The following is a 72,089-nucleotide window of genomic DNA, read 5'->3' on the forward strand; positions in this document are numbered from 1 at the left end:
CCTGCACAATGAATTTGAAGGGACATGGGACTCCCAAACCTTCATCAATACAACTCCATAAGATAAACCCCTTTCACTTCCCATCAGACCTCTTTTTCCAGTGGTTGAACAGAAAAACTCCATCCACATTTCTGTGCACTTAGGTATGCAACACACTTAGCCATTCAACATCCTGCTTTGGAAGGTATAATACATGCTCTATATTGCATTAGCATGATGCCACTGGTGCTTAGGTAACACAAACTGAAACACTACACCTCCCACTTTATCAGCACTGAGCAACATGAGCATACTTAAGGATGTAATTTTGTTGGAGGTACCAGCTTTCAGATGAAACCTGGAAACCAAAATGCTCTGACCATTCATAGTCCCTGTCCCTCCCTCCCCCCCCCCCCCCCCCCCCCGCTTTTTTTTTTTTTTTTAAAGGGCAGGATATCTTTCTCGCTACATCCAGGCAAAAATCTTACTTTAATTATGTTCTACATTATCCCTGCAGATGTAATTGCATTCAAGTACATTCTATCACCCCTCTCTTTCCTATTTTGTCTTTAAAAACATTGTGTAATATTGCCAAGCATGGTTAAACAGCTGCAGTGTTCCAATCCATAGGCTACCACACTCCACTGATGGCTGAAACTTAACACATTGGGATCCTTTAGCAGGAAGGCATTAGATGAATGTATTTTTAAGGGGGCAGACTCCAGAATAGGGCCTAAAGAGATGCTAAATAGTTAGTGCACTGCAGTTACCCAGTGTCCTCTTCACCCTCCATGATGATATATAAGCTGCCCCCTGTATAATTATAGACAGAATGTACTCTGCAAAAAAGACAGCTATAAAAGAAAAATAATCTGTTGAAGCTAGTGAATGTGTGGCATACTTTACAACACTAGGGGATGGAAAAGAGAGAGAGAGAGATGGTAAATCTGGGAGCTAGTAGCCACAGCAACAAATTGCATTTCTCCTCTGGATGGCTTCTTCACCCCCCCTCACCAATCAACAGCAATTACTGGGAACCTTAGGGTAATATAGTGAAGTTTATGCTGCTTCTATGGCAAAGTTCTTTTCACAAGACTAATTTATTCTGCATCTGTGAGGTGCTGATTCATTAGAGTGCATTACTTGGGGGCCTCATCATGACAGCAAGCAAAAACACAATGAGGAAAGCCCTGGACAGACCTCATCCTCCTCTGTTTATTTCTGATGCCAATTAAGGGCTCAGCAAACTGGGTTTAGAAAACAGACGTCCACCATAATTTCCCTGTCTCTTGGAGACAAGGGCAGGAAAACAGAGATAGAAGTGTTTATAGAAAAATTAAAGTAAAGGACGCTGGTCAGGGCAGGGGGAGGAAGAATTTAAACCCATATCTGCCAGAAGCAATTTCAAGCTACATCACAACTCAAAACCCACCTTCGTGCCACGCAAGCAAACAACCATCTGCACAGTAATAGCAATGACATATTTGCCTGTTCCTGAAATGCTACCTTAACCTTCCTTTAAACTTTCTTTCCACTACTGCAACACTGGACACTGGATTTCCAAAGAGCTAAGGACCTGGTTCGAGGCTTCTAAGGCTGCGTTTACAGGAGGAACTTACTGAAACCAGCAGCACTGGTCTCAAGTCCACTGTTCTGCTCAATGCGGGTGGTGAAGCATTAGAACAGGACGTTGTAGAATCTATATTCCTGAACTTGTTCAAGAGCAGCTTAGAGAGACACATGGCTGGAATAGTTTAGTTGGGGGTGATCCTACCTTGAGCAGAGAGCTGAAGATGATTTTGTTATTTTCTTTAGCCTGATTAAGCAGAAGAGTTCTCTTGTGTCTCCTACATTTTTAGGGCATGTTTCATACTGCATTTGGCAAGTGGTTTGATTTCTTCAGAAGCCAAGACAGTAACTTAGAGTAGGACCTGGTAATAAGCATCTAGGAGGCAGGGTAGATTAGTACCTTATAGGCCAGGGGTGCTCAACCTCCATCCCATGGGCCAAATCCAGCCTGCAAAGCCCTGGAATCTGGCCCACAGGGCTCCCTGTAGGTCTGGATATTTGGCAGCTGGGGAGCAAAAATAAATGTTGTCACCACTCCCCTGCTGCCAAATTTTCAGTCCTCTGGGGAGCCCTGCAGATAGACAGCATGGCCCTGGATAAATACAGGACATGATCCAGGTGGTGCAAGGTAAGAGCCAGTTGCTCAGAGCCCAGTCCAGGATGCACAAGGTGGAATCTAGCCACACAGGGCCCACTCCCTTGCACTGACCCTGCACCACTTATCCAGACCAGGAGGCCAAAAAGTTGAGCACTACTGTTTAAGCCAACTAAATCAGAGAGTCTATAAGATGCAAGGTAAGTCTATACCCTGCCTTCTGCCTGACTTGAGACTAACACAGTTAACCACCTCTTTCTAAAAAGCATCTAGTTATATGATTCTAATGCAAGGTAGGAAGGTGAATAATATAGCATCCTATCTCCTGCTTTACCAAAATCCAGAATTCAAATCAGGTTGGTAATACTACATGTGCAATAGGCCTGTACAAAGCAGCTAGTATTCGCTTTGGATTTGGCTGATTCGGGGGACAGTTATTCAATTCAGTGACTCGAATCACTGTCCCGAATAGATTCAGCCAAATCTGTTTCGCAGATTTGGCTTTTGCCAAATCTCTGAATCAGACAGGCCCATCCAATGCATAGACCCTGAGATGGTGCAGAATCACTTGGAGGAACTGGATGCGTTTAAGTCAGCAGGCCCGGATGAGCTCCATCCGAGGGTACTGAAGGCACTGGCTGACGTCATTGCGCAGCCACTGGCGGGAATTCTTGAACACTCATGGCACACGGGCCAGATCCCGGAGGACTGGAAAAGGACCAGTGTGGTCCCCATTTTCAAGAAGGGGAGGAAGGAGGACCTGGGCAACTATAGGCCAGTCAGTCTCACCTCCATCCTTGGCAAAGTCTTTGAAAAAATTATCAAGGCTCACATTTGTGAGAGCCCGGCAGGAAAAATTATGCTGAAGGGAAACCAGCACGGGTTCGTAGCAGGTAGATCATGCCTGACTAATCTAGTCTCTTTTTATGACCAGGTTACAAAATGCCTGGATGCAGGAGTTGGGGTTGACGTCATATACTTAGACTTCAGGAAGGCCTTCGATACGGTATCCCACACCATACTGGTGAACAAGTTAAGAGGCTGTGACTTGGATGACTACACAGTCCGGTGGGTGGTGAATTGGCTAGAGGGTCACACCCAGACAGTCGTAGAGGATGGGTCAGTATCGACCTGGAAGGGTGTGGGCAGTGGAGTCCCGCAGGGCTTGGTCCTAGGACCGATACTCTTCAACGTCTTCATCAGCGAATTGGACGAGGGAGTGAAGTGTACTCTGTCCAAGTTTGCGGATGACACAAAAATGTGGGGAGAAGTAGACACACCGGAGGGCAGGGAACAACTACAAGCAGACCTGGATAGGTTGGACAAATGGGCACAAAACAACAGAATGCAATTCAACAAGGAGAAATGCAAAGTGCTGCACCTAGGGAGGAAAAATGTCCAGTGCACCTACTGCCTAGGAAATGACCTGCTTGGGGGCACAGAAGCGGAAAGGGATCTTGGAGTCCTAGTGGACTCCAAGATAAACATGAGTCGGCAGTGTGACGAAGCCATCAGAAAAGCTAATGGCACTTTATCGTGCATCAGCAGATGCATGATGAACAGATCCAAGAAGGTGATACTTCCCCTCTATCGGGCGCTGGTCAGACCGCAGTTGGAGTACTGCGTTCAATTTTGGGCGCCGCACTTCACGAGAGATGTGGATAACCTGGAGAGGGTCCAGAGAAGGGCCACTCATATGGTTAAGGGCTTGCAGGCCAAGCCCTATGAGGCGAAACTAGGGCACCTGGACCTCTTCAGCCTCCACAAGAGAAGATTAAGAGGCGACCTTGTGGCTGCCTATAAGTTCATCACGGGGGCACAGAAGGGAATTGGTGAGGTTTTATTCACCAAGGCGCCCCCGGGGGTTACAAGAAATAATGGCCACTAGCTAGCAGAGAGCAGATTTAGACTAGACATTAGGAAGAACTTCTTCACAGTTAGAGTGGCCAAAGTCTGGAACGGGCTCCCAAGGGAGGTGGTCCTCTCCCCTACCCTGGGGGTCTTCAAGAGGAGGTTAGATAGGCATCTAGCTGGGGTCATCTAGACCCAGCACTCTTTCCTGCCTATGCAGGGGGTCGGACTCGATGATCTATTGAGGTCCCTTCCGACCCTAACATCTATGAATCTATGAATCCCTCACCCGCACTCCCAGCCCGGCAATGGATGCTCTGCCCACCCCAGCTCCTGGCACTTTGGGGAAAAAAAAGCCCTGACTCACCAGGTACTGCCAGACGGAGAGTGATCCCAGCTGCCTCCCACTGCCTCATGCTGCATGGGGGGGGGACTCTGAATGAGTCCCCCGACCCCCCCCGCCCTGCTCCCCCAGTCCCCCCCATCCCCATGGCTGCCTTGTCCATCCCAGCTCTGGTCCTTTAAGAAAAAAACCCCCAAAAAGCACCAACTCACCAGTTCCTGCCTGGTGGGGGCGATCCCCGCTGCCCCCTGCTGCCCTATGCCAGGTGGGAGGGCTCTGCACGAGCCCCCTGAAGCCCCAAGGCCACTGCAGGAGCAGTGAGTCTCGGGGTTTTCTCAGGTGTTTTTTTCTTAAAGGGCCACAGCTGGGGCAGGCAGGGCAGCTGTGGGGGGGATGACTGGGGCAGCAAGGGGAGGGGGTCAGGGGCTCAGGGCAGAGCCCCCCATGCAGTGTGGGGCAGTGGGGATCACCCCCCCTGCCCGGCAGCACCCATTGAGTAGGCACTTTTTTTTTAAAGCACCAGGAGCTGGGGAGGGCGGGGCAGCCATGGGGGAGGCTGGGGGGGGCAGGGGTCCCCCTATGGTTCCCTCCACCCTTCACTAGCCCCCCTCCTCTGCCCCTAGTAGTTACCAGCTCAGAGTCCAGCTCAAGCTTCCTGCTGCACTGACCAGGGACTGCCCAAATCATCGAAGCTCTTCAAATCTTTTCCAAAGATTCAGAGAGCTGAGCTTTGAATTGATTCAGACCTTTTCATTGGTCCCCTGATTTAATTTAGATTTGGAAATTTGGCCACTGAATTCAGCCAAATCTCCTTTGAATTGAATCAGCACCCGAAGCTTCACATAGGCCTAATGTGCGCTCGATTGAGTAATATTTTCTTGGAAATATGGCACCAAAGCCATCAATAATTATTTGGCGAGCTTTATTCATGACTAAAGAATAGTCTTGTTGCCATTTAAATGAATGGGAATGTTGCCATTACATTCAATGGGAGGAAAATTAATCCCTATGAAAATTAGACAATCATGCTACAGTCCATATTCATGTAGGGAGTACAGGAAGCAAGATTTCAAAAGGACTTTACATTTATCTTTGTATTGCCACAGCTCCCTTTGCACGTAATTGCTTGTGTCTAAAGATGTTAGAGCTTTCTTCTAAAGCAATATCCTTCTTCATGTAACATCCTTTATTCCACTGGCTGGAAATTCTTGTTGCTTCAGAATCTACATTCAGGCATCTAACTTTTAATAATTCCACCTGCACCACAATATATAATGAAAAACAGTAATTACAGCTTTACAGGACAATACAGGTAGTTGAAGGAAGCAAATCTCAGCATTTCAGGGAAGTGTATTGTTTTCAAATAAATCTAATCCTATAACAGAAAAAAAATCCATTATATTATCTACAATCTTTTCTTGCTGGCTGCAACTCAGGGGTTTGGGTGATTTTTTTTTCTTTTTAATGCTGAAATAACTGAGTTATAGTAGAACATTTCTCAACACTGTGGAGCTTATTTACATACAGTAAATAACTGTGAAGGCAATAAAATTGTGGTACAAATAACTTGAAATAATGCCTCAATTTGTAGTTGCTTTACATTGGCAAAGTTTATAGCAGTGTTTATTCTTAACTACAAAAAAGGAGAGAGAGAAAAATGTCACTGTTTCCACACCCTGTGACAAAATTTGTTATCTGTTGAGTGGTAATAATTATTTAACATTTATGTTACGGGAGCACTCAGAGGTCCAAATCAATACCAGATGCCATTGTACAACACCATGTACAAAGTGTTACGTTTTCTGCTTCACAGAATTTCTAGTCTAAGAATAAGATATATGTGTTCTGACAAATCCACAGAGGAAGGAGTCTGTGTTTATTGCTAAAATACTGGATCTGAATTCAAGAAATTTGGGTTCCCAGCTATACTACAGACTTTCTATCCAACTTAAGGCAAGTTACTGCCTGACTTCCCTATGGACAACAGCACTTCTTGCCCACTTTTGAACAGTCTCGTCTATTTAAGGGGCAAGGACTTTTTCATTTGTTTGCACAGCGCCTAACACAATGGATCCCTTATCCTGACTGTTGTCTCTAGCCATAAGTGTAACACCATGTTCCAAAGAAGTAATTCTTGTTACTTCCTAAGGTTCCTTCCCTCTCGCCAGTTCCTTCTAATGAGGGACACTGATGACACAGAGCACCAAGGTAAAGTTCAGGTTCAGATTCCACAACAGAACTATGCATGTGTCTATCCCAGTTCTTCTGTGATGCCCACCATAATAGTATGTGAGTTCTAATATATCCTCAAGCCTCATCCTGCAACTCCATCCCTAGCCTTCTCTTCAGAAGAAACTAAGCCTGGGGATTAGTTGGGGCTGGATTTTCAAAGCGCTCAGCTTCCAGTTAAGGCCCCAGATGCAGTCAAGCTGCTAGATAATCGCGCTTTTGAAAATCTGGCCTACACTGGCTTTAAACCAGGGCTTTAAACTAGGTTAGTTTATTTTATACACTAACCTAATCTGAATTTGGGCTACTGGTGGCACATGTGGTCACCATGGCTTATCCATACCTAACTGTTAAGTCTGTAAATAAGATATTTAGATTGCTCCATTTGCATTAAGTTTTCCTCAAGTGCCATTCTCCATAGCATCTAAATGTTGATCTGTCTTTTATGGAAGAGAATTAGTGGAACCATTTGGGGCTATCAGCAGCCTCAGCCCTTATTTTTATTTGACAACATGGTGTAATACAAGATCTCAGAGCCAACAAATGCCAGTAGTGCCAGTGAGCATAAAAAAGAGCAATGAAAGCCTGATGCTAATCCAAAGACTTTCACTGAATTTCTTGACCCCTAAGTATAAGAGAAACTGACTTCTCTGAAGTTAAAAAAATTCTTTTTGATATTTCTGATAACTAAAGCAGGGACTTGGGAAAACAGTATGATTTCTCTCCTTCCTTTACACAGGAACTGAGATGCAAATATTCCGTTCCAAAACTTTAAAACCCCAGGGAAGCAGATAATAAGCAATTATTCTAACCAGATAGCAAATGATGTCTAAAAATTAATTTCTATGCTAACATTCCACCCCTAAAGTTTCACATTTCAAAGCACACTACCTTTTAAAAAGACCCATAGTTGCACAATTATTCTTCACCCACAGCTGTATTTCCCTATAACTGTAGAATATTTAACCCTGCCTAACCTGAAGCATAGAGGATGCCCCATAGCTCTTTCTGAGCACCATTCCCTAAGTGATATGAGTCCATTAGATGAAAGGTACTGTAAAAGTGCAAAGCACTATCCCTGTTTAAATAGAATGCCTCTGTCATTGCAGCTTTCATAACATGCTTATTAGGGTACAGGTTTCTCTTTATCTCTGTCAGTACCTTCAAAGCAATTTCCTTGGGGAAGGATGGTGCTTCTTAAAGCTCTTCTCAGACCCCCATGTCTTCAGCAATGGTAAAATCCTAAAGGCTTTGTGTCAAACTGAACAATAGGGTCATCAAATCCACGGAATCCGAAACCTAGCTGATCAGAGCTATTGTAACATGGTTCTTCACAGAGGCACCAAGCAACCTCTCTGTGTCTGCAAATTCAGCTTAACCTGCAGTGATACTAACAACCATAGTGATGTCAAATGACTGCCTGCTCCAGTGGTGAAAGCATCCACACAAGGAGATGATGCCCTCTAGATGTCAGCATTTCCCACTCTCCAAACTTGTTCTTCAATTTTTCCCTCTGCTCTTGGGGCAAAGGAAGGGTAAAATCTACTCATATAGTTCCATAGTTGGTAGGGTCGGAAGGGACCTGAGCAGATCATCAAGTCTGACCCCCTGCCATGGCAGGAAAAAGTACTGGGGTCAAACGACCCCAGCAAGGTGTTCATCTAACCTCCTCTTAAAGACCCCCAGGGCAGGAGCCAGCACCACTTCGCTTGGAAGTTGATTCCAGATCCTAGCCGCCCTGACTGTGAAGTAACGCCTCCTGATGTCTAGTCTGAATCTACCCTCTGCCAGCTTGTGACCATTATTTCTAGTCACTCCTGGTAGTGCTCGAGGGAACAGGGACTCCCCCAATGCCTGCTGGTCCCCTCTGACAGGCCACTAGATTCCCCCCTCAGCCTTCTCTTGTGGAGGCTGAACAGGTTCAGGTCCCTTAGCGTCTCCTCATAGGGCCTTCCCTGCTGCCCCCTGATTGTGCGGGTGGCCCTCCTCTGGACCCACTCCAAGTTGTCCACATCCCTCCTGAAGCGCAGCACCCAGAACTGGATGCAGTACTCCAACTGCAGCCTGACCAATAGAAGGGGAGGATCACCTTGGACCTGCTTGAGATGCATCTGTGGATGCATGACAAGGTGTGGTTGGCCTTCCTGACCGTGTCCCCACACTGCCGGCCCATGTTCATTTTGGCATCAATAATGACTCCAAGATCCTTTAATGAGAATGGGGTGAAAGACAGAGTCGAAGGCCTTCCTGAAGTCCAGAAAGACTACGTCCACTGCTACCCCTGCGTCTAAGGATTTTTTGTGACCTGGTCATAGAAGGCCACCAAGTTGGTCTGACAGGACCTGCCTCTAATGAACCCATGTTGGTTGCCCCCAAGCATAACCTCTCCTGCTGGCCCCTCGTGGACATGCGTCAGGATAATTCTCTCAAAAAGCGTACCCAGGATTGAGGTAAGACTAACTGGCCTATAGTTTCCTGGGTCCTCCTTCCTCCCTTTTTTGAAAATGGGAACCACGTTGGCCCTTTTTCAGTTCTCTGGCACCACACCAGAGCACCACGAGTGCTTGTAAAGCCATGCCAGGGGTCCCGCAATGACCTCTGCCAATTCCCTCAGCACTCTGGGGTGGAGATCATCAGGACCAGCTGATTTGAATACGTCCAGTCCCTCCAGAAGTTCCCTGACTAGATCCTCACTGACCCTGGGCCTGGGTGCACCTCCCCCGGGGCGTGAGGGGGTCCTGGTGGATGGGCTGATCTGGTCCCCGCTCAGGAAAATGGAGGCAAAGAAATTGTTAAATATGTTAGCCCCCTCCAGTGATGTATAAGTACAACCAACCACAGGTGCAGTGCACCAAGTAACAGCTTGCTCTCCATTTATGCTAATAACAAAATAAAGATCAATGACCAGACTTCAGTAACAGCATCATAGTACCTACCATAACACTGTATAGGTGAAATTTGTAAGAATATATTGGTAAAATATATTAAGCAATTGGACATAGACTTTAGATTATGGATAAACAGAAGTGCTAGCCAGCTGAAGTCCACTGTGACTAAAGCACTTCAGCACGTGCCAAATCTAATGATTCTAGTACTCCCATGACTTCAATCAAACCACCTATGGGATGAGTATCTTGCTAGGACAGAGTTACACTCAATAAATCACATAGTATAATCTGTTCACATGCAGGCCCACTTATAAGATATTTTATGTGACTCTCCATCATTTGTTGGGAAAGATGGAATACAGAAATGCTACAATACCACATCCTCAATTCCAGAAAGATGTCAAGGAGTGTGGATAAAATCAACAATGATAAATTAAATTGGAGCTCTGATTTCTAAGAAGGAATTTATTAAAATTAAATTTGGATTAGGGTAAACAGTAGTGATAGAATAATGAGCTACAAATATTTGAAGAGTAGAATCACCAAGGAAAAGAAGGAATAGTTGCAGATTTTCCACAGGAGGTAGGTTAGGGGTAATGGGGAGAAAATTAAGCAAAGAAAAAAGTAGGTAGAATGTCAGAAAAAAAAATATTAGGAATGAAGTGTAATGTATTGTGGAATTACCTTTTGGGGTCTTGGGGGACCTCACTGAAGGCTGTATTTCCAAATGATGTGTCTAAATTGAGACACTGGCTGAGTTTGTTCATTAACCAGCATGATACCTATACTGCATTTTTTTGGCCTCATTGTATAAAAAGATACCTAAAAGAGCATTTTGGTTTCTAACTACATATTTGGAGGCTACCTTTAACAGACATGTCCATTTGGGAATTTGAAACTCAACCGCTCCATGCACCAATTACTTGCTTCTTAAAATGAGTACAAGGAAGAAGACCTACACACCAGGGTATGGTAACATTTTATTAACGAATGCCAGCAAACTGCTTTGAAATCTTCTGAAGAAAGGACTTACAAAAGCAGAATAATTAACAATAAACCCTCTGCAATTCTGTTCCCTCCCATTAAAAATCACCACATAGGGCCATCTACATGTGATGCTACTATACAGTGGTTACTGTACAATCAAGTATTAAATAAATGCACAGTAACCAGAGTTACTGTGCAGTAGTGCCAGTGAATGCCCATTTAGTGACAGTACTGAGCAAGAGTCTAATAATACTGCACAGTAACATATTAGCACTATTTGTGCTGTGATGCTCTACTGCACAGTGTTATTCAGCTACAGCGCAGTTAGCATCTCATATAGACATGCCGTAAGGTATCTAGAAATTACCTTGGTAGCCACTCAGAGCACTGGGATTTCATTTGTTATTTAATGTCGTTTGCTGAGCTTTCCCTTTCTTTTCTCCAGCTCAGAACATTCTCTGCCCTTCATTTCAATTAATGATGTCACAGATCAGTATATTTTCCCCACCAACTATTAAATTAACTGCCACAGTCTTTCTTCATTTTTTATTCAGAGAAGAAGAAAAAAAAATAACCATAGCAAACTGCTGCACTTAACTCTTTATGATTTCAAATAAAAAACACAAAAATGATGGTAATGGTTTGCTAGTCCTGCAGTTTAGCTGAAAAGCACACTGTACATCTTAGTTATGTCATGTTTTATCCCTCATCTTATGAAGATGCTGAAGAGTAATGTAACCAGGGGTCAAAAAACAAAATGAGGAGAAATCAGAAGCAGCTTCCATTCAGAGATTCTTGTTGTTTAATTTTACACACCCAACAAATAACTGTGTTTCTTTCAATCCCTTGAAAAACAAAGACACAGCAGAAGGCAAATAAAAAATGCCACGTGAAGCTTTTATTTCCAAGTCTGTGGCAGTTGTAGTTTTTCATGCTTAGCTTTAGTGGCAATAACCCTTATCATGCCCCTTTCCCTGCTGGTCTCAGATAACTGATTGATAGCTCACTGTCTAAATCCATACCATGTTGAAAAGCTGGTCAAATACAACACAAGAATAATGGGTTAGATGAAATTTACCCTGAAGAACAATCAAATTAATTATTTGCAAGTAAATTTTCTCATTGTTCAACCAAAGAGCACAGAAATATTTACAGATAAATGATTCATGAACTTTTCCCCTAATCAACAGTCAAATAAATAATTTGTGAACAGTTTACCATTGCCCACCTGCTTTCCTTTCAGTAGCACTGCTCCCCCTCCCCTCTAACTGAGAGATTTTTCCTTACAAGCAAGATGTTGAAACAAATCACTTACATTTCTTAGTGTCATTTTGCTTTCCCTATTGGTCAGAACAAGGCCAGGCAAAGTCTGGCCTATGGACTGGATTGGGCCCACGGCAGACTCCATTTCCCAGCAGCCTGTGTTCACATCTCTGCATCCAGTTTCCATGGAGACCCCAGCAGTGGGGCAAGAGTTTCCATGGAGATTGACCTGAGCACCACTGGCAGGGTGCACAGCTAGGCAGAGAGCTGCTCTGGGGCTAGGATCTTGCAGCGGTGACAGCATGGTCCAGAGCCAGGGCAGAGCTGCCCCAGGTAGGGGCGTGCAGGCAGCGAATCATGGCTCTGCCCCAGCTCTGCACCATACTATCAGAAGAAAAAAAGTTACCAGCCCCAGCCACAGATCAGCTCCCTGCCCTACCCCATGCCCTGCCAGGGCTGTTGGGGCTGATCTCCATGGAAATCCTGGACCCACACTGCCATGGCACCACTGTTCTGGGACCTCCATGGAAACTGGCTGCAGTGACATGGGGCAGGGGCTGCTGGGAAATGGAGTCCAGCTGCTGGTCAGATCTGTCACTTTGCCCACCCCGGTTCAGAACCAGAGGGAAGCACATAGTGTGAGTGTGTGCATGTGTGTGCTGGGGGAAACACAAAGTGTGCGTGTGCAATGAGGGAGGTAGAGGGAGTGTGTAAGGGAAGCACACAGTGTGTGTGTGTGTGCACACGCGCAATGAGAGGAGGAGAGAGAGAGAGCTAGAGAGTGTATGCTTGTAGGGCGAGTCCCACAAGCACCCCCCACCCTACACATGCACCCACAATCCCCCTTGCACTGCCATACATGCAGACCCCCACACCCACACCCCCTTACACTCCAGCCATGCTCCCCCCACGCACTTTCCCCCACAAATCCCATACCTACCCACACCCCACTTATACACACACACCCACATACTCCCTCATCCCACACAAGCATCCTCTCACACACCCACACCCTCTACCCTCCCCCACATACCCACAGCCACCCACAAACCTATTCCCACCCCCATGTTCCCCACACCCCCACAGTTTACAAAAGGCAGACTTCATTTTAAGCTATTGTGTGATCACCTCTATGTACACTACACAAACACATGTAAATCAGGACAAAAATATTTTTTAAATCAAATTAATGAACGTGGTAGATGTTCACTTTTTAGAATGTAATTGGGTATTTTACTTCAAAACTCCTTACTGAAAGGCGTATTTCCGGAGGCAAGGGGAGGGGCTTCTGGTGGCAAAGGTCAGGGGCTAGGGGGTTGGACTTCCAGTCCCAAGATAGCGACCAGGGGGCAGGGCTACCCATGTAACCCTCGACAGCTTGCAAAAACTCTGTAAGCAGCCCTCTGCCCAAAATAATTGCCCACCCCTGGGTTAGATGGATGCAGAAAGGGAACTCTCACTGCACTGGCCATAAAGGAGGAGTGCTAGAAGGAGAACTCTGCTATGTTAGCCCAGGGAAAGGAAACAAGGCTCTCTCATCCATTTATGGCATTGTAGCACCTGCTAGCACTACCAGAAGAGGAAAGCCACAGGTTCTGGGAAAAGAGAAGGAACAGTGTTTCCTACCACACTCCCCCATACTTTGAAAGAGTGTTCTGAATAGGCATTTAGTCACTCTCTTCCTCCCTCCACCAAATTCTCTCTCATCTTTCAACAGTCTTACCATCCCCTTCCTTGACTCTTCCTCCTTGTCCCCAGTTCTCCCCACAATCTTCCTTTAGTATTTTTCCCAGAGCTTCTCCCCAGCAAAATTTTTATCTGGTCTCCCTCTATTCTCCCTACTGCCCAGTCTCTCTGATGCTTCTTTTCCTCCAACAGACTATCTTTAATGCCTCCTACTTATTCTACCCAATCTCATTTCTGAATCCCATTGCCACCATCCTATATTGTCACTCTGCCTGTTTCAGCTTCTTTGAGACGTCTCCATTAAAATTCAAATACACCTCAACTGCTAACCAAATCACCTGTAAATAGGTTAAGGTGGAATACTTGTTGTTTACATAGTCATCCAGTAGCAGAGAGATCCATTCACAGGTTGAGTCAATGCACCATCACCATGAACTGTACAGGATATCTGAAGTCAATGGCATCTCAGTCTAATTGCCCCACAACTTATTTTGACCCAAGAGCTCCACCAGTTGCTGAAAATAGTGCTGCTTCTACCAAGCCTCTCCCCATCTCCATACTTCTTTATCTCTTCTTCTATTAGCTTGGCAGAGTCCTGGCCTACAACTGGTGCACTACCCTAATACACATAAATACATAAAGTAAGGTGAAGTATTCAGTTTACTTATGGAGGGAACACAGGTGTGCACACTCTTTAGCCACTCCACAGGCATACATTTATACAGAATTGTACATGCACACCCCCTCTACACACCATTTCTTCCAAGACTGAACATAAAATTATTTCCCTTTGACAAGCAAATTATAAGCCCTTTACAGAGCCCTCCAGCCTGCTTTCCACCACTGCTCTAACTAGCAATGCACAAGGAGTCATTAGATTGTTATGGTTGCGGGCAATTCTTGTACATTAACTGCTGATGAGATTCAGAGAAGACGTTTTCTTGTACATTCTGAAAACAGACCTTTACAAGAAAGCCAATAACCAGGACAGTGATGGGGTCAGGGGAGACAGGGAAAGGGCATATTGGAAGCAAAGATAAATATTGAGACAAGAAAAGAAATGAACATCGATTACACACAGATGCAGAGAAGGAGTGATGCTGTTACAGGGTACAATGCATTAACAGGAAACAATTAAGAGCTTGTTCTTGAGTCCCTAAATAGCAATGCAGTGTCATCTCTGCTTCCAGGAGGTGAAGGATACTAAACTTGACTAGGTGGACAACAGCTCCTCTCTTCACTGAAATACTCTCTGCCAAGGCTTAAGAGATCCAGGTCTGTGTGACAATCTGGGAACAGGTGACAGTGAAGGCTGAAATAGTAGCTGTCTGCAGGATGTACACCTATAGATCGCAAACAGAAAAATATCCTGCTAACAGCAGATCAGGTTTCAGGCCTTGTCTAGTGAGGTAGAGCCATTCATAGAAATCATAGAAAATGAGGATTGGAAGGAACCTCAGGAGGTCATCTAGTCCAACCCCAAAGCTCAAAGCAGGATCTTCCCCCCTAGTAGATCATCCCAGCCAATGCTTTGTCCAGCCAAGTTTTGAAAACCTCCAAGGATGGAGCTTCCACCACCTCTCTGTGTAACCTGTTCCAGTGTTTTACTACCCTCGCAGTGAGAAAATGTTTCCTAATATCTAACCTAAACTTCCCTTGCTGCAACTTGAGACTCTTGCTCCTTGTTCTGTCATCTGCCACCATTGAGAACAGTCTAGCTTCATCATCTTTCAAACCCTGCTTCAGGTAGTTGAAGGCCTCTATTAAATCCGCCCTCAGTCTTCTCTTCTCTAGATTAAATAACCCCAGTTCCCTCAGTCTTTCCTCGTAAGTCATGTGCCCCAGCCCCCTCACCATTTTTGTTGCCCTCCGCTGGACTCTCTCCAATTTGTCTGTATTCTTTCTGTAGTGGGGGGCCCAAAACTGGACACAGTACTCCAGATGTGGTCTCACCAGTGCTGAATAGAGGGGAATAAACACTTCCCTTGACCTACTGGCAACACACCTACCAATGCAGCCCAGTATGCTGTTAGCCTTCTTGGTAACAAGGCCATACTGCTGCCTCATATTCAGTATATTGTCCACTGTAACCCCCAGGTCCTTTTCTGCCGAGCTGCTGCCCAGCCAGTCAGCCCCCAGATGTTAAGTCTGATACTACATCCATCCAAGTTTATCTTAAATTGGTTTCAGCCATTTTGAAAGTGGTTTATGTGCACTGAACTTCTGCTGTCTCTAGCCTTTGTGTTTTAGCTCAGTGATGAGTTCTCTTTTGCCACATTTGCTATTCTTCCTGCATATCGAGGTGGTTTGTTCCTGTGCCCTCAGTAAGGTTTCTTTAAAAACCAACCAGCTCTCCTGGACTCCTTTCCTCCTCAGACTGACCTCCCAGGGGATCCTGCCCATCAGTTTCCTGAGGCAGTCTTCAGTCTGCTTTTCTAAAGTCCGGGGTCCATACTCTGCTCCTCCCCTTTCTTCCTTTTGTCAGGATCCTGACCTCAGCTATTCTGTTGGCTCAAGCTCAAAGTTAGAGCATATGGTACCCATTAGCTCCAATACACCTTAAGGACAGTATGCTTGTCTAAGGGCTCCATTAGCAGAGGCAGCATTTCTCTCTGCTTCTTCCTCCTGAGGGTAAGTTTACATCAAGGAGAAACCTTACCATTTAAGATGACAATAAAAGGCAAGGGAGAGGAGCCATTAACTCCCATACAGTCCACGACTGCTACTACAATTTTAGGAAGAGTGACCCAGGTACCTGTAACTTCTATGGATAATGAGACTAAACAGGGCATCACAGCTGTCTTCACAATATTATTAAGATTAGGGCTGAGGTTCCTGTCTATAGGGACCAAAATTGGTCGTCACAAAGTGAAACAACATCAGGGCCAGATCCTCAGCTGAAGTCCATTTGGAGAGGCTCTAATGAAGTAAGAAAAGCCACATAGATTTACCTCAGCTAAGGCTCTGACCCCATTAGATACAACTCGTGGAGTACTTTTACATCTCATTCCGCTGTTCTTACCCATGGGGAAGCCTAAGGAATTCATTTTTCTCTGTCTTTTGGTATCATTATATTCACTTTATGAAGGTATAAATCACAACCATCCTCTCTCAGGCTATTTTATACACACTGTGCCTTGGTGTAACCGAGAACCCAAGGTACGAGGCCAGAGGGAAACATGAAGTCAAGGTCCAGTGCCAAGAAGAGCTTAGAGTTCACACCTGGCACTGGAATCAAAAGGAAAGTATACTGTAAGTTCTTTGGTCCTCTTTAGAGTTGTCCACGCTAGTGATTTTTTCAATGGAGGCATGTGATGTTTTTCTTAAAGCCCGAAATCCTACTTGTATGACAGACTCAGCTTTCACCTAAAAAATGGAAATAAAATTCCAGCTCTTATGGCTGTAGAGAAAACCCTTAAATGTGACCCCCAAACAGCTCACACCAGAAGGCAAGGAAAAGTAATGTGTGTACAAATGCATGTGCAAGGTCATGTGTGGGTGTCCACATGCATGTTTACACATATGTAACTAATTCAAACAAACATGATAACAAACAAACTAAATTCATACTGTTCTTGGCTGCATGCCTCCAAATGCTGGAATGACCAGGGGTGGCAATACTGCAGGGTCAGGAGTGAACTGTACTGTCTTTCCATAGGCCAGTATGCTTTGCTGTCCTGGAAAGGGGAGAGGACCACTGCAAGCAGAGTGCATTCAACACTGGCATATCTAGGGCAGAGCAGCTGAGATAACTGCCCCAGGAACTGATTTGGCAGTGGGAAAGCTACAAAGAAAACAGCTCTCACTGGGAAACTGCTCCAATCTAGACAGCAGCAGAGCAGCAACTGGAAGTCATGGCTTCCCCTGTGCCCAAGGTACCCATTTCAACTTTAGTTTTAGACTTTGGCTGTTTGCTGCTCATGGAAATCAGAACTATGGCCTCTGAATGAACCAGACATATTGTTCCTGTTTCTCTAAGCGTTATTTGCTATGTACATCCTGCAGTTGGCATAGATAGTGAATGGGGTGAGTAAGTAGAAACCCTGTATCCACTCTGAACTTCTACCTTGGCCTCTTTTTCTCCTGTACATCAAACTCCACAAAAGAGAATGGCTCATAACCCAGACCTTAGTGACAAAAATCTGTTTGCCTAGTGTTCCACCAGGGTTCATATTTTCTATGGCTCATTCTTAGTTATTAGTTTTCCCACAGTTTAAAAACCATGACTCACAAGTTGGATTTTGTACAGGAGGCTGAGAAATAGGTGGGAAAGGGCATGAATCACTTCAGGCACCATTACCTATCAGAGTGATAGACTAATGGTCCAGAAGCATGAAGAGCTAGCCTTTCAGCAGATTCAAAATAGCAGAGACAGAAAAATTTATTGCTGCTTGGAAGTTACTCTGGCTCTGGTCGCCCTCCAGGAAAGGATTAACCATGGCAATAGAAAATAGGGCTCTGAAAGTAGCTGCAGTAATTAATGTGAGATAAAGAATGATTAGTACAGCTGAGCAAACCTGAGGCCCTGTACCCTCTTGATTCTAGAGTCCTGGAAGAACATTACCTAGTCACGTTATTCTTCAGAAGCACCATTTCCAGGAAGTGGTACTGCTTGGGAGGCATGTCAGTCAACAATGGCACATTCTTCAATGTTGTTCCTACATCTGCCTCTTTTAATGTTCTGGTCATTTATTAATTGATCAGTTTATGCAAAGGATTATATGACATGGTTGACCAGGTATGATAACAGAGGTGGGACTGAAAGGGGTCTTACATGCCAGTGGAGATGAATCAGCCATGGGAGGAAGACAAAGGCCCATGCATCTCCTGCATGGTCTATATCAAGGGTTTTCAGCCTTTTTTAGTAAGTGTACCCCTGGCAGCCAGACACAGAGTTGGGGGGGGGGGCGGGAGGGTGGCACACTCCCAGATGTGGAGTAGGGGGTGGGGGGCGCACACACCCAGATGCAGAGCGGCAGCAGCACAGGATGGTGGGTAGAGGTGGCTGCCACCACGTGCAAGCTCCACCTACCAACTCTGCGTCCACCTGTGAGGCCTGCAGAAGGGTGCAGCTGCCCTCGCCATGCCCCAACCCTACTCCTGGGAGGCAGCAGTGTGGGGTGGTGGTGCTCCATGCCCATGCATACCCCCTAGGGCCTTCCCAAGTACCCCTGGGCATACGTGTACCCCCAGTTGACAACCCCTGGTCATTATGATGATGACATGAGGGATTTTTAATTTTGTTATCTCTTCCTTAAAATTAGTTGGTTTAACATGGTTGTGTTCTAATTAAAGCACAGAAACATCTTTAACAGTTATATTACCATCACCATTTAAATATTACAGATCTTTAACACAATAGAAGCTAGGGGATAGGGTTGACTGTCATCTGCTGCCCAGAACCCCAGTTTACAATATAGATGATGGCCTTTAGTCTCTGCAGCTATACCTTGCACTGCACATCCTTATACTGTACCAACAGCTATTCCTCACACACTGCTACTCTGCGACTGCATCCAGCTGAAGGTCTTAGATCTGCAAAATGTTCTATATGGAAACCCACAGAAATCAATGGGGAGCCAGCCATGCAAAACAACTTACAGAACTGGGGCCTCAGTCCTTTAATTGAAGTGGTAGAAGCTCATGTTTCTTTCAAGTATCAAATTCAAATTATGCTGTCATCCCAAATCAGAAAAAATACAATAACATTTAAATGACTTATATATAGATTATACTTCACAGACCATGTGCTAGTAACAAGAGAGAGCTACACATTTCTAAAACTAAGCTTTCTCTTCATCAAGAGATATTTATTGCAGTGCTGAAACTTCAGCTAGTACTCAAGCCAAGAGCAAACAGTCTGACTTATTTCACAGTCTCCTGCATCTTCCATGCAGATCACTACAGATTAGGGTTGTGTGAAACAGGCTGTATTTGATTCGGATTTGGATTCAGCCCGAACTGGGGACAGTGATTCTATTTGTTGATTCAGATCACTGTCCCATTTCGATTCGGCCAAATCTGAATCTGAAGATTTGATGCTGATTTGGAGAATCAGTGATTTGGCCATAGACATAGCTTTAAATGTTTTTTCTACATACCTCAAGGTACCAGGCATGACTTGTGGAGGCTGCAATAGTGGAGTGAATGGAGGGTCCCACAGGAATGTGGGGGGGGGGGGGGCCTGCATGCTGTGGAATCAGAAAAAATATATGCCTTAAACTTTGATTATTTTAGTTATAAGATGACATAACCGCTTTGTGTAGAATTGCTGGCTCGGTACAGTAGAACAGATAAGGGCAAGTGTTTGTTCTTTGTAACTCTTCTGCAAATGCTTCGCTCACCGCGGCCTTGAAGGTAAAAAAAAAAAAAAGTATGTACAAAGTAGATTTCCAGGTGCAAGAAGGAGGTTTGTGAACTAACCCTATCTCCCCCATAATTCCCATCCTGATAACAGCAAAGAAATAATGAAGTAATATTATAGCCGCTTTTCATGCTAATTTCACTATATGATCACGTGAGTTGTAAGCGACTGTTAAAAAGTATATAAGCCTCCTGATTTTGCTCTTGGGGGGGGACCCCTTCCAAGTGCTTGGGAAATCCATGTCACTTTGGAACTCCCCCTACAGCTGTAGTTTCTTTTGAATAAAAGCTTCTGCTGACCTGACCCAAAAGTACTCTGTGTGTGTTTCCACGACAATTCCTGGTGCCGTGACTCGGATCCAGAACACAGGCTGAGGAAGGAGGACCGCAGGCTACCCCCCCCCCGAACCCTGAGGCGCCAAACTTGAGAGGTAAGAGACCTAATTCAAAATCTCTATTGGGGTTTCGGAGGAGGACTGCCTGTAGGCTCCCAACTTGGCTGTGGTAACTGGATCTGAACCTTGTTAAAACAGGTCAGTCTGAACCTTACTGCCGGCTAAAATTTTCTGTCTGGTAAAGGATCCCATTTTGTGTCTGGTAACGTACGTTTTAGGGAGAAACTGTTTGAGGCACCTTCATCCAACAGCACATCGGGCTTGTAGTTAATTAACTAAGGCGGTGTGGGGTAGGAGGTCTGGCTGACTGAATAAATGTGCATGTGTGTGTGTATTTAGAAATATGAGCCACTGACCAGGACTGAGACTACGGTTGGGTTCAGCCGCCCCAATTCTGCCTGACAGGGCAGTTTTGAAAGCAAGGGGACCCAACTGGAACCTCGTGACCCAGTGGACAGGGCGTCTGAGTGATTTTGTCTTTTCCAAACCCCTCGTCCCAGTAGCTTCTGCCGAAAGCAGGAGTGAAAGGATCCCTCTAGTGTTTCCCTCCCCATTTTTATTTTATGAGCCGGTGTCGGGTCAGAAGCCTTTTGTCTGGGCAGTGAAAAACTGCGGGGCAAGGCACTGAGCGGCCCGGACATCCTAAATAAGCCTCTCCTACGTCTCCCTGTGTGACTGAAAATGGGAACAAGTCAGTCTAAACAGGTTCCTGTCCCCCCTAAGGGGACTCCGGCGTACTTTATGTACACACACTATTCTCCCGAGACTTGCAAGTACCTGGATAAGTGGAACTGGTATACTAGGGATGATCCTGTGAAACATTTTCCACAGGAAGGAACATTTGATCAGGATAAAATAGTGCACTTGAGAGGGGCGTTAGAGTCCCGTGGATCCAAAACACCACAAAACCAGTGGGACGCGTTCTTTTATTGGTATGATGAAATGTCCAAAAGGCGGACAGAATCTCAAACTAGGAGCCTAAAAGACTCTCAAGAAAAATTAAAACAGCAGTTAAAAGCTGTTCGGGAGAAATTGGCTGCTCCCCCAAATTACACGCTGGCCACCGCTCCAATGTATCCAGCATTGCCCGGGGCGCCCCCACCACCGGAGCCAGCAGAGGATATCCTTGACCTTTGTTCGAACCCCGCTCTCCTGGGACTCCCACATCAGCAACAACCGGTTCAACATCAGGCTGCAGCCCAGGCTAGTGACCCATTAGCTGAAGCTCCTTCAGTAAATCCATCCACGGAGCTTAATAGTCCAGACTCATCCACCATATCTGCCACTCAATCATCACCAGTGTGGCAATTTACTCCTGGGTCACAACCCACCACAGGTGTATTTAGAAGAATGGGAATAGGCATGGAAAGATCTCCCATCAATCTGAGATCCCGAACTGCACAAGTTTACCCCCTAAGACAAATGCCAGGCATTGGCACCGATGGACAAAATATAGTAACTGTGCATGCACCCTGGACTCCAGGTGATCTCTACAATTTAACTCAAAAGTTCCCAAAAATCAGGGAAGACCCAGAAAAATTTCAGGAAGAATTGCAGACTGTTATAAATTGTTATAATCCAACATGGGCTGACATTAATCAGCTCATGCGATCCATTTTGCCCAAGGAGACTATGCTACGTCTGTACACTGCCTGTACTTGGCCAGATCAAAACCCAGGGATTGGCCAAGACTTTATTGACAAGAGAAATGCTTTGGTTCAGGCAGTTCTCACAATTTGCCCAAAAAAGGCAGACTGGACCAAAATAAATACCTGTAAACAAAACAAAAATGAACACCCCAGTGACTATTTAGAACGCCTCAAACAGGCATTTGAAAGATACTCAGGAATGGATAACCCAGTCGGAAATGCTAAACAAGCAATAGTGGCAGCATTCGTCCAGGGACTTAACCCTAAAATTGCTGAGAAAATTCAAACAGTAATTATTGGCTGGGAAACTAAAGATTTGACCAAAGTCCTTGCTGCGGCTAACCATTTTCATAACAAATTGGAACAGTCTAAAGACAGTGCCGAGTTTAAGTTAATGGCCTTACAGATTTCTCAGTTGCAGGGTCCAGGTAGAGGAAGGGGACGAGGACGGGGAAGGGGAGGCCTGGGTAGATTCAGGGGAAGAGATAGATCCTTGAGCCCACAAAACCCAGGCTATGGGAACCAATGTCATTATTGCAAGCAAGAAGGACATTGGAAATCAGAATGCCCCAACTGCCCCGGCCAAGGACCCAGACCCCAGCCCCCACCTCCACTTCCTGTCAATTTTCCCAGTGTTAAATAGGGCAGCCTGAGGGACAGTGACATCATTGCTCCTTTGCTTGCTACTGACCAATCTGGTCCGTTTGTTGAATGCCTTATTTCTGGTAAACCTGTCTCCTGTCTTGTCGACACCGGAGCGTCCCGCTCCACGCTAAAGGCTGCTGAGTTTCCTTTTCTACCTTATTCTCCTGAAACTGTAAATGCTGTCGGTATAGGCGGACAACCTATCCCACATCCCGTCTCTGAACCTGTCTCCATCTCTATTGGCCCTTTGTCTGAAAATCATGCCTTTCTTCTTAGCCCCTGTGCACCTGTCAACCTTCTTGGTAAGGACTTGCTGTGTAAACTGGGATGCGTGATTTATTGTAGCCCAGATGGTGTTTACCTTGAGGTACCGGAACATAGGGAAACCGAGCTTGTGGCTTTGCTAACCCAGGAGTACTCTGATTCTGACACTTCCTTCTTGCAAGAGGAACTGTTGGCACGAGTACCTCCACAGCTGTGGTCCACCCATGTGAATGAAGTGGGGCACATGCTGAGTGCTGAACCAGTGCGTATCATCCTGAACCCTGCCAAGCCACTTCCTCGTGTCCCACAGTACCCCATCTCAAAGGAAGCTGAGGAAGGGATCAAGCCTGTCGTTTCCTCACTCCTTGAGCAAGGGATTATTGTCCCAATACGCTCCCCTTGCAACACACCTATCCTACCTGTCAAAAAACCTGGTAAAGATACGTATCGCTTTGTGCAAGATCTTCGAGCTGTAAATGCCGCTGTGTTACCCGCTTTCCCCGTGGTCCCTAACCCTGCCACTATTCTTTCCTGTATCCCTTCAGATGCTACATATTTCACAGTAGTGGATCTTTGTTCTGCTTTTTTCTCTATCCCTGTTCATAAGGATAGCCAGTATCTGTTTGCATTTACTTATCAGGGATTTCAATATACCTGGACAAGACTCCCTCAGGGATATACAGAGTCCCCAACCCTGTTTTCCCAGATCCTAAAAAAAGATTTGGATCCTATCATGTTCAAAGGGGGGTCCACCCTTGTTCAGTACGTTGATGATCTATTGTTAGCCTCACCCACTTTAGAGGCCTGTGAGCAAAATACTTTGACACTCCTCACAGCTTTAGCTCAGAAAGGCCACAAGGCCTCAAAATCTAAATTGCAGCTCTGCAAGTCTAAGGTACATTATTTAGGGCATGATATCTCAGCAGGAGAACGACACCTTTCCCCTAGTAGAGTTGAAGCTATCCTCAACATTCCCAAACCTATGACTAGAAAACAGATGAGGGGATTCTTAGGTGCAACGGGTTATTGTAGACAGTGGATCCTGGGTTATGCTGCTTTCGCAAAACCCTTGCAAGCATTCACTCATGATACCACCCCGGAACCCCTCCCTTGGACTCCTGAAGCCGAACAAGCATTTGTGGTCCTTAAACAAGCCCTCACTCTTGCTCCTGCTCTTGGACTTCCTAATTATAAGAAACCCTTTACCTTGTTTTGTCATGAACGGGAAGGAATCGCTTTAGGAGTACTCACTCAGCTGCATGGTGAAAAGCATCGCCCAATTGCATATTACAGCTCTGCCCTTGATCCCGTAGCTGCGGGACTTCCTCCTTGCCTCCGTTCAGTTGCAGCTGCTGCCTTGTTGGTTGAAAAGGCAGATTCTCTAGTTTTGGGACACTCTTTAACCGTTGCAGTTCCACATGCTGTGATGGCCCTTCTGCTCAAGGGCAAAACTCAGCACATTTCCAATTCCCGTCTTACTAAATATGAGAAACTTCTACTGTCAGCTGCAAATGTAACCTTAAATCGCTGTTCAATTCTGAATCCTGCGTCACTTCTGCCTATTGCCTCTGATGGTGAGCCTCATGATTGCCTGTCTATCACAACTCAATTGTTAACCCCTCGAACTGACCTCAAGGACATTCCTATCCCGAACTCTGACCTTGTTTTGTTTGTTGATGGTTCCTGTCTTAGAAATGATGCAGGCAAATTAGTTGCGGGATATGCAGTATGCACTCAGTATGCTGTTTTGGAAGCCTATTCTTTACCCCAAGCTCGTTCTGCTCAAGTTGCTGAACTCATTGCTTTAACACGTGCTTGCATTCTTGCAAAAAATCAAACCACAACCATTTATACTGACTCTAAGTATGCTTTTGGTGTTGTTCATGATTTTGGACAAATCTGGAAACAAAGAGGGTTCCTCACTTCATCAGGGACCCAAATCAGTCATGGTTGTTATGTAAAAGCGCTCTTAGAAGCTGTTCAATTGCCTCTTGCTATTGCTATTGTTAAATGTAAAGCTCATGAGAAACCGTTTGATGATGTCACACGAGGAAATGATCTGGCAGACCGTTCTGCCAGAAATGCGGCCCTTTCTGGCCCACAGGCTCCTAACTCTGTTTTTGTTTGTTTTTCAGCAGACCAGTCTCCTTTGGCTAGCCTTTCAAGTCTGGCCCTTCTTCAAAATCAGGCCCCAAAAAAGGAAATAAATGACTGGCTGCGTGCAGGATGTTCACTGCACCCCGACTCTCTCTGGCGCTCCCCGGACAGCCGCCTGGTGGCGCCTAGAGAGCTTTTGCCACATCTTGCTCGTTTAACCCACTCTGTGGCCCATACGAGCAAAGGAGGAATGATTGCTACAGTACAAAGAAATTGGTTTGCCCCAAATTTTCCTTCCATGGCACAACAGTACTGTAGCTCCTGTCCCATCTGCTTAGCTCACAACATTGGGCAACGGGTAAAAACGACACCCGCAGCCCATCCCCCTCCATGGGGACCGTTTGTAAATCTGCAAATTGATTTTGTGCAGCTACCTAAGTGCTGTTCTTATGAATACATTCTTGTTATTATTGATGTGTTCTCTGGATGGGTGGAAGCCTACCCATGCGTACGTGCTGATTCCATCACTGTAGCAAAGAAATTGCTCAAAGAATTCATCCCTAGATTTGGATTGCCTCTCACAATAGATAGTGACCGTGGCACCCATTTCACAGGACAGATAGTAAAAAACATCTGCCAAGCACTCAACATACAGCAACACCTACACTGTAGTTATCATCCACAGTCAAGTGGTGCTGTAGAACGTAAAAACTCTGATTTAAAAACGCGCATTTCGAAGATTTGTGCTGAAACAGGCCTCAAATGGCCTGATGCACTGCCCATTGCTCTTATGCACATTAGAAACACTGTTAACAGAAAACATGGCCTAACCCCTTATGAAATACTCATGGCACGACCCATGAGGATGCCAGCTACACCACCTGTTGCCCCTCACCAAACAGACCTACAATTAACTGATGAAACTGTACTAAATTATTGCAAGGCATTAATGAAGTATGCCAGGTCTGTTCATTCACAGGTCCAAGAAGCCTTACCTCAACCACCGGATGTTCCCTGTCACAACCTCGAACCAGGGGATTGGATCTACGTAAAGGTCTATCAACGGAAAAACGCACTTCAACCCAGATGGAAAGGACCTTTCCAGGTACTTCTAACCACTAATTCTGCTGTTCGTTGCCAAGGTCACCAAACGTGGACTCACGCCTCGCACTGCAAGAAGGTATCACCTCCATTGGACCCCGAAGCAGCTGTATTCCAACCAAGGTTGGGATCTTTCCCTGAGGCCAAGGACAAAGACCCTCAGGACCTCACTCAGGCAAGTGAGGAGCATCAGGGTGCAAGTGCTAGTAACCTCTCCCCTGCACCCAACACCTCAGCCCAGCCGGATTCATCAGTTGAAGAACGAAGATATCATCTTCGGCCTCGAAGAAAGTGAATGCTCCCATTCGGAAGATCACCACCTCGATCAAGACCAAGAGCCGACATTATCAGTCCTTTAGGTAACTTGAGCCCAGAGGACGAAGAAAGACTTTGGCTGCCATCCTGGGTTTGGCTGGTAGTGTTCTTTTTCTTACTGGTGCTGGTTATGTTTGTTGTTAAGATTCTTTGTCCCTCCTGTACCTAAAAATGGCACTGATATCCTTATATATCACGCTTGGGTATCTCAGTATCACCCAAGGGGGGTGGGAGAAAAATTTGTATTTGCAGTTCTCCCATGCGGTGGCTCAAGCTGGAAATAAAAGTGACTGCTGGATATGCTCTCACAGCCCAGCACACCTACACCAAGGAATCCCAATGATCGGAGTACCAATATCCCTCCAGCAATGGGGAACAATAAACGGCGGCTTCGTTAGACACTACTCGTTAGCTGCCCATCGGTCCGCTCCTAAAGAATGGAGGGCCGCCCCTGCTGACTGGATAATCTCCCCAAGAGTAGAGGCGCCTTTCTGTTACATATCCAACAACACCAGAGCTTATAATAAAGCCACACCTGTAGGACACTACCCTCATTGCCTAACTACTCTAGATTATAGCCCTAGTAGCACCAGTGGAATCCTGTTGGGTAACGTACCCTCTCTCAATTGTACAGGATTCATGGTCTACAACTTTTCTAAGGAACCTCATGTTGCTCTCATTGCAAACAGATCAGAATTTTACATTCACTCCAATTTTACTTCTTGTAATATATCTCGGTCCAGCAGAATAACAGCTGAACGTGGACCGTCCTATACGATGCATATCAATCGAAAGTGCCGGATAGGGCACAACAACTGTCGAGATTTGAGTACCCTTTCTGCCCCAGGCCTTTACTGGCTCTGCGGAAACAGGGCTCATAAAATCTTGCCCTGGAATTGGGTGGGGGCATGCACTCTTGGACGTGTTATCCCTGGTTTCGAAATGCATAGTGCAATATATCTGGAACAAGTAAAAAATTTCAACCATCACATGAAAAGGGCAGTTAACCCCTTAGCTACCAGAAACACAGGGTTCCATCGATTTGTGAGAACCTTCATACCGTGGCTTGGAGTAAGAGAATTGGAACTAGCCATAATTAACATTTCAGCCACAATGGAAGCTATGGGAAATGCCACTGCGGATGCAATTCAGGCTCTGCAAAAAGAGATCTCCCAGATCTCACAAGTAACTATACAACACCGCATAGCCCTAGATTACCTATTGGTATCCCAGGGAGGAGTATGTGCCTTAGTAAACTCCACCTGTTGTGTCTATGTCAATCAGGACATGCGAATCGAAACTGACATTCGCAAAATCTGAAATCAGTTAAGGGTCCTACATCAAGTGGCCTCAGAAAATACTGACTGGGGTCTAGAAGAAATGTGGTCTTGGCTAACCTCCTGGCTCCCAGATTTCGGGGCCCTTGGCAAGAAAATCCTGTATGGAATATTGTTTGTCTTGATAGTTCTGATAATGTTCTATGTCTTAATGCAACTGATCCTCTGCTGCGTGAAAGCCAGCAGGGGAAGCTTTAGCAAGGCAAGAAAACCCACAGCAGAGTCTAGAATAATGGTGTTACAAAAGTGTGAGCAGATTGAAAGAAAACATGAAAGGCTGCATGATGAAATAGAGGGGCTCATGAGAATGGAAATTTAAGGCTAAAGTGAGACTAAATAGTCTCAAAGGGGGGGGCTGTGGAATCAGAAAAAATATATGCCTTAAACTTTGATTATTTTAGTTATAAGATGACATAACCGCTTTGTGTAGAATTGCTGGCTCGGTACAGTAGAACAGATAAGGGCAAGTGTTTGTTCTTTGTAACTCTTCTGCAAATGCTTCGCTCACCGCGGCCTTGAAGGTAAAAAAAAAAGTATGTACAAAGTAGATTTCCAGGTGCAAGAAGGAGGTTTGTGAACTAACCCTATCTCCCCCATAATTCCCATCCTGATAACAGCAAAGAAATAATGAAGTAATATTATAGCCGCTTTTCATGCTAATTTCACTATATGATCACGTGAGTTGTAAGCGACTGTTAAAAAGTATATAAGCCTCCTGATTTTGCTCTTGGGGGGGGGGGACCCCTTCCAAGTGCTTGGGAAATCCATGTCACTTTGGAACTCCCCCTACAGCTGTAGTTTCTTTTGAATAAAAGCTTCTGCTGACCTGACCCAAAAGTACTCTGTGTGTGTTTCCACGACAATGCTCAGTGGCAAACCCAGTGTAAGTACAACCCAGGAGGCACCAGTCGCAGGGGACGGAGGAGGGGTTCCCCATGCGCTCCCTGGTGGACATGAAAGTGGACCGGAAGTGCTTCTGGTCCACTTCCAGATCCACTGCCAAGTGCGCTGGGGACCTCCCCATGCTCCCATGGGATGCGCCATCTGCCCCAGCATCTTAGCATTCATGAGCCGCCTGCTACCTTGGGGTATGTAGAAAAAGCATTCAAAGCTGAGTATGTCCGAATAATCAAATCTTTCCAAACATCTCCGAATCGATTTGGAGTGTTCCAATTCAATTCAGAGAGATTAAAGGGTCTCCTGATTTGATTCAGATTCAGAGATTCGGCCACTGAATCGGGCCGAATCTCTGCCAAATCAAATCAGCGACTGAAGCATTGCACAGCCCTACTACAGATGATATGTGTTTTGGTGGTTGTAGCCAGGCAGTTCTGTCATACATTTCCACATGTTTTTTGCTAAAAGTAAAAATCTGCTATAAACTCATTACACTAACTTAAAACTATTGGTTAATAGGTCTTTCTTATCAAAGTTTATTTGGTCCTTGAGGAAACCTAACGTTGTTGTTATCTTTGTGCTTTGTTTTCTTCTGGGGGTGCTGTTACTAGTACGAGAGTTTGTTATCTGCCTTAACCTCAGAGTAAATTCCTGGTGTAGAATTGCTTCTTCAGAATAAGGCACTAATGTCTGTTTTGAGATGGGGATGTGTATCCCAGGGAAGCAAACCATCTGCGACTACCGCTTGGTAGAGGGGTAACCTATGTTGCATATGTAAAGCATAATATTTGCTCACCTCTTTCATTTTCAGAGTAGACGCACCTGGCAGCTCAGAGTTTGATGGAAGAAGACAATATGTTATATCTAACCGTGAGTATTCAAAACACTTCTTCTGTACTCCTGTTCACAATGAAAGCCATTACTTCATACAGCAGAAGAGGACCCTTCAGCCATCCTCTGAAAACCTGAAAGGAGATGAAAAAATCTAATTCCACAAAAGGCAAGCACTTATTTCAACACCAAGTGGTGTCATTTTCAACGTTTTCTCCAAATATGTCCCGTGTAAGGCAGTTCCCATGGCCCTCTGTTAATCTCACTGGTATCCTCCTTTTAGAGAATCACCCTACACTGAATCAGCAATCTGGCACCTGCCCCATGTATTGCACAATCAAGAAAACAAACGGCCTAGATTAAATCAAAATGGTGCCTAGAAGGGCTGTGCAAAATTTCAACAGGTATGTAACATGGGGCATTCTCAGGGCCAGTCTGCCATTGGCCCGCCCACCTGTTCTGGGCCAACCACCTGCCTCCTCGTCTGCCACGCCTTGTTGTTTCTTAATTGGTTCTTATTAAGGCAAGAGGCTGCCCATTCTTGCCCCGATGCAAGGGGGTGCTATCTGCAGCTCCGTTACTTCCCTACACTGTAGCCCATGCCTTGCAGATGGTATCCAGGTGATATAATTACTCCTGGCCTGAGACCGGAGCAAACTAATTCCAAAGTTGGAGTGCACACACACTCATACCACTTTCCTTCTCACAGGAGGCCTCCTCCACTCCACCCCTCTCTCACCAGGGCCTCTGGCATACTGCCCATTACTGGGCCACACTCCACCACCCTGCTCCTCCTTGAGCAATCCCCCTGAGCCATCAGGCTTCATTACTCAGATGCTGGCCTCGCCACACAGTCCCTTCAGTTCCTGCGGGTTCCCCTACCCTGCGTGGTCCTGCCTTGTGCCAAACCCTGGGCTAATTCTGACCCCATGCCCCTCACCAGGCAACTCCACACACACACACGGCTCCCAGCCCTCTGGTTTCCCCCCTCACTGGAGCTCCACACCAGCACCCTCACTGGGGCCACCCCCCCCACTGGGGCTCCACACCCACCCCCTCACTGGGGCCACCCCTTCACTAGGGCTCCACACCTGCCCCTTCACTGGGGCTCCTCATCTCCACCACCTCACTGGGGCTACAGGACTTCCCTCCTCAGTGGTTCTCAGGTGGCTATAGCTATGCCTAGCCCCTTATGGGTCTTACACACTCCCTGGGCTCAGATGGCTATAGCCATGCCTGGCTCCCTTGTACGCACAGTGATGTGGGGGCTAGGGGTTAAGATGTCCTGACCCACCTTTCACTGGGGTGGTAACTGGCCAGGTATTTCCTGGGGGCTCCTGCACCCCTGGGAGTCCCACCAGGCCAGCCACTCCTAGCAGGGTGCAGTTTTAGATCATGCCCAATACAAACCATCCCTATACACTCTTGCCCTTACCTCCAAGATGTTTCATACAGACTTGCAGCCAGACAATGTTTCCATCTACCCTGCCAGCAGCAAACTGCTCTGTTTATATATACTGCCAGAGATCTAAAATGGCTGCCGCAATCAAGCACCTGCTGGCTGCTTGGCTCAGCCCTTAAAGTGGCAGGCACCAACAGTGCCCTGCCACAGGGTGTTTCATTTCAAGGCTGTTTCAATGTGTTTCGAGCTCAAAACAGTGAAATTGAAACAAAATGAAAGGCTTTGAAACAGCTTCAAAATAAAATGAGGGCAATCAAACCATTTTAAATGTTTCAAAACATTTTGAGTTTTGAAGCCAGGCTTGCTTGCAGTTAAACAGAAACTAAGGAAAAGGGGTGGGGAATGACTGCTCTGATATGAACTGTGTAGCTGGTCAGTGACTGTGATCCTTCCCTGAAGTCCCTTCCAATCCCAGTGCTCTGGAGGATGAACAGAAAAACAGCGTAAAAAGCATTGTTTGAACTGAGCTTTCTCTGTGCCTAGAGGTCAGCTTACTGAGCTGTATCTTCCAGAAGCTCAGCAATATCAGAAAGGCTATCACTTCCTACTTGCTAGCCTGTTTCTAGCAAGTGGAATCCAGTACCTTTTGCTTTCTTAATACCCTTTATTATTATATACATTCCTTTCAATTTATTCCTCCCCTAAACTTCTCTTTTTGTTTTTGTTAGTCTATTTTGATTCTTTTCTCCAAAAAAATAGATCTGTGCTTTTTCTCATAGTTGCATTCCATTCACTGTGCAGGGAAGCACAACATATATTGCAAATTATAATATACAATTTATACAGGAACACATACATACATTCATATATTTTATTTATTACATAAATACATACATACATTACATAAATATATACATATAATTATCTACATATATTACATAAATACATATTACGTTACCGAAGAGCACACACATTTTCCAGCACACCAAACACACTATGAAGTGTGCTGGGAAGGCAGCTGGCAACCCTTCATGGAGGGTTGGGAGAGGGGGTAGAGGGAGAGCTGTAAGTCCTCCTGCTCCCAAACTGAGATACAGTCTCTTTCCTACAACTAGCAGGCATGAGGCTTCTGGTTCTACTAGCAGCAAGGAGAGGAAAGCAGTGCCACTGCTTGAGACTGCATCCCTTCCAATAACACCAGGTATAACCTCACCGCCACCACCACCATGACAACAAGCAGCACCAGCATGACAGTCTCCTCCACCCCCATTTTACTTCCCAGCCTCAGCCTTCCAGTGCCAGAGGAAGAGCTGGAACTGGATCTGAGTGCCATAGCAAATTCTAGGGAAGGAGGGGAAATAATCTCAGTTTGTGCTCCACACCCCTCAAGTTTCCCATAGAGCCAGGTCTCCTTCCCCAAAAGGTACTTCAGAGGAGGCTGAGGTAAAGTGGGGTCCATTAGGACCGTGACTGAGATGAAGCTCGAGGGCAGCCTCCCTATCTGTTGTCTTTTCCAACAAGACATGGCAGCAGGTGAGAAGAGAAGGCACCCGCAGGGTGCAGCTGGCAAAGTCACAGGGCCCTAGGGGTATCACGGCCACCTCTAGGGACCCTACTCTGTGACAAAGTGAAGTTTCCCAGAAACCCCTGCACCTATCTCCTTGAAACTTGGCAGGCTTCATGGCCTCAGCAAGGGCTACCATGCCTGCTGTTTTCACATCACTCTGCACGTCATGAGTTTTGCTTGTCAGCATCTTGAGGTGCAGTTTCCCAGAATTCCCTGCACCTATCTCCTTGAAACTTGACAGGCTTTGTGGCCTTATCCAGGCCTACTATACCTACTGTTTACATTTGAATCAGGAAATAAATGACAAATTTATAGGCATTTTTGTGATTCCCCATTATAACCTATGTGCAAAACATTGAAGTGTGTTGAAATAGCGTCAAAACAGTGAAACAGTTTTGATGAAACGGAACAGAAAAGTGCTTTGAAATAGAAAAATGAAACACTGTCCCTTTGAAATGGCAAAATGGAAGTCAAAATGAAACAGTGCTGTTTCGCACAGCCCTAGTGCCTAATCCTCATTAGTCAGGTGTTGGCAGGACTTTATTAATGGCAGTAATTAGGACTAAAGTTTGGTGATGGCAGTGTAAAATTCTACCAATTAAATATTCATTGGTATTGACTCCTCCAACTTCATGATACAAACTGTCTCGTTAACTACATTTGAGCCAGCATCCCAGGTCAGCTCTGCTAGCATCACCAAAGGTGAAAGGCTGGAAATGTTACCATTTTTTCATAAATCAGCAGGATTAGACTAAGACAAACAATCTCCACTTGACTCTCTCAGAACCCACCTCAATCCTCCAGTGCAGCAAGGCAATTAGAATTTATTCAGTGAGCATTACCTTACTCTCTTCACTATCATGACCATGGACAACAACAGAAAGAAAGACAGATTGAGGAGAAAAGGCAATCTCCTTGTAAGAGATGCATTAAGTAGTACTATATTGCATTCCATTATTGCCCCAGTAAATAGATAAAGTAGAGTTAGTAAGTTAGTCTTGCAGGGGCTACTGTATCTAGCTGTTGAACGCAAGATGGACAATCTAGTTTACATGCACCAACATTTTCAGTCAAGTTTGGGTTACTCAGTTTTGGGGTGCTCTAATGGGAGAGAAGTAGGACTCAATTTTCAGAGCTGCGTCTAAATCTATCATTGGACTCGCTCCTACACTTATCACAGTGTAGGGCCAATATATGTAAAAGTAATGAAAGGCCTCCTGTAGGTTGCACCCTACTGTCAGTAGCTAGGAAAAGCAATGAACTAGAAGTATATAGCAGCACAATCCAGTAACCACCAGGATCCTACTCTGAGTGGGGAAGCTAACTTTGACTATATGCATTTTTGGGCAACCCAGGATTCCCAGGGAAGACAGTGTTCTCAGTTGTCTCTAAGATTTCTTTCTCAAAAGAGTGAATCCATTGACTTCAGCTGGAGTGGGGAGTACTGATCACATCCAAAAATCAGGAGTCAGATTCTTAGTTGGCAGTAATTAGTGTGTCTGCACTGAAGTCAATGAACCAATGCCAAATTACACCAACTGGCTTCGGAACCTCAGCTGTTAGGGACTAAAATTGTAACATGGGGCCAGCTCAGGGGCAGGTCTTAGCATCGGCCTGCCACATGTTTGTTGAATAAATAATTGGTATAAAATGCGGGAGGCTGCCCGTTTTATGCCCAGATGCCAAGGGCATTATACACAGCTCCATGCCATCCCTACACCATGTCCCATGCCTCACAGATGGCATCCACTATGTGGCTTTGGCCCCACACCGGGCCCCAAAGTGTAGTGTTTGGACCCCAACTAGATTCCTCCTAATCAGGTGGACTCAATCCCTACTATCACACAGGACTGTCAGCTCCCTAGACCTCTTTCCATCTTGGGTGTGGCTCTCCTCTGGGACCTTTGGCCACACAGGCCCTGGCTCACCTCCAGGCCAGTCAGAACTTCAGGTCCCCTGGCTCTGGGCATCCCTCATGGTGGGCACTCTAGCCATCTTGACCATCCTGGTCCTGGCCCCAGCCTGGCAACTAGCCTGGCATTTCCTGGGGACCACCCCACCATGGTCAGACCCACCAGACCATCCTACCTCAGCAGGGTATAGTTTTGAGTCATGCCTCAGGACCAGGAGCCTCCTGCAATCCCCACAGCTCCTGCCCTTACCTCAACGTTGTTATGAACCACAGCTCTAGTCAGGCTTTGTTCTCTCCATGGCTGCAGCCAGCAAATTGCTGGCTCTCCTGAGGGCCTGAGCTAAAATGGAGGCTGCTCAGCCCCCTCCTCCTATTGCAGTGTGTCGCAGGGCACCCCGGTGCCTGCTCCTAGAGAGGAGAAACTGCCAGGGAGAGAGCCCTGGCAGAGCCAATTGAGCACAGCTGTGGGTTGCCGGAGCAACTAAGCGGAGCCAGCTGCCTGTAGGGGGCAGGGCCTGGCCCTTATGAAGCCCAGGGCTGAAGCCAGGCTAGCAGTTCTCTGCCAGCAGCCAGAGAGGCAGGAGCTCATGGGGCTAACAGCAAGTACCGCTCGAGTGGAGTTAAGCCATGTTGTTAAGTTATAGCCAGGCAGCTTTGGGTTGTGTTTTGAGTTACAGCCAGGAGGCTTGTGTTGTGTTCGGTTAATGTTTGTATTACACCCGGAGGCTTGGGTGAGGCTGTAGGGGTTGGAGGAGGCCTCATATAGGGACCCCACAGAGTGTGGGGAGCCCTAGCGCAGGAGGGCGCATTGCCCTCATAAGAGGGCGCAGTGCCCTCATAGGGACCCCAGAGAGTGTGGGGTGCCCCAGCGCCAGTGAGGGCATGGTCTAGCACCCGGAGGGCGCATCATTCTTACAGCGCCAGTGAAGGCGCAGCTTGCACGCCAGTGCGGGAGCAACTGGTGGCGAGGAGCGCGGCCAGTGGGTCGCGGGCGCAACCAGTAGGTTGCAGACGGGGGACATAGACCCCGGATCGCATGCGGGGTACATAGACCCCAGCCCCAGAGCGAGGGGCAATTTCATTGAGAAGCCCAGGGTGGGCACGGTGAGCCCCAAAGACGGGGAGCACCACGTTGTATTATTGAGAAGCCCCATGGGGGCACGGCGAGCCCCAAAGAGGGGGAGCACCACGTTGTATTATTGAGAAGCCCCGTGGGGGCACGGCGAGCCCCAAAGAGGGGGAGCGCCATATTAGGGAGCCCAGGATGGGTGCAGCAGATGCCAGCAAGGGCATCACGTGCGGGGAGCATAGACCCCAGCCCCAGGGAGGGGCGATTACTGAGGAGCCCCAGAGCAGGGTGATACTGAGGAGCCCGAGACGGGCATAGCGAGCCCGGCCGCAGGCTAGTGCGGCAACACCCCTCAGACCGAGGCAGGGCGCTGCGGTTGCACCCGAGAAGACAGGGAGTAGCAGCGCGGTGAGCCCGTATCAGAGAGGGTACCCGTGTGGTTGGCCGGAAGGGCTGAGGCCCGCTAGAGAGTTCCTGAGCAGGACCACACCGTCAGGGAAGGCCCAGAGTGGGCTAGATGAGAGTCCCAGTGAGAGGCTGGGTACTAGAGAAAGCCCAGAGTGGGCTAGATCATAGAGGAGGCCCGGGAAGCAGGCGTGCAGACATACCAATGTCTATTACATCTGCGAGGCTTGGGGCGTGGTATTAGGGGCTGGTAGGAGCCACGCATAGCCCATAAGGTTAGGGTGTCTGAAGAATACCCACCGTATCGGGAGACCCCCCCCCAGGGGTCCCGGAACACACAGGGACAGAGGTCCTGAGTAGCCGTGCCCAGGGAGTCATAGGTAGCCTCCCTATTACATTTTCCAACAACACATGGCGGGCGAGAATTAGAGGGTGCCTTGGGCCGGCCTTGACACGGAGCGAGGGACCTCGAGGAGATCATGGCCCTCCGAGAGGACCCCGCCGTGACACTGGTGCATTGGTCGGGAACGGCCGTGCACAGGGAAAGAACCCGTGTCCCTCACAAGGGAAACCGAACCTTAGGGCTATTTTACAGATAGACAAGGCAGCGAGATTGAGGGGCTTGAGAGGCAAGCCCAGGTCAGAGGAGAGACTGCTTGTTGAAAGGTATAGCAAGAAAGACATTGGGTTAGGTCTAGAGAAAAAAAAAAAGGCTTATCTATGGCAGGAATAGTAGCTCTAGAAGACAGGTGGCAAGAAGCCTTCACCTGACAGTTGCGGGTGGATGAGGCAGAGGAAAAAGCTGCCCGTCTAGAGCTGGATTTAGAGATAATGAGGGCACAGAAGGAACAAGCCAAGGCAAAGGTGGCCACCTTAGAGTTGCGGGTACAACCCGGGAAGAAAGATGGCGGTTCCAAAGAAATAAGGCGCCTGATGGCATCAGGAGCAGAAAAGACTCGAGCATTAGAATGGCTCGTGGCAGAGGAGGCCAAAAAGAGCAGGCAGCGAGAGGAGCAGCTGCGAGAGATGCAGGAGGAGTTGGCTGAATGGAGGAGGAAGTCCCCAGAGCCTGATAGGAACCAAACAGGAGAACAAAAGGAGGTAATGCAAAAGCTTGAAATATCTAAAAGCCTTATAGCAACCCTCCAGAAAGAAGTCCACAGCCAGGTGGAACAGACAGAAAGCCTGGAGGAGAGCCGGGGGCTCTGGCGAGAGAGGTGCGACCAGGCAGAACGCATAGCTGAAGAGCTTAGAAAGAAGCTGGCAGAGGATCATACACGGGTAGAAGAAACCAGGAAGGTGATAATAAGAGAGATGGAGAGAGTGAAAGAATATACGGCCAGTCAGGAGGCTTTAGAAGCAAAGAAGCAGTCCCTTGAGGCTGAGATGAAAGTCAAAATAGAGGAGCATATAAAGTTGCAGGCCCAGTGTCAAAGGCGAGAGAAAGAGTTAGAGACCAAGGTGAGAGAGACTGAAGAGTTGCGGGCCCAGTTGGAAAAAGGGGCAGTGGAAAAGGACCTCTGTGAAGAACAGATACAGGCCCTTAAAACCCACCTGGAGGACAAAACGGTAGAGCACATGAAGCTGCAGTCTCAGCTGCAGACCACAGAAGCGGAAAACGACTGCCTGGAAGACCAGGCACAGCACCTTAAAGCCCTTCTAGAAGAGAGTGCAGCTAAAGAGGCAGCAACTGACACTGAGAGGGAGCAGCTACGGCAGCAGATGCAAACCTTGAGATGGCAGGTACAGGCCTTAGAGGAACAGATTAAAACGTTCCAGGAACAGAGACAGTCCCTGCTAATGGAGGTGGGAGCCTGCAGGGGGAAGAGATCCAGTCCCTAAAGACTCTGTTAAAAGAAAGCACAGCCAGGGAACTGGCATTGCAAGAGAGGGTGGTACAACAGCCCGTACAGACCGCTCAGATACCTTGCGGAAGACTAGCCATAATAAGCAGTCAGTTGGAGGGACATGCCTCCAGGGTCAAGGCAGGATATGAGGAGCACCTCCAGGAGCTTAAAGGCCTGAAAGAGGTGTTAGTAGATGCAGAGAAAATGCTAAAAGCGGTGCAGCCCATGCTCCAGAAAGAGGAAAAGAGTCAGGAGCCACCTAGAATGGAAAGTTTACAGATCCTTAGAGAAGGAAAGGAACTTAAGCAGCAAGAAAAGAATGCAAAGGGGGAGGTACTCTTAGGGGTGAACCACATGAGGTTGAAAGAACAGATCACCACTGCAGTTATGGAGGGTCTCAATCAGAGATGGAGTCAGTGGGTGGTCCAATACACTACTGAGATGAGTGACCTCCGGGAAAAGCTGGGAAAAGTTGCTAGTGGGGGTGATGCTGCAAGATTGGCAGCCCTAAAACAAAAGCAAAAGAAGAAACTAGACCAGGGGCCGGAGACAGCTCAGATTCAGGTGTATAGCAGACAAGGGGCAGCTGCTATAGGGGAGAAGGCGATAGAATCTCCTGGTGAGAAAAGAGTCCAGAGGCCTGAAGAGGACCAGAGAAACCGAAACCCCAAGGAAGCTAAGGGGGGAGGAGAGGTGCATCCCAAGCTCTACCCTAGAGCGGAGCTACCCAGCTCTGTGAAGCAAAAGGGACCGCGTCAAACCCAGACGGCAGGTCCAACTAAAAAGGTAGAAGGTCCAGCTATGACTAAAGCAACTCAGTGGGAGATAAGACAAAGGAGAGAAAGACGACCTTATGTTTATATTAATAATCTCCCACGGCAAGTCAGGTGGAGGACCCTAAGGAAAATAGTTGAGACCAGAGTCAGAGGGGTAGCAAGGGTGAAAATATATACAGGGCCCGGTGGAAGACCGACTGGCCAGGGGAAAATAGAGTTTTGGAGGATGGAAGATGTCCGGCAGGCACTTAAGGTGCAGTGGGAGCTTTGGGGAAAGCTCCAGGATTGGCAGGAAGCCAAGGAAAGGAGGGAGGTATGGAATAGAACATGGAAAAGAGAAGACCTGGGACACAGACGGAGGAAGAGGGGCGAGACACCCCATGTAGCAGGAAACAGCTCTCCCAGCAAGAGAGAAGGGGCTTTGGCTCCACAGGGTAAAGGCGGTGAAAGAGAACGAGAGAGAGGCCTGAGTAGCACCCTACCAGGGAGAAGCTAGTGTGGGGGGACTACCTTTGGCAGGGTAACTCCCGGAAAATCCCACGCGGTGCACCCTGGGGAAAAGGCGAGCAGGGGGCGCCTTAAAACCTCTGCCACTTGTGTAGAAAATGCCGGGTGCGGGAAGAGAGGCCGAGAAGAGCCGCCGAGTCAAACTGAATGTAACAAGAATGAAGATCTTCCTCGGTGAGTTCGATCTTAAGGGGGGAGGTGTGTCGCAGAGCACCCCGGTGCCTGCTCCTAGAGAGGAGAAACTGCCAGGGAGAGAGCCCTGGCAGGGCCAATTGAGCACAGCTGCGGGTTGCCGGAGCAACTAAGCGGAGCCAGCTGCCTGTAGGGGGCAGGGCCTGGCCCTTATGAAGCCCAGGGCTGAAGCCAGGCTAGCAGTTCTCTGCCAGCAGCCAGAGAGGCAGGAGCTCATGGGGCTAACAGCAAGTACCGCTCGAGTGGAGTTAAGCCATGATGTTAAGTTATAGCCAGGCAGCTTTGGGTTGTGTTTTGAGTTACAGCCAGGAGGCTTGTGTTGTGTTCGGTTAATGTTTGTATTACACCCGGAGGCTTGGGTGAGGCTGTAGGGGTTGGAGGAGGCCTCATATAGGGACCCCACAGAGTGTGGGGAGCCCTAGCGCAGGAGGGCGCATTGCCCTCATAAGAGGGCGCAGTGCCCTCATAGGGACCCCAGAGAGTGTGGGGTGCCCCAGCGCCAGTGAGGGCATGGTCTAGCACCCGGAGGGCGCATCATTCTTACAGCGCCAGTGAAGGCGCAGCTTGCACGCCAGTGCGGGAGCAACTGGCGGCGAGGAGCGCGGCCAGTGGGTCGCGGGCGCAACCAGTAGGTTGCAGACGGGGGACATAGACCCCGGATCGCATGCAGGGTACATAGACCCCAGCCCCAGAGCGAGGGGCAATTTCATTGAGAAGCCCAGGGTGGGCACGGTGAGCCCCAAAGACGGGGAACGCCACGTTGTATTATTGAGAAGCCCCATGGGGGCATGGCGAGCCCCAAAGAGGGGGAGCACCATGTTGTATTATTGAGAAGCCCCGTGGGGGCACGGTGAGCCCCAAAGAGGGGGAGCACCATATTAGGGAGCCCAGGACGGGCGCAGCAGATGCCAGCAAGGGCGTCACGTGCGGGGAGCATAGACCCCAGCCCCAGGGAGGGGCGAATACTGAGGAGCCCCAAAGCAGGGTGATACTGAGGAGCCCGAGACGGGCATAGCGAGCCTGGCCGCAGGCTAGTGCGGCAACACCCCTCAGACCGAGGCAGGGCGCTGCGGTTGCACCCGAGAAGACAGGGAGTAGCAGTGCGGTGAGCCCGTATCAGAGAGGGTACCCGTGCGGTTGGCCGGAAGGGCCGAGGCCCGCTAGAGAGTTCCTGAGCAGGACCACACCGTCAGGGAAGGCCCAGAGTGGGCTAGATGAGAGTCCCAGTGAGAGGCTGGGTACTAGAGAAAGCCCAGCGTGGACTAGATCATAGAGGAGGCCCGGGAAGCAGGCGTGCAGACATACCAATGTCTATTACATCTGCGAGGCTTGGGGCGTGGTACTAGGGGCTGGTAGGAGCCACGCATAGCCCATAAGGCTAGGGTGTCTGAGGAACACCCACCGTATTGGGAGACCCCCCCCCCAGGGGTCCCAGAACACACGGGGACAGAGGTCCCGAGTAGCCGTGCCCAGGGAGTCATAGGCAGTCTCCCTATTACATTTTCCAATAAGACGTGGCAGGCGAGAATTAGAGGGTGCCTTGGGCCGGCCTTGACACGGAGCGAGGGACCTCGAGGAGATCACAGCCCTCCGAGAGGACCCTGCCGTGACACAGTGACCTCCTGCAGTCATGTCACCACCTCATCAGGGGCCCACATCTGCCAGCTGCCCTGCTACCTACTCTCAGCCCTTAAAGTGGCAGGCACCAAAGGTGCTTTGCCACATGTAGAGAAGCACCTAATGATATTTTTCTAATGCACCCAGCTAGCCAGTTCTCTGGGACTGATTCACCTTTGTTCTTCACCTGTGCAGTAACTTACATCAGTGTAAAATGCATGTAAAATACCAAATCAGACTGGTAGGCAGTTCACTCACTCTTCACTACAATTATTGAAAATAACAAGGTGTTAGGCAAAAGCGAGTCAGCTTTTTCCCCAGCCATGCAACTGGGATAGATCTTGTTTACATCATAGGCTTAAAACATGTGCAAAGCTGTAGGAGATCCTCAGGCTGCAAGGTAAGATGGAAATGCAAAGTATTATACAATCTCCTGGGGTTTATGTAGCTATCAGCATTAGAATGATACTTCATGAAGCAAAACTGCACAGACTGACTGTTCTTTCGTTCTCTGAGCTTCTACTCAGAAATGTGTACCAAAGCCAGACTACTAGGGAAACAACACAAAACTCATAATACCTTTTCTTTCATTTAATTTTTCCTCCTTATTTGCACAGATGTCAAAATCCAGATTGAAAACATATGGACACTAGCCAGCTCAGGAAGTGATGTGACAGATCACAAGATGGCCATTTTAGAGCTGCTGCTGTCTTGCTCTGACATATTTGAAGCATCAGCTACAGAAATGCATGCTAGGAAAGAAACTCTTAGAGGTCTCCCTTGCTCTCAAAAGATTAGTAAAAAGTAGAAAAGTACTAATGTGAGTTGGCTTGGCCCCAGGGGCTGATCTCTTTCTGCAAATCATGTCTTATATCACACTTAATATTTAAGTGCTCCTGAGGGCGTTGGAAGCCTTAAGACAAAGCAATCATTATTCCCCATTTTGTTTCCCATTACATAAAGGTCTATCTGCTGCATTCTTTATTATAGCTTCTCTTTTCCATCCTTGCAATGTCTAAATTACACTATCCTGCACCACCTTTTTTTATCTCCTCCAAAGTTAGTCTGAAATTGTGCTATGGTGCTGGGCTTGAAGAAAAGACTGCAAATGTAGGGGGAATCTACACGGCTGAGAGGGAAATAAGGGGCATCTTCCTCAAGGAATGCTCCATTCCTGGCATTGGATATTCAGAACACTGGTATTAAAGCTCACAAAACACCTCTGCAGTGGGATTGTCATAACAAGAATGATGGAATTTATGTTCTGCTTCCTCTGCAGCTTGAATTCCCTCACTGTTAACTGCCATAAGAATTTGCCAGGTGAGTTTTTGAATATCAACTCTATTCTTCTTGATCCTTTACCCTCCCCTTCTGGTGATGCTGGAGCTGCTATAAAAAGAAGAGTGGTCATTCCCTCCAGGGGGCAAAAAAGAAGTTTGAAGCCAGCTGTAATAGTACATGGCTGTCACTCCCCTTATAAAAAAGAATCTAAACTTGTTGAATTCCTGGTTTGCTCTAGCATTAAGATGCTCCCATTTCCAATGGGAAAGAGGAACTGAGAACATTTGAGAACATCTACCACTGCCTGAACAATATCTATTAATCACACACAGTGGACAACTCTGGAAGATTTTATCCAAATCTATCCAAATTTGTCCTATCTGACCAAGTTGTAAGTTTCTACAAAATCCATTTATACAAGGTCTGGAGAGCCATCCTTGATCCCTGGCAGCTACTAGTTCTGATCTAACTGTGAGGAGCCATGGCAATGGTGAAGTTGGATTTTCCCCATAAATGGTGCATCTGCTGTGGAGAGAGAGATGGGTTCAAGAAATGTGTTTTTCCTGTACTTTCATGGACTATGGAGGGTGGTTCTGTCTGTCCTGGGCATGTGTCAGCTCAGAATTGCTACTTGGGCAGGCTGGGCAAAAAGACTACAAGGAAGTAGATGGGATGGGACAGTGAAGGCTTGTTTATACTACTGACTGACTACTAAGGAGTGCCTTGCTGGAACACACTATGCTACTCCATGCATGTTGCTGCCTAAACAGGCATCATCATGGCACTGCCTGGTGCAGTAAGTCACCACTATAAATATAGCTGAGGTTGGATGGGAACCTACTTTTCTTTTATTTGGTATCAAGAAGGTGACTCCTGCCTGATTGACTGGTGAGACTAGCTGTCATAGCCCACATTTTATATTTACAATCAACACCTCCAGACTTTCTCCCACTCTGTCCCTTGCTTTTGGGAGCAGCATCCCCTAAACATCTACAAAGCCATTTCTCTGAAACCACCAATATCGTGTCGATCAACAGCATCTCCTTGTGCTCCCCCATCTGTCCATGCCCATATTTTCTAAGCTCTTTTAGGCAGGAACAGTCTTATTGTCTTGTGCTTGTACAGCCTCAAGGAACATCAGATCCTGTTCCAAGATGGAGAATCCTAGGCCCTACAATAATGTTAATAAATAACACAATAACCACTTGTTCAGCAAGTCCTATCTATTCTATGCACTGATTGAGGCAGGGGTCTTGTGGAGAAAAAAAACTATGTGATTACATCATTAAAGACTGTCATAACACATGGGCATAAAGTCCTTAAATTGAAGCCTCATAGACAACCTTAATTCTGGTGTTTCTTAATTTTTGCATGCTCAACTCGATCCTTTTAGTGTGTGCATGCATGAGAGATGTATATAAATATGGCCAAGCTCTGTCATAATGGAAAACTTAGGCAACTCCATTAAAGTTAATGGGGTTACATTGTATGAGCACATGGAGATTTTGGCTCTTAAAAGCTGAGCAGCAGATGCAACCATTTAAAAAGAAAATGACTTACCGCTTGGCAAATTTCAAGTGAAAAGCACAGGCTGTTTTGGTTGGTGTGTGGGTATGGACAGTCCTCTTTTGAGAACTACTGAGGACAGGGGTTGGCAACCCCCAGCACGCATGCCAGAGCATTGACTGCAAATGCATTTTGCTTGGCACATGCACCTCCGGGCAAACTGTGGGGAAGGACCCAGGATGGTGCTGCCACAAGAATCAAGCCCCTTGTGGCTCCCCTGCTGTCTGCCCTGACACGCCAGCATCTTACAAATCAAGGTTGGGGTGTTTTTGGCACTCTGCCCAAAAATGTTGCCAACTCCTGACCTAGGACTACGGATTTATGTAGAATTTAAGATGAGAGAGAACACCCTGAAGACACAAGGAACTAACTATGAGTCAGGGATGCTAATCAGGCAGGGACCATCAGCAGGCAGGACAGTCTGAGCCAAGTACCACAGCAGCCACATCTGCAGCAAGTCCCATTTAATGAACTCTGCCCCAGCTTAGGAGTAGCAAGACTTCTGATTGGCTGCTGGGAGCATCACCTTCATTTAGCACCAGCTGGGGTCCTAGGTTTTCAGGCCAGTCAACAGTTCTTCTATGCCAAGCCTTCTAGGTTGTTTATAGACATGCTTGTAACAGGAAACCCTAGTCCTGTCACTAGAAACCAGAACCTTCAGGGCACAGCCTGCTGGCAAAGCAGGAGTTAAAAACTGAGCCCTGCAGCCTGGTCAGCTGATGGAGTGGACTCCTGAGAACTTTCAGAGAAGCTGTGGCAACTCTACACAGAGAGGCAGAGGCCCTGGAGCAATAAGCAGGCAGATTGCCTTCTTTATATTTATTTTTATTCTGTTTATGTTCTATTTCAGTGGTTCTCAACCTTTGGTACTTTACATCCCCCCTGCCGATTGACGCGGCAAAAGTGAAACCAGAAGTCCCACCATGGCACTTCCGATTTCACCACTGTAAGCTGAGTCCCACTTTTTCCACCATGGCCTGGGGCAAAGCAGCCTGCATGGGGCCTCCCTCCCTATCCCCCAGCACACTGACACTGGGGAGTGAAAGCCCCGGTGAACCAGACACAGCAGGAGGGGCACTGGAAGGGGAACTTCCACCCAGAGCTGGCAAAGACCAAAACGCAGCACCCTCATACCCCCTGCCTGTGTCTCATGTACCTCCAGGGGTATGCATACCATGGGTTGAGAAACACTGTTCTATTTTACTTGAGTGGTTTGTGGTTGAGGCTGTAGGCGAGGTGGAGACCTCATTAGCATCCATGGGACACAGCTGTAGGGCTGGAGAACCCTGTGCCATAGTGGGCACAACTATACAGGGCATAGGGCAAAGAGCCCAGACTGGAGTGAGGAACTAGTGACCCAATGTCAGGTCCTACCTAGTGGGCCTAGGCTGGGAGGCCTAGCTAGAGAACAAGGAGCAAAGCCTTTGAAGGCTGAAGCCCCAACAACCCCAATGCCACAAGGGTGCAGTGTTAAGGGACTGGGGAGCCTGGTACCCTAACGTAAAAGGGCCAGGAGTCCCGAGTGGATTATAGAGCTAGGGCCTTGAAGTCGGGTCCTAGCCAGTGGGCCCAAGCTGACAGGCCCAGCTAGAATGAAGGAGGGTGGAGGCCAAAGAGGCTGAAGCCCCAACAAAAGGGACTTCATACATACAATACCTGTGAGGCATGGGAGCACAATAAAGGAAGGTCAGAGCATGCCAATAGCCCTTAAGGCACAGGCTCCTCTCCACCAAGTGTTCATGAGCCCAGACCACACCTGGAAAGCCCTGTGGCAGCCTCCCCTTCAAGAACCAAAGAAACACCAAGACATGGCAGGTGAGGGAAAGGGAGTCTGTTCCCAGGAGAAAAGTAAAATATAAACAGACTCAGGTGACCCCCTGCCCGGCACATCTAAAGGGGGCACCCTGTTACAGTGCTCCAGGAAGCAGGGTGGGGAGAGCACTTTAATTAGCACAGCTCCAAGAGCAGAACTAATTAAAGCAACTGGAGCATCATGTGCATCAGTGTCCCTGGTAATGGTAGTGGGGCACTTTGAACTATAGCTCAAACAATAAGCCTGACATCCATCCGTGGAAAGATCCTGGAGAAAATCATCAAGGGATCCAGCAGCAACAAGCTAATGGAAGGCAACCTTCTGAATGCCAGCCATCATGGTTTTGTCACTGGAAGGTCTTGCCTGACCAACCTCATCACCTTCTATGATCAGGTAAGACATTGTCTCGATAAGGGAGATAAGCTTGTTGTTATATACTTGGATTTCAATAAAGCTTTTGACTTGGTCTCTGTTACGGAGCTACTTAGATAGCCCCAAGAGTCTTTGCTCCTCCAGCCCCGCCCTCAGTCTCTGGGTAGAAGCTGTTACCCATTTTTTTTTCCTTTTGGCCTCAGTCAGTCTCTGACTGGCCTATTGTTTTCTCTTTCTATAGAGATATATACATATATTTTGTTTATATCACCATAGGACCTCAGCCTGCCGGCTGACGTCAGTGATGAGTCCCAACCAGAGGTCCACACACCCACGTCCTCTCCTGCCACGACTTGGTGTTTATGGGAGTAGAATTCTATACCTGGGTGTGTAATTCCAGTCAGTCGTCGTCCATTGTCCTGTGTTTGTGAGGGCTCCACCATCCTCTACACCCTCACCCATTCCACTGGGTATTGAATCGTCTTTTCGTCACTGGTCCAGCCAGCATGTTCTCACCCTGGGCCTCTGTCTTTATATTACAAAAAAAAAACCCAAGCACTCCTGGCCTGGATTATTGTTCACCCGGCTTTTAACAAATGAAAGAAAAAGAATACTCGGTGAAGTCACTTTCTCCTTCACCTTGTTCCAGTCATTATGGTACCTCTTCATGAGCCTCCTATTGGGGTCATTATGGTACCCTCACTCCATCGGGTCTACCCTTGATAATTTGTCCTTACCCTCCTTTTAGGGTCTTTATGGTATCTTGTCTCTGAAGTGCCCTTCTCTTAGGGTCTTTACAGTATTTTCTTCAGCCCTGCTCTTCAGGCTGCCAGCAAGATCGCAGTAAGTTTCTGGTGCTGCTACTTCACCAATCCTTTCTCTAGGCTTCCTCTGGGGAGCTCCCTCTCTACAGGGGCCTCCTGCCGGTTCTCCAGGCAGCTGTCAGGCTTTCCTGCAGCTTTGCTCGGCCCAGCTCAGCTCCTTCTGGTCCTGCACTCTCCCCTCCTGCTTGCTCTGGGCTCCTGTTTATACTGGGGGTTGAATTCCCAGCCCCTCCCCTCCCCTCCAAAAACACCAGGGTAAGGAGGATTGCTGCCAGTCTCTTTGGGACTTTGGGGCTGGGGCTGGGGCCATTGATTCTATCTTTGGCAGGTGTTCCTTTGCCCCCTGTGGCTCTCTCTCTTCCTCACAGTCTCCCATGATGTCATGGTTAAGCTGGGGAACTGTGACCTCAACCCTCTCATGGTCCAATGGCTAGAGAACTGGCTCTGGGATCAGACCCAATGAGTACTAGTTGATGGGAGCGAATCAACATGGTGCATGGTGACCAGTGGAGTCCCTCAGGGCTCAGTTCCCAGGCTGGTACTTTTCAACATCTTCATTAATGATCTGGATTTGGGCATCATATGCAGACTGGTAAAGCTCACAGACAATACTGAACTACGGGGGAAGGCAGCCACACTAGAAGACAGGCTGGGGATACGGGCTGACCTGGACACCCTCGCAATGTGTGAGGACCAAAACTTGATGGAACTTAACATAGAGAAGTGCAGGGTGCTCCACCTTTGGAGAAACAACCAGCATCATACTTATAGGCTCAGAAGTGCTATGCTCGCTAACACCACGACTGAGACTTGGGGGGGTCTTGATTGACCACAAGATGAACATGAGCCACCAATGCGCTGTCGTGGCCAGCAAAGCTAACCAAACTCTGACATGCATCCATCAATGCATCTCTAGCAAATGGGATGTCATCCTCCTGCTTTACTCGGCCTTGGTGAGGCTGCAACTGGAGTACTATGTCCAGCTTTGGGCCCTCCAGTTCAGGAGGGACATGGATAAGTTTGAGAGAATCCAGAGGAGAGCCGCCCATATGATCGAAGGTCAAAAGAGAAAACCTTATAAGGAGAGGCTGAGGGACATGGGACTCTTCGGCCTGGAGAAGCTCAGGCTCAGGGGGGACTTGGTGGCAGCCTATAAGTACATAGGGGGAGTGCATCAGGAACTGGGAGAATAGTTGTTCACCAGAGCTCCCCAGGAAATAACAAGGTCGAATGGCCACAAACTCCTAGAAGGCCAATTTAGATTGAACATAAGGAAAAACAGTCTGAGTGTCCAGGGTCTGGAACAGACTATCCCCCTCCACCTCCCCGCTCCTCCTCCTCCCCTCCCCCCGAGGTAGTGCAAGTACCTACTCTGAGTTCTTTCAAATGTGTTTATATGTTTATCTTGCTGGGATCATTTGATCCCCAAGGACTTCCTGCCTATAGCAGGGGAGCTGGACTCAATGATCTTGCGAGGTACCTTCTAGCCCCTAATGTCTATGAACCATTTTTTCAGTGCAGAGACACTGATACAGATGACACTGGAATCTGCTGGAGCTCAGTAATTACCATGTCCCAGTAAACACAATTAATGGAGTCTGCTCCAACATACTGTAATTACAGCACATCAGAGCAGCCTCCCAGCACGTGTATAGCAGCCCCTGGTTCCTGACCATGGTTTTTGGCTTTGTTCTAGACTTCAGCTTTGGATTTCCCTGCAGTTCTGTTTCCTGGCTCCTGACCCTGATTTGTCTCTGCTTTTGGACTTTACCCTGTGAATTGCTCCCTGGATTTGTAGTTGGTATCTAACCTTCCCACCTCCCCCACCAGATCCTGACCCTGGACTGTATTGTGGATTCTGCTTCTAGATCTCCTTCTAGCTTTGCTATATGGCTACAGCCCCTTGTCCCAGCCCCAGGCCCTGCTATCCCTTGGTGGCCTAACCATTAGACAAGACCATCTATACCCCAGTTCCTTATACTATGCTTAATTGTGAGTGAATGCATGTCAGCCAATGGGAAAAAGAGATCTAGCTGTGTTTGTAGCAGTGCAGCTTACTATTTTAGGTAGTGGAGGTGGAAGCTTTCCAATCAGCTATAGTTTGATCAATGCAGAGGTTATGGATATACGACTCAAACTGGCCCATCTCAAGAACACAGCAGTTTCCTCTGCATGAGATTTTTACAGGTAGAAGGTGGAATTTCCCAGGCCAAGCCCCAAACTAAAGGGAAAGAGACTGAGTATAAGGGAGATTGTGAAGCTGCTGACCACCACATGCAGAAAGGAACCTGGAAAAAGAACAGCAAGGATGAAGGATGGTTTGTCTAGCCCAAAATGCTAACAAGGCCCTGGACTCCCAGCTGAAATGAGATCAGACTATATGGGGACTGTATTATTTTGCAGAGATCGGTGACATGAGACTTTTATTCTTAAATCAGTGCCTGTAGCTAAGAAATTCCTTTGTTCTTTGCTTTCAAGCTGCATTGTACCTGAAAGGATCAGTTGACAAGCTCAGTGCAACTAGAACAACATGAAGCGCTGAAGGAACATGCACAAAAAATGGCTACTCTGGCTTATTCTTATTCTTGTGTCTGACTTCAGAAAGTTGACTCCGCCAACAATTTAAGAGTAGATCCATCAGTATTACTGCAATGTTTCAGACTGTTCACTCCCTCTGGTGGACCATATAGAGGGCAATCAGTTAGTATATGTTGGGCTGTCTGATCTCTTCTGCCACATGGGCATGATGGTGAGTTTGTAAGGCCCACTTTATGTTTGATTTTATTGAAGGCTCCATAAACCAATCACAGTTGATTCAAGTTTACCCATGCCTTCCATGGGAGTTTATGACCAGGAGGGTGTGAAGACAGTAGTTGTATTTAGTTGTGTAATGGGGTGTAGTTGTTATTCCATTGTCCTTCCCACCTTCTCTGAGGCCATGATGACAGTATAGTATTCCTGCTTTCTCTGTGATGGTTCTGGTGGTTACTAGTAGGGGTTTTCTGCTTCTTAGACATTTCTGCATTAGGTATTTTTTAATCATATCATGTAGTGGATGGTCTTCCTGTTGGGCCTTGGTTGCCAAGTCAAGCAATATTCTAGACCTCTTGATGTTAGGAGGCGGACTCCCTGCGAAGATGAACGTTTTCATGTTCCGTGTATACCAGATGGCCATTTGTTGTTCATAGTGCAGAATTCAGGGTACTGTCCACTTTATGGGTGTGGGCGCCATTTGCCCACACAGAGAAGTAGTATTCCACTAGTGCATAAACCATGGCTAGTGTAGTTGTTCTCAAGGTAAAAAAATCAGCTTCTCATGTTGTACCAGCTACTTTCTTAATGGCTGCTGCCCTTGAGGTTACCTTGTGTACTACTTCAAATGATCTATAGGGTTAAGGTATCTGGGCTGTGGAACCACCCACCATTCTCAGCATACACTCATGCCATGCTTGCTGGTTATTCTCTTGGACCAAGAGCCTTATCTTTTCTTCCACTAAAACATTTTTTTAAAGAACATCAGGTTTCTTCCTGCTTTTACTGTCAGGATCCTCAAGGAAAGAGGTGTACCATAGGACTATACTTTTGCATGGTGCCCTGCAAATTTTAGGGGCCATCTTGGTTACCTTATGAAGAGAGGTATTAGCAGTAGAAGTTGATCTAACTTTCAAACAGTGCTAAGAGTCATCCACACAGCACTCTACATTGAGCTTGAAAGGATATGCAGTAGCAAAGAAATGCACTTGGTTAATACACTGACCCATTCATGCCTCTTCCCACACCCATGTCCACCCTTGTGTCTGCCACTTGAAAGCCCTGATTGATACTCCTCACACTGACTTCATTATTGCAGTTACAGGTTCCTTTTGGAAAGGCAAAAAAAAAAAAGAAAGAGGAAAGGAAAACAAAATAATGACAATAGGTTTTCATTAAAAATAAAGAAGGGAAATGTCCCAGTGGGTATAATCAGTAATGTAGCACTTGTTACCTTGATCTTCTTAATAAACAACAAGCAGCTCATATGGAAATATATCTGTGAATAAATCCTTTGCAATGTTTTTATCACATTACCAATACATGTAACTACAAAAAAAAAAATGCACTGGTTTTATTGACTGTCCAAGTGGTAACCCTTGTAAGTTGTGTAGATCATCATAAAGAAGATAAGAAGTTACTGTCAGCTCTGATCTTCTGTTCATCATTACAGTTTTGTTTCAGGACTATTTCCCACCCCCTTTGTCATCCTGTCCCCCCCCCCCACCCCCCACTGCCTCCCCAATGAGATGCATGGATGATTCCTGGTCTTATATTTCCTTCCTGCAACCTCCTCATGTATATTATTTAAAATAGAAACAAGAATTGCACCAGTGTCACTGGTAAGTGTTGCAGGGCTTGGGACCTGCTTGACTAGCACCCTGCCCCCCAGCAACAGCAGGGTAGGACCCCAAATTATCATGTTGGGGGTCCCACATTCTGGTTGCTGTTCCCACTCACCTACCTCAAATTGATGTTCTTCTTGGGAGACAGTTCCTGGCAGGTGGCCTGTGAGATCCCACACCTTGGTTTCTTCATGGGGCTCCAACCTCCTCTTTACCCCACTCTTACCACATCCATGGCCAAGACAGACATTGATATCCTGAGGTCTTACTTACAGATGATAACTTCTCATCTGTAAAGTCCTGCCACTGAGGGGTGAAGACCTCCTGGCCATTGGCTCCTTGTAAGCCATCCTTTATCTGTGCACTGTGGCCTCTACAACTGGACTCACCTCAATCTTGAGGTAACAGGAAACTCAGAAGTAAACATCAACAGAATCAATCAGGATCCACTAGTGGGCCCCTGGGTCTTGCCTTCTAGGCCCACAGGCCCCTGGCTACGTGCCTCTTGCCTCCCCCTTTAAGCTGTGCCTGACAGGCTCAGCAGCTCCCCACTGCACCCCTTACAGCCATCATGTGGGGCCCTCCTATGGGTGCTCACCCTTCCCATCTTGGCCCCATCCGACCTGAGGCTGGGTCTGTCTGGGTCACTCCTGGTGACATTCCAGCCACTTACCTTGGCAGCCCTGCTCAGCTCCCCGCCTTGCGCAGTAGGCTGCCACAGTCCCATGGCCTCCCGCTGCCAATTGCTCCACTGCCTGGCTGGGTCCTGGGCTTCTGACCCTCCTCAGGGGCTGGCTCTCTGCTGGCGTGGTGGTTCTGTGGCACACAGCCTGCTCCCCGCATCCTTGGTGCCTTGCACCTCTCTTTTACCATGCTCAGAGGCATTCCCAGGTCTTCCTCCCAAGGTTCCTCTGGGGTGTGCTTATCCTCTGGGGTGGGCCTCTTCTTCACTGCACTAGGTGGGCGCTTCTTGGTCCTCCTCTCGGGATTTCTGTGGGGCATGCCGCTGCCCCTTCTTTGCCACACTCAGCAGCATCTTCTACTCTTCTTTCTGGGGTTTCACCAGGATGTGTCACTGCCTCAGCATGCAGCTCCTCCTGCCCAGCGATGTCCCACAGCATTCCCTCAATGCCTGGCTCTCTCTCCTCCACACCACCTCTAGCTGCTCTCCTGGCCACCTTTTCATGGGCCCGCTCCTCTCTCAGACCCTGCCTCCTCTCCCCATTGATTTGCAGACTTAGGCTGCTCTGAAAATGGTGCACCTGAGCCTGCCATCCCAGCATCCACCTGTAGCTACCACTCAGTAGGCCTCCTGCAGTGAGTGATCAGGAGAGTCAGGTGGGGACTGTCTCTTCCCCTTTCACAATCAGCATTGTGTTTCTCCAATGCTGATTCTAGACATCAACCCTATTCTTGATATAAAGAGGAGCATCACCAATGACTTGTCTGGGATCAAGGTTGGTCTACAGGAATCCACTCAGAGGAAAAAGTGCCATAATGTAGTTTTTCCATGGCTGATTTCTTCCCCTTCAACCCGTGTTCTCTCACCTGTTGCTTTCCAGATTTGGCCGAGAGAGAGAAAATGTTAATTCTAAGCCATTGTTACTACCCAAGGAGAATCGCAACAATAAAAAGAACAAGACACCACCTTATTCTCCTTTAAACCAGATCTTGAGTTTTGGTATTCCTAGCCAGATCCATGTTACATAAAACTCACCCACTCGTTGGCAAACTGCTTAGCTGAGCGCAAGGACCAATAGCCTTTTCTATGATTTCACTGTAGATATTAATGAGTTTTGATAAGCCTGAGCCTGAATGTATGTAGATGAGTCCCACTCCATGCTGAGCCAGCATAGTGTTCTTGAGAAAAATGTAATTAAGTTAGACTTGCGAACTATAATGAGTTTCTATTACACCCTGCTGATAGTAGCAGCAACATCTGAAAATTGTTTTTCACTGTCTATAACCAAGCAACCTCTCCTTTATTAGACACAGGGACAGAGCTAATAACTCAGGAGACCACTGCAGTTCCAAACAAAGTTACTTTGCTAAGATGAGGGAAGGAGGTGGTTTAAGGAGATTCAAGAGGCTGCTGCTGTAAAATAATGTAGGCTAAGAATGGATTATTACTCCAGTAAGATGTGTTGTTACATATCTTAGAAGACAAATAATGGACTAGAAAGGCATTTCCCTCTGTCACTCATGCAGAACCTGAGTGGTGTTACTATCAGCCTGTATGCTATGAATAGGGGATCTCAGAAAAGATCTTTCTGGACACAGCAATTGCCAAGTCGGTACTCTATTCCTAATGACTCTCATTTGTGAATGTATTTTTTGGAGGAAAAGCATCAAACCTCAGCAATGGACCTAACTGGCAATACAGTGCCATAGAGGGAAAAAAATTTCTGGCAAAAGGTAGTAATTAGTTTATGGCCTGATGCATGAGAATGAAAAGCTCTTGTAAATTTTATCCTAGACAGTTCAATGGCATAATGCTAGATGGGTCATTGCTAACTTTCTTTTTAAAAACCTTTTTCAACTCTTTGCTTCCATAACTTCCTGCAGCAGTGTGTTTAAGATTCAAAAAAGCAATAGTTCATCTTCCTTCTTCTAAATGTGCTGGGCTCTAATTTCATGGAGGATTCCCTTCTGCTATAGGTTGCTATGAACCATTCATTGGTATCATCACTATCAAAACTGACTCCATCCTCTTGTTGGCAGTCTTCATGAAGGACTCATTTTTTTCTTGTTACTATGCAAAACAGGTGTTAGTGGCTGCTCTCAGGTAAGTCTTAGATCAAAAGACAAACACAGACTTCCTTAAAGCCAATGTGCCAAGTATTGCTTCATGCTCAGAAACTAGGAACCAAGGCCCTTTATATGTAAAAACACATGAAAGCATGAGGTGAACTACTTACATGGACAGAGGCATTTTCCTAATTGCAGGGCCTGGGATTTCAGCTGGAGGTGCTGTGTGTTGGAGGCAGAAGCCAGAAGATGCAAATATTACAGAGAAAGCAGTGGGGCAGTGTTTTGGGTGCAGAATTTGCTGGAGCAGCTGACTCACTGATTTCTGAGGAAGAAAACTGCCTACTGTTAATCACTTATGTATTCTGGGAAGCAAGATTGTGTGTACATTTTTTGGTAAATAAAAAGTCTACATTAAAATATAGCTGATTCATATCACTGTTTTCTCATCCTAACAAAAATAACCCTGCCAGACTCCAAACTTCAGCTAACCACTCAGGCTGAAGAGGCAGCAATATCTTTACTGAAACAAATTATGTGTCTGGCAAACATTCCCAGTAGAAATAAAACACCCTATACAAAATCTGATCGCATAAATGCATAATCTGTTAGAGATCAAATATCTGGAGCCTGATCTACCTTCTACAAAAAGTGTGCGCAAACAGAACTGTAAAGTGAATTCCATAGTAAGATGTGCATTTTTTGGCACATGCAATCTACGTCTGAGAATTGGAAGTCTGGGACTCGATACATCAGCAAAGTATAACCCTTAATAGACAACTGGTTAACTCTTCCTTTAAATCCTTAGACTTGAAACCCTATGCTAAATTACTCAACTCAGTATTGGACTATCAACTTCAACAAGAGTATGTAGGATAAGAAACCCTCTACCATGGAAAATAAAGCTTCAAAAACTTGGACCAGTACTGAAATCAATTAATTTATGGTAATTTGCATGACCCAAGAATCTGAGCCCTGGAGCAGATATCGAGATTCATAATCAAGGAAATACCTCCCCACTGTTACCTACTATATATGGTGCTAGTTTGGACATCCCTTTTGTTTTTCAGAGTTGCTATTAATAGTTTCCACGCACTGCCACATCTCAGATTCAAGAGATCATTTCCAGCTGCTTCCCATATAATTTCTCCTGACAATGCTCATTTGCAATGTATCAATCTAGCTTTAAGATGTTTGTGACACTAATTATGTTGCAAGCTAGGTCCAGTATCAGGGATGCATTTAGCAGGAACCATTGCAGGATAAGCTACTGTGTAACTACTGTTCAGAACAATCGGTATTTTGCCCCTAGTGTTGCTTTATGTATACTTTATGTTCAGCCACTAGTTTAATTTTGCTTGATGGAAGGTCTGCTCAACTAGGCCCTGACTTCTGTTTTTGAGGTTTTGGCATCACCTGACAATGCTCATTTGCACTGTATCAATCTAGCTTTAGGATGTCTGCAATAGTAATAGTAACCCTATTCTCCTTGCTTCCTCTGGCCATGTAGGTATATCTACACTGTAGTGGTCGACACCTATCCAGAGGTACCTGAGCAAGCTTTAACTAGCTAGCTTGACTAATACTCTCCAGAATAGAAAAGAGGAAAGGACAAATGCAGAAAAAAAATGTGGTGGTTGCTGTCTTAAAGATGGCAGGTTTATATCATGTCCCCAGCATTAGGGCTGTGCGAAACAGCACTGTTCTGCTTCAACTTCTGTTTCAACATTTCAATGGAACAGTGTTTCGTTTCCAGTTTTGTTTCATTTCGAAAGTATTGTTCCATTTTGTTTCATCGAAACTGTTTCGCTGTTTCAATGCTGTTTTCAACGTTTTGACCATAAGCGATTCCACGCCCAGCACTAGGAAGATCAGTGCTGCCGATGGCCCCAGCTGGCAGCACCAGCCTCCTGTAATCCGGCAGGCAGATTAGGGACCCACACTCTAGGAGGAGTCCGGCTTCACCCCCACATCCCTCCCAGGGGTGCAGGCAAGCCCCAGATCTGCCTGCTGAATGACAGGAGGCTGGTGCTGCCAGCTGGAGCCAGTGGCAGCACTGATCTTTCCGGCACGGGCTGCACCCAGCACCATCCCCAGCTGGCAGCACCAGCCTCCTGTGATCTGGCAGGCAGATTGGGGGCTCCCTGCAAGCCCAGAAGGAGCCAGTAGAGCCCTGCAGCCAGGCTGCAGGGGCCCCAGTTGGCCTGCCAGATCACAGGAGGCTGCTCCTGCCACCTGGAATGGCACTGGGTGCAGCCCACACCCAGTGCTGGGAAGAGTGGTGCTGCTGCTGGCCCCAGCCTGCAGCACCAGCCTCCTGTCATCTGACAGGCAGATTGGGGGCTTGCCCACACCCCCAGGAGGGCTGCAGGGGCTGTGCCAGACAGCTCTCAGGGCCATGGGCCCCCGATCTGCCTGCCGGATGACAGGAGGCTGGTTCTGCCGCCTAGAGCCAATGGCAAGGCCCAGGGCAAATCAGTTCATGCAGGTCCCTGCATGAGCTGATTTGCTCCGGGCCCTGCACCCTCCTTGGGTCAGCTCTGGTATGAGTCCAAGGCAAATCAGCTCGTGTGGGGGCCCATGTGGGATCGGGGCAGGGGCGGGTCCCCACATGACTGATTTGCCCCAAGCACCACACCCTCCTTGGGTCAGCTCTGGCCCGGGGCAAAACAGCTTATGCAGGAACCCTCCTCTGCCCCAGGATCGCACCAGAGCCAACCCCAGGATTGTACCAGAGCCACCCCTCGGATCACATCAGAGCCAACCCAAGGAGGGTGCAGCACCGAAGCCAAGTAATCCTGGCTTTGAAACTTGAAACATTTTGAAACCTTCAAAATGTTTCAAGTGCCCTTGTTTCATTTTGAAGCTGTTTTGAAGGTTTTTGTTTCATTTCAATTTTACTGTTTCAAGCTCAAAACGCATCAAAACAGTTTCAAAATGAAACACCAGGCAAAATTTCACACAGTCCTACCGAGCATGTCTTCAAGCATGGCCTACCTGCCCAGACCTTCTCCCAGGTTTCAAACCCAGAAATGCATTGCTACAGGAACAGTTGCTTTCAATATCTCAGTCTCCAGCGTGCTTGGGAGTGGCCACTGAGACAACCCTGAAACAGCTTCTCTGGAACATTTCCAGATTTATCACATGAAGGTCAAAGTAGGTGGGAAGAACTAGCTTGGGAGCATAGGACACAATGGGAACTTAGTGTGACATAGCCTGAAAAGAAACAGGATGAGATGGTTGAACAGATCTGGGCCACAGGACTCCTCCATGGTGGTAGCCTAATATCTATCTCCTTCCATCTCAGAGCTCTGGTACAGATTTGGGGAAAAGGGAACCCCAGCAGCTATGTTCTAAAATAGCCCTCTAAAATAGCTGGCAGCACGTGTGGGGTTAAAGCTGGGCAGTGGGGCAGCCCCAGGATGGATGTAGCCAGTTCCATGTGCTCCATCCCACTCCCATGCCAGTCCACAGTATAAAAAAGGTTAGGAACCACTGCCTTAAAGGAACCATAAGAAAACACTCTCCTATTGAAATGTCCAACAAAGTTCCCTCTGAGTCTTGGTGCTCTTATCACATAAATAAAAAAAGAAATAAACTCTACCCTGGGAGAACCTCAAGCCACTGCACACTGCAGTGACTGTGACTGTGCTTGCAGTCCTGATGCCAATTCATAGGAACTCACCATCAGTTCTTGAAACTGAATAGCCTTCCACTAGGAGGAAATTCCCCAGTGCTGTTGGAACAACACTGAAGCTTTACCCATGGTAGGCACAGTAGGAATGATACTACGGAAAAACACTCCAGGCAGTTTTACTTGATCACACAGTGATTAAAAACCCATCAGCAGTGACTTGAAGCCCTGTCTACACTATTGTTCCCACCATTGCTGTCCTGGGAGATTTCCCAAAGACACCAATTCTGTCTAGGTCCATTACAACAGCCCACTAGGTATTTCTTCTCAAGGAGCTGCTTGTTTCTTGAAACTGAAGCAGTGGTTCTTTTCTCACCAATAAAAGACAAATACACACAGATTAAAAACTGTCATTTATATGTCTGGAAAATGGCCTAATTGCAGCATAGTCTGGCTGCCTTTTGCAGAGATGCTGGGGAAAGATTGGCTAGAAACAGATGAAACCAGACATCAGCCTCATCAAGCAGATGGAGAATAGCATAATTATGAAAATAATAACAATGATCCACCCAGACACAATGACAAACCCTGTAGAAATTACTTACTTTTAGAGTTGTTAGGGACAATTTTATTTTAGTACTTTGCCAGCAAGAGAACACAGAAACCTCTGTTCCTGCAAAAATCTGTGGGTAGTCAGTAAGAGGCAAAGCTTGTACTTGCATGTCTTGATTAAAGTGGCTTAGCCTGATCCCCTGATGGATGGAATTAACCTCTTTTCAGGTGCTCATCCGGGCATGTGGTCTGACAGCAGTCCTCTTCAAGATGACCAAAAAATGACTGATTTTGCTCCTGCTGTAGTTAAAAGTACAGATGACTTAACTGCAGCAAGACTGTGCCTAGATTGAACAGAAAGAAGACATATCAGACTGCCAACAGGAGAAATTAAATTTTCCCACATGAGCCAGCTCTGGAGTGATTAAAAAAATCCTCACTAAGGATTATTTTCAGGTAGTGGGTTGGTAAAATGTATAATTCTGAATAAAAAGAAAACAGACAATTCAGTGACATTTATGTCTGCATGCATACCTAGACACACACATATGTGCAAGTCACGGCAGGATCTGGTTAGGAAGCTAGTGACTTTCTTCAAGAAAACAATCTTGCATAGGAACTGAAACAGGATTCTGAAGGGGGATTGTCATGCTACCAGGAACTTACATTTTTCATACTTAACCCCAAATCTTTTTATCTCTGTGAAGTTTTTCAGCACGTTCCCTGCCATATTTGCTATTTGTCAGAGATTGCAGGCCTAATTTCACCCTGGTTTACCTCTACTAGTCAATGGAATTATGCAGATGTGAATTTGACATTGGGTTGACATAGGGCTTCCCCCTGCTCCAATCCCAACATGTCACCTCCCATGATGTTTGCGCAACTCTTATTCAGCTCATTCGTGAAGATGAATCGAGGCAGGCTTTCATCGCATAGTACTCTTTTTTTTCTCTGAAGAACCCTTGCCTCATTCAGAACACAGGTTATACAGTCTTCAGAGAACCAGAGAGCTGTTTAATATATTTTTTATCCTTGTACAAAGAGGCACTCTGCCTTGCTAATTGCACATCATGCATTGCACCTTCATTTCCTTGTAGTCTTTTGTGGAGTGATCATTACCTTTCTGCCTCACAAATACTAATCACTATCTCCACAACTTCCTTGAGATACAAGACAGAATTATTAGATGGGGAGACTTAGGTAAAGCACAGAGCAAAACAGTGGCAGAACCAGTGTAAGATCCCAGGACCTCTACATGCCCACTGCTATACTAACGCCTCCAGATCATGCTCCACTGCTCCCTGAGATGCTGAGGATTTAGAGCTCCCATTGCTTTCAATTGCAGTTGTGAACACTCACTACTTCTGCAAATCAAACACCAGTGTGCATTTTGATTTCACAGTATTACTGAGGACCATGGGGTGAATAACCACCTGCCAGCAGTTTGCCCAGGATCACATAGAAACTATGTTGGAAAGAACATCGAATTCTACATGCCATTTTCTTCTCTGAATTTCAAGTCTCTCTGTGTCTTCCTGAGGTGGCCTCCTTTCCAACTGCACACCTTTTGATTCCTAATAGAAATGAAGTAATCCCACTAATAGCCTCATTTACCATGCAGTCCTGATTCATTCTCTAAGCACTGTCTGCTCCATGCACTGAATGAGTCAGGATCCCCGTGGGGAAATAAATAGCATACAATGTTGAAATTAAAGCAGGGGCAGGCAATTATTTCAGGCGGAAGGCCACTTACCAAGTTTGGGCAAGCTGTCAAGGGCCGCATGGGTAGCCCCACCCCTTGACAGATGCCCCACCCCCTGACTGCCATCTTGTGACCAGAAGTCCATCCCCCTAACCCCTGACCTTTACCACCAAAAGTCCCTCCCCTCGCTCCCTGATGTAGTCCTTTCAAAAAGGGGTTTTGCCATCTCAGAAGTAGAAAAATACCAAATTATATTCTAAAAGAAAATATCTACAACATTCATTAATTTGATTTCAAAAAATATTTTTGTCCTGATTTACACGTGTTTGTATAATGTACATAGAGGTGATTGCACAATAGCTTAAAATGAAATCTTACTCTTGTATGTTGTGACAGATGGTTATAGGTGTGCGGGGGGCTATGAGTGTGTGGGTATGTGGAGTGTGAGGAAGGGTGTGGAAAGGTGTGGGGATGTGCATGTGGGGTGAAGAAGCATGCATGTGTGTGTGTGTGAATATGTGTGGTGTGGTTGGGTATGGGGTTTATGGAGAGAAGTATGTGGGGGGAGGGTGGCTAGGGTGGGTGAGGGGACGTGGGTGAGGGGTCTGTATGTATGGCAGTGCAAGGGGGATGAGTGCATGTGTATGGTGGGGTGTGCATGTGGGACTCACCCTACAAACACACACACACACACACACACACACACACACACACCCTGTGCCCCTGCCTACACACACACCCTCTACCTCTACCTACACACACACACACACTCTTCCCCTGCCTACACACATACATACCCTCTGCCTACACACACCCTCTGCCCCTGCCTACACACACCCTCTGCCCTTGCCTACACACACACCCTCCTGCTCCTGACCCCAGGGTACCGGCCCAGCCCATGGTCCCCAGTCTGGTGATGTAGCCTGGGGCTACATGGCACTGGAGCAGCATGAGGGCAGAAAGGCAGGGAAATGACTGGGGGTGGGTCGGGGCTGGGCTGCTTGGTTCTGCTGGCTCCCCCTAAGTCCTACTGACCCTGGTTCCTGCCATCTTTGACAGGCAACCAGGAGCAAATAAATATTAATTTCCAAAATTTTTAGGAGTCCTGTGAGGTGGATAGAATGGCCTTGTGGGCCAGATCCAGCCTGCAGGCTCTGTTTTGCCCACCCCTGAATTAAAGACTATCATAATGCATCCATGCAAGGGGGCCAAATTAAGGTTCTCTCTACAGCTCAAATTTTGACACTGCTTAATGTTCAACTGTTTGACTTGGCAACCTCACAAACACTCTTGTGAAACAGATGGGGCAACACCCTTCCACACATCTACCAAATCCCCTCATGGCCCAACGGTGCACTAATCCCCCATACTTTGGTGTTTCCAGTAGCCAGACATAGCTTCTCATATGGTTCAGAGCTGTGGCATGTCAGCCTTTAGCTGAGACTCCTCATTTCCCCACATAGCCCTTCAAAGTTGTACCAAAAAAAAGCATTAAAAAATGAGGTCACCCAACAAGCCTTCAGCAAGACCCTACCCTTCTGCTAAATCTCATGGGACAAAGAAAAGGCATTTCTTTAGCTTGAGGACTTTCTCCCTGCTGAATTTCAACAAGTCTGCAGCAAGCCCTTGCAGCTGTCAGAACTTCCCAAGAAATGATTGCAAGAATCTTTCATAATGGAAAATGTCAGGCTACCTACATGTACATATTGCTTTGATATCTTCTACAACTTATTATTTGTACTGGTGTAGCATCCCATTAGCATCATGGTCACGTGCAAATAGAAAGTCAACGCTCCCTTTACAAAGGAGGATATAGCATTGCTTCCATTTTAGTTGTGGAAATTGAGGTACAAATTGATAACATACTGCAAAGCTTTTCTCCACTGGGTTCCTATTCTGATGCGGCTAAACACAGAGTCTGACAGTAATTAGGCCACCGGCTCACTTCAGGACTGTCTGAATAGTTGTCTTAATCCAGTTCCTACTGCACGTAAACAAGCACCACATCTGGTACTTAATGGTTCCCGAAGAAAGCACAGGGACTGAACAGAACAGAGAGAAATGTCCCAGCTCCTCAACTGGTCTGGTGCAGATTGCAATGCAGCTCCAAAAATTTCTAGCAGCTGAGAACGGTGTAATTTGAGCTTCTTTTCTGCATTCATTGTAAGATGAAGCACTACAGCACACACACGGGTTTTGTTTAGTAGAGGGATTTTTTTTGCCAGGTTTTTTCATCATCAACCAGTTAGGAGTTACAATTGCAAAGAAGTCTAAAGAGTCAAGGGAGTGGTGACCACTGCCATTTTAGGCATTTTATGAATTCACTCCAATAAATGAGTGTTAGATAAAAGAGAAAACTTGTGCAGCCTTGTTTTCACTATGTTTCCAACTGTTTTTTATCATAAATGAGGCTGCACCAATGCCAGCAATGATAAGAAACTCCGGCAAAAACATCATAGTATAGATATGCTGTGGTGCTTCGAGAAAGCTTGATGCTCCGTTTACCTGTTCTGTGAATAAACAGAGAACCACAGTCACCCATAACTGTCAATCAATTACCGTTCCTAAGGACTAAATTCACTCAAAATACAATTTAAAAAGAAATATTCATTTTTGTCAGATTTTTTTTATCTGGGTTGTTGTGTTTTGCTCAATTTTATTTAAAGCAGAAAAGTATTAATTACATGCTTTCAAGATCTTCGGAGAAAAATTCAATATTATCTTTTACTGCAAATAAGAAATGAACCAAGGCTCCATTCCAAATCCAGCAGCAGCCCTGACTTTGACGTGCCGAGGAAAATAATAACTTTCATCACATACTAATTGTCTTGTTAACATGGATTATGCAGCCAGCCAAATAAATGTCACTCACACTTTTATGAGGAAGAGCATAAATCTAAAAATCAGAAGTGCATAATATTTTTTAATCTTTCCTTTTCTCTCCATTCTTCATTCACAGCCTAAAAATATTTACATTTTTAATTCAAGCAAACAAAACAACATTCTGCTGGAGAATGTTGCTTCTCCCAGTGGGTCCCATGCTCAAGGTGATCTGATTTTTAATGCAATGGGCCTGGTTCTCATTTATATTTACCATTCTGGCAATGCCAAGTAGCGTTAAAGTGGATGGGAGCACAATTTACGTTCACTTTAGGATCCCTACACAGTGGTGAAGTGGTATAGGGTGCATCTACATAAGACACGTTAATGAGCATTAGCCTAATTTAACTTAATGTGCATTACAGGCATGCATCTACACATGCATGTCCTTAACGTACATTAAAAATGGTGACATTAGGCTAATTGTGCCTAAATTTGACACCTGTGAATGCAGGTATCAAATGTAGGCAGACAAGGTTCCTTGGGTAAATTTGATATCTTTTATTAGACCAACCCAAATGGTTGGAGAATAGTTATTGAGCAAGCTTTCGGGTTCAAAACCTCTTCATCAGGCTAAGGACGCTGCAGCAGTTGCTGCGTGCTCTTCCTGGATGGAATGAAAAGTAAAGAAGCCAGGGGCTGGGCTGGGGAGTCAGTTGCCAGGCAGACTATAATGTATCAAAAATCCAATGTCTGTGTTTAGTCCCTGATCTCTAGTATCCAGCAGGTTGATGAAATGGAGCTCATAGGCTCGTCTCTGGGAAGTGTTGTGTAAGTTTCCCTTGAGGATCAGGACTGAGAGATTGGAGAGAGAGTGGCCCTCCTGTGAGAAATGCTCCCCCACCGGTAATTGGGTATTTCTGTCTTTGATGGATTTCCGGTGTGCATTCATTCTGGTGCGCAGTTGTTGTCTGGTCTCTCCTACATATCTTCCATCAGGGCATTTGGTGCATTGGATGAGGTATACTACATTCCTGGAGGTGCAGCTGTAAGATCCTGGGATGCTGATGGCTCTGTTGTGGGGTGTAGTAATAGTGGGGGTGGTGGAGATGTGGGGGCAGGTTTTGCATTTCTTGTCATGGCACGGTCTGGATCCTTTTGGTGTGTTCTGGGGCTGAGGAAGTTTGCTTCTTGTGATGAGGTTGGCGAGGTTCGGTGCTTGTCTGAAGGCTAGGATGGGTGGCTCTGGGAAGATTTTTTTAAGAATAAGGTCTTTTTCTAATATGGGTTGCAATTTTTTGAGGATTTTCCGTATAGGTTCAAGGGATGGGTGATAGGTCATAACCAGCGGTGTGCGATTTGTGGGTGTTTTTCTTCTGTACTGCAGCAGTTCTTCACGTGGTATCCAGGTGGCTCTTTCAAACGTGCGATCTACCTCTCTGGAGGAGTGTCCTTGCTGGGTGAAAGCCTTTTTAAGATTGGTGAGGTGGCGATCCTGGGTTTGCACACCGCTGGTTATGACCTATCACCCATCCCTTGAACCTACACGGAAAATCCTCAAAAAATTGCAACCCATATTAGAAAAAGACCCTATTCTTAAAAAAATCTTCCCAGAGCCACCCATCCTAGCCTTCAGACAAGCACCGAACCTCGCCAACCTCATCACAAGAAGCAAACTTCCTCAGCCCCAGAACACACCAAAAGGATCCAGACCGTGCCATGACAAGAAATGCAAAACCTGCCCCCACATCTCCACCACCCCCACAATTACTACACCCCACAACAGAGCCATCAGCATCCCTGGATCTTACAGCTGCACCTCCAGGAATGTAGTATACCTCATCCAATGCACCAAATGCCCTGATGGAAAATACGTAGGAGAGACCAAACAACAACTGCGCACCAGAATGAATGCACACCGGAAATCCATCAAAGACAGAAACACCCAATTACCGGTGGGGGCACATTTCTCACAGGAGGGCCACTCTCTCTCCAATCTCTCAGTCCTGATCCTCAAGGGAAATTTACACAACACATCCCAGAGACGAGCCTATGAGCTCCATTTCATCAACCTGCTGGATACTAGAGATCAGGGACTAAACACAGACATTGGATTTTTGATACATTACAATCTGCCTGGCAACTGACTCCCCAGCCCAGCCCCTGGCTTCTTTACTTTTCATTCCATCCAGGAAGAGCACGCAGCAACTGCTGCAGCGTCCTTAGCCTGACGAAGGGTTTTTGAACCCGAAAGCTTGCTTAATAACTATTCTCCAACCATTTGGGTTGGTCTAATAAAAGATATCAAATTCACCCAAGGAACCTTGTCTGCCTATGTCCTTAGACCAACACGGCTACAATGTAGGTACTGTCACAGGGCACTAAAGCGCCTGCTCCTTTAAGAAAAGAAACCTGCTTAGGGAGAGGGCCCCAAGAATCAGACAGAAACCCCACAGGTGCAGGTTACTAGGGCAGCAGGCTAACAAGGGAATTAGCCTGCACCTGCACCCACTCATCTGACTGGAAGAAGGCAGGGCCCTGGGCACATATAAACCCCAGGGCTGAGACCAGCAGGAGTTAGTTCTCTGGCAGCAGCCAGGGGAAGGAGCCTCCAGGAAAGAATTGCCCAGAGATGCTGTGGCTGCCCAATATGCTGCCTATAGGGCTAATAGCGCTCCAGGAGCTCACCAGGTACCCTTACAAAGGAGAACATAGCATTGCTTCTATTTGAGTTAGGGAAATTGAGGCAGAGCACCCAGCCAACCAATAGGAGAGCTGGGAATAGAATCCAAGTCTTCCAAATCATATACCAGGGAGATACTCATTAAGTCAGTGCTTATAATGCATAAAGCAGTTGCTGGAAACTGGGATGCATGTAAGTGAAGAAATACAATGATAGCAGTTTCTGTGTTGTATGCTCTGCTAGGGAGCGGGTAGAGAGACTGAAAATATACTCCACAGGCCAAATGAGCACACTGGGCTCCCTAGCTGCTGCCATGCACTCACTCACTGCTACGTACCAGTATTTTTAAGGAAAGATGTTTTTTCTCCTTTCTGCCTTTCAAAGACAAGGTGTGCATCCTTATTCTGGGGCATGTTATATGTAAGAATATATGGTACACAAGGTAGCTAAAATATAGTTAATCCTCCCTTTGCCCACTCCCACATCTCCCTGTGATGTGACCACATGGAAAATGGTGGAGGCAGTCTACACAGAAGGAAGAATGTATGTGTAGCTGGATACAGCTCACTCAAGACTGCAAAAAAGTGGTCATTTTGTACAAATCGAAAAAAAGAGTAGGATTTCTGGGTGGTAGTTTCTCCTGTACTTGATCAGGCAGGAAGTCAAAAATATTATGTGAGATGCAATCTGACTTCTCCACTGGCACCAAGGCAGATATACTGGGCACATCTACATATGTATTAGTTCTCTGTGATTACTGTGCATCACATTTAATATCCATAATAAGTACTAACTCAGTGTGTAGTAACTGGCACTACTGCGGAAAAGTACCAGCGCATGTATTTTTACTGACGCTAATTTTTACTGACGTAATTTTACTGACTACGTCTACTGCACATTAGCGTATTAGCACAGCTTTTGCCGTGATGCACTAATGCACAGTACTGCTTATTTAATGTATCATGTAGACATGCCCATTGGGCAAAAACATTAGACCACCACAGTAGGAAGCTGAGGAGATGGTGTGTTACCCAGTAAAAAGTCCTAAACCAGTATGCTCTCAGTATGGGGCAGATTCAGATGTGGGAGGTTCTAAGTGGAAAAGAGTTAAAAGTACAGAAAGTTCTTCAGCAACTGAGAAAGAAGAAATCTTTCGGATTTAGGGTGGCATAAAAGTATTCACTTAGGTCAGAGAAAACGCTGCCATCCCTTTCCAATGTGAGATTCTGGTTGTTAAAAATACTGAGACAGCCACTTGTCCCAGTGTGGGACATAAGCAACTCCATCGGTTGAGATATTGAGGCTAAGGGACTAGAAATTATGAAGAAAGCTTTCTTCCACTGCCAGAGATCATTCTAGGAATTAATATTGTACAGCTCTCAAGTTTTACTGAACTTAAAAAAGGAAACCTCAATCTGTTGTAGAAGCACTTACTGATACCGTATGGTCACTCAGCTCAGCAGTGGAACTATCAGAGCTGTGAAGTCCGTTCTACACAGCAATTTGAGCAAAAGCTTATGGGAAGACACAATTAAAATAAGCACTGTAGTTTCAATTAACTGTTCTCCCCAGCAGCATAGGCTCAGAAAGTACTCTTAATAGATCTCTTCCACTGCAGTGCACAAACTCTATTGCAATCGCTTCACCAATTATTGGAAGTTAGTAGAGTGAGGCGGCTCTCTCACAACACTTTCAGGATCTGTCTTTTATTAGCCAGCTATTTCATGTCTAAGCAGGGGATAGCATACAACTATTTTTCAGGTATCTCTACTTAGGCCTCTCTTTGCAGACTTCACATGGATGGAGCTCGCTCTGCTTATGGTGTGATGGTTTTTTGTCCAGTGCTACATGTCAACTTCTGTATCAAAGTGTAGCAAAACCCCCAGTTTTTCTATTTTTAAATTTATTTTAAAATGCATTCCCTCACCTTTCCCCAACCATTTCTGACTTTTTCTCTCCCTCTCTATTCCCTATAGATAAGTGAGCTCAGACTTGGGATAAGCTTTAAACATTTTTATTTTGGTAGCAAGATTTTGGTTTTGGATATCCACCGTTTTATATTGTATTGTTGTTAGGTTTGTATTGATTCTTACTGTTGTATATTGTATTATTATTATTTTCATATTGATTTTTATTGTTTCATATGGATATTATACAGTTTAGGCCTGTGTTTGTAAGTGAAGCAAAGCCATGTCAAGTTTCCATTTTATATGTCAAGCCTTCATCTTCTGTCCTCTGCCCGGGCCATGTTGCAACAACATAATTCATTGTACCCCTCCCATGTAAATTAGTTCCCGGATGAATGAGTATGATTGGGAATGATTGAAATACAATGGTAGCAGGCCTCTACGAATGGCCTGTAATGACTGGGCCACCACCTCGCATTGATTCATCCAGGAACCATGGACCTCACCCAGGAACAGAGACAAGACCAGCATTTGAAAGACAGAAGAACCTGCAGAACCAGCAGCTCTCACCACTACAGACACCCAAAACTGCACATCCCTGCATGGAGCACACATGCTCAGTACGCCAGGGGCTGACCCTTGCCTGGGCATGCTTCCTGTCACTAGGGTCACACAAGGTGTGACAACCAGCTGGTCCTGATGACCTCCACCCCAGAGTGCTGACAGAATTAGCAGAGGTCATTGCGCTACCCCTGGCACGGCTTTACGAGCACTCGTGGTGCTCTGGTGCAGTGCTAGAGGACTGGAAAAGGGCCAATGTGGTTCCCATTTGCAAAAAAGGGAGGAAGGAGGACCCAGGGAACTATAAGCCAGTTAGTCTTACCTCAGTCCTGGGTAAGATTTTTGAGAGAATTATCCTGGCTTATGGCCACGAGGGGCCAGCAGGGGAAGTTATGCTTAGGGACAACCAACATAGGTTCATTAGAGGCAGGTCCTGTCAGACCAATCTGGTGGCCTTCTATGACCAGGTCACAAAATCCTTAGATGCAGGGGTAGCAGTGGACGTAGTCTTTCTGGACTTCAGGAAGGCCTTCGACACTGTCTCTCACCCCATTCTCATTAAAAAACTAGGGGACTGTGGCATCAACACCTACATAGTCAAATGGGTCACTAACTGGCTGGCGGGCCGTACCCAGAGAGTGATGGTGGATGGGTCATTTTTGACCTAGAGGGATGTGGGCAGTGGGGTCCCTCAGGGCTCAGTCCTCGGACCCGCACTGTTCAATATCTTCCTCAGTGACTTGGACAAGGGGGTAAAAAGCACCCTGTTCAAATTTGCTGATGACACTAAGATGTGGGGGGATGTGGGCATGCTAGAAGGGAGGAATAGACTGCAATTGGACCTAGACAGGTTACAGGGGTGGGCGGATGAGAACAGGTTGCGTTTCAACACTGACAAGTACAAGGTGCTGCACCTGGGGAGGAAAAACCAGCAGCATACCTACAGGCTGGGGAACTCCCTTCTTGTCAGTGCAGAGGCAGAAAAGGATCTTGGAATCATTATTGATGCCAAAATGAACATGGGCCGGCAGTGTGGAGACGTGGTCAGGAAGGCCAACCACACCTTGTCATGCATCCAGAGATGCATCTTGAGCAGGTCCAAGGAGGTGATCCTCCCCTTCTACGCGGCACTGGTCAGGCCGCAGTTGGAGTACTGCATCCAGTTCTGGGTGCCGCACTTCAGGAGAGATGTGGACAACATTGAGAGGGTTCAGAGGAGGGCCACCCATATGACAGGGGGCAGCAGGGCAGGTCCTACAAGGAGAGGCTAAGGGACCTGTTCAGCCTCCACAAGAGAAGGCTAAGGGGGGATCTAGTGGCCATTTACAAACTAGTCAGAGAGGACCAGCAGGTATTGGGGGAGTCCTTGTTCCCCCGAGCACTACCCAGAGTGACTAGAAATAATGTTCACAAGCTGGCAGAGGGTAGATTCAGACTAGACATCAGGAGGCGCTACTTCACAGTCAGGGTGGCTAGGATCTGGAACCAACTTCCATGTAAAGTGGTGCTGGCTCCTACCCTGGGGGTCTTTAAGAGGAGGTTAGATGAACACCTTGCTGGGTCGTTAAACCTCAGTACTTTTTCCTGCCATGGCAGGGGGTCGGACTTGGTGATCTGCTCAGGTCCCTTCCGACCCTAGCAACTATGAAACTATGAAGGTCTGCCCCTATAAAAAGGGCCAGTGAAGACAGACCCAGTGGACCAGCACCATGCCACACCACCTGTCCACCCAGAGGCCCTGCCGGTGACCCCCCTCTGGACAACACCTACTGGACAAGGACCCCTTTCCAGCCTGGGTAGGTAGATATTAACTGCACACCTCCTCCTACAATTTGGACTCTCTCTCTCTCTCTCCTCCTGGACTTCAGCCCCTGCACCAAGCCTCTCTAATCCCTGTTGCCATTTTGTGTGGGTGGGTGAGTGCAAGGGAACCAATAAGACATTTTGGCACCATCTCCCCTGTTCAATAAAACCACTGTCATTTGCAACCCTGAGTTGGGTCATGTTTTTTTAAATCCCAGTCCCTTCCTTATCTTAAATTCCAGCCTCATTCTCTCTCTCTTAGCTTTAGCCCCCCACCCCTCTCCACTACTTTCCTGATCTCCTCTCAATTCCTACTGCCTTTTCCCTGTGACTTTCTGCTGTCTTTCTCTGCTTTTCCGCTGCCTCTGACACCTTTCAGTCTCTCCTCCTGCTTTTCCTGTGATTTTCTGCTGTCCATCTCTCTGTTTTCAGGCTTCCCCTGCACCTTTTGTAGTCATGCCCCCACCTGCAGCTTCCCAGCTCCTCATGGCTGTCCTGCAATTTTCTCCAGCAGCTGGAGCCTTTCTCCAGCTCCCAGCACCTACTGCTGCTCCCTGTAACTTCTCTAGCTGCCCCGGAGCCATCCTCTGGCTCCCCACACCCAGAGCCCCTCTTTAACACACACACTTTCCCTTAGTCCCACTTTCCCTCTCCAGCACCTACCTTTCCAGGTCCCCCATAGCTCTGGCTCCAGTCCCAGCCTCTGAGCCGCCATCCTTCCCTGTTCTACAGGCTTTGGGCATTGTCTTTTAATCAGTTAAGATCAATTAACCTAAAGTTACCCTGAGCCTCAGTTCTTCAGCCCAGGCCCCTGTAGTCTACCAGTTCTAATCCCGGTCCTGGTAACTTTAACTCCCCACACTTCTACTTCCTTACCTTAACCTTTCCCCAAGTATCCCAAGTATACCAAGCACATACATACATACACATCACAACACGCAACTTAGGAACTCACCTGTGTGTATGTGTAGGTGGGTAGTATGTGTGTAAATTAGTGAATACACATATATATAGATATCATTTTGTGTGTGTGTGGTATATGAATTAGTAATCCATGTATGTGTATTGGATGTGCAGGTCTTGGTAACTGGTAACTGATTCTGTCTAAAGTTGGTGTGTGTAGCGTGTATGGGCTTAAACTGGTGATAGGTGTTCATGAACCTAAACTAGTTATTTTGAACATGTGTGTATCTGAGTTGCTAGTGCGTGTGTGTGTGTGTGTGTGTGTGTGTGGCATTGTGTACATGATATACGAATTAGCGATCTGTGTCTCACTTTTGGGGTATACACTGTATGTGCTTGAATTGGTGATAGGTATGCATGTGCCTAGGCTGGTTTGAATGTGTATGTGCCTGAGCTGGTAGTGTGCATGTGTATGCACCTAACTGATTTGTGTGTTTGTATATGTGCAATTGTGTCACACCCTCATGTCTAACAGCGCAATATTGAGATCCTGAGAGTTGGCCTGATCCCCCAGGGCAACAAAAGGAATGGCTAGACCATGCTAGGTTGTTCTCAATTAGATCACAGGAGTGTACAATTGTTCAACAGCCTCAGGGGGTGGCTGGGGACAAGACTGAGAATAAACCCTGCTAGATTTTCTTTCTGAACCAGAAAAACATCCTGATGGTGTCTGGCTTTCATTCATAGTCTACAAAATACTTCCCTAAGAAGCTGTTTTTTTCTAATTCCACTGCAAGTTCCTTGCAAATGAGCTCATGCTAGAGTAGACAATATAAGATGATTTATATAGTCAAGTGCATAGGTCAGAAACCTGCTGATCTAGGTATTTGTGAGACATGTTAATTGTAGTGTCTACACTTTTGACGGGTAGAAGCTTTGCAAGAAATTCTGGCCTTGGTGGGAAAGAATGCAGGGAGCTGCTAGTCAATCAGAGGTTCTTAACTCATAAGGATCAGAATACAAACAATCATGCTATTGCTTATAGGTTAACAGAGGGTAACAAGGCCTGAACAACTTGCAAAGCGTCAAAGAAGCTTCTTGATCATTGAAGACTTTCAGTTAAGTTTCATCTATCTGAAAAATACATTGGTAGTTCAACCAAAAGTTCCAGGCTTGATGCAGAAAACATTTGGAGAACCATATTATGCAGACCAATCTAGTTTCTATCCTTAAAATCTATGATTCTAGGCAATAAACTCTATCAGCACTATAATGGTTATCCCTGGAGCAAGCTCTTTTCCTCTGAAGAGGTTTCAACAAGCTTTTCCCCAAGAAACAAACCAAGTTTTTAGCAGAAATGGTTTCAAATCAGTGCAAATTTCTCCTAAAATAATTTGTCAAACATCTTACCAGTTTTCATCAAAATTTAAAAAAAAAGAAATAGCCAGCTCAAGTTTCGCAACACACTCCTAGCCACCATGGACGTTACCAGCCTATACACCAACATCCCACACCAGGATGGCATCCATGCCTGCCTTACATATGTACAGGAACAAGATTACAACCCAGAATACAGACCCAAAGATATCACTGAGCTTATACACTTCACCCTCACACACAACAATTTCACTTTTAATAATCAACACTTCCTCCAGACAATGGGAAAAGCTATGGGCACTAAAATGGCCCCACAGTATGCCAACCTTTTTATGAGCCACCTGGAAGAAGACTTCCTCAAGAACTGCACCATCAAACCCTTTCTGTACTTACGATATATCGATGACATCTTCATCATTTGGAGTGAGAACCAGGAATCTCTAATTGAGTTCCACCAGAAATTCAACAGTCACCATCCCTCCATCCGACTTTCTTTAGAATACTCCAGCACCAACATCTCCTTTTTAGACACAATGATCAGTATCCAGAAGGGTAAAATACAGACCACAGTATACAAGAAACCCACAGA

General features: G+C 46.7%; 1 protein-coding gene and 1 long non-coding RNA gene across 2 annotated transcripts; one reads left to right on the forward strand and one right to left on the reverse strand.

The window, feature by feature from the left end:
- Positions 1–5,262: 5,262 nt before the first annotated feature.
- On the reverse strand, positions 5,263–30,763 carry LOC132243376 (uncharacterized). Its single transcript, XR_009454915.1, has 3 exons — positions 30,720–30,763; positions 29,250–29,418; positions 5,263–5,594 (listed from the first exon to the last, which is right to left on the reverse strand). It is a non-coding gene; the product is annotated as an uncharacterized LOC132243376 (long non-coding RNA).
- On the forward strand, positions 19,590–28,376 carry LOC132252428 (syncytin-1-like). The gene is made up of 2 exons (XM_059733218.1): positions 19,590–20,184; positions 25,783–28,376. The coding sequence occupies exon 2, from the start codon at positions 26,391–26,393 to the stop codon at positions 27,537–27,539; it is 1,149 nt and encodes a 382-aa protein (XP_059589201.1). The 5' UTR covers positions 19,590–20,184; positions 25,783–26,390; the 3' UTR covers positions 27,540–28,376.
- Positions 30,764–72,089: the final 41,326 nt, after the last annotated feature.

This window comes from Alligator mississippiensis, chromosome 9 (assembly GCF_030867095.1).
Source record: "Alligator mississippiensis isolate rAllMis1 chromosome 9, rAllMis1, whole genome shotgun sequence".
Taxonomy (NCBI): domain Eukaryota; kingdom Metazoa; phylum Chordata; order Crocodylia; family Alligatoridae; genus Alligator; species Alligator mississippiensis.

Bases quoted from the DNA above. Each gene is read 5' to 3' on its own strand.
- LOC132252428 (XM_059733218.1), top strand. From the start codon at position 26,391: ATGGCACTGATATCCTTATATATCACGCTTGGGTATCTCAGTATCACC.